The sequence below is a fragment of the Primulina eburnea genome, chromosome 5 (assembly GCF_022965805.1).
Source record: "Primulina eburnea isolate SZY01 chromosome 5, ASM2296580v1, whole genome shotgun sequence".
Classification (NCBI taxonomy): Eukaryota; Viridiplantae; Streptophyta; class Magnoliopsida; order Lamiales; family Gesneriaceae; genus Primulina; species Primulina eburnea.
The window spans coordinates 11283978-11356066 of record NC_133105.1 but is presented as its reverse complement, the minus strand read 5'-3'; the positions used below and the strand labels follow the sequence as shown (position 1 = coordinate 11356066).

The 72089-nt window shown below is 35.2% G+C and overlaps 4 protein-coding genes and 1 long non-coding RNA gene across 6 annotated transcripts in view; 3 read left to right on the top strand and 2 right to left on the bottom strand.

Moving 5' to 3' along the window:
• The first annotated feature begins 13349 nt into the window (after positions 1 to 13349).
• On the top strand, positions 13350 to 24231 carry LOC140833002 (eukaryotic translation initiation factor). The gene is made up of 5 exons (XM_073197359.1): positions 13350 to 13605; positions 16574 to 16748; positions 16868 to 16993; positions 23851 to 23916; positions 23995 to 24231. The coding sequence occupies exons 1-5, from the start codon at positions 13439 to 13441 to the stop codon at positions 24040 to 24042; spliced, it is 582 nt and encodes a 193-aa protein (XP_073053460.1). The 5' UTR covers positions 13350 to 13438; the 3' UTR covers positions 24043 to 24231.
• Positions 24232 to 25867: 1636 nt separating this feature from the next.
• LOC140833001 (actin-related protein 2/3 complex subunit 2B) lies at positions 25868 to 37112 on the bottom strand. Its single transcript, XM_073197358.1, has 10 exons — positions 37004 to 37112; positions 32683 to 32749; positions 32058 to 32253; positions 27697 to 27863; positions 27306 to 27383; positions 27075 to 27207; positions 26878 to 26969; positions 26750 to 26806; positions 26576 to 26633; positions 25868 to 26503 (listed from the first exon to the last, which is right to left on the bottom strand). Exons 1-10 carry the CDS (start codon positions 37069 to 37071, stop codon positions 26316 to 26318), a joined length of 1104 nt encoding a protein of 367 aa, XP_073053459.1. The 5' UTR covers positions 37072 to 37112; the 3' UTR covers positions 25868 to 26315.
• A 6922-nt stretch (positions 37113 to 44034) lies between these two features.
• Positions 44035 to 46194, top strand: LOC140833000 (uncharacterized). Of its 2 annotated transcripts, none has more exons than XM_073197356.1 (3): positions 44035 to 44761; positions 45698 to 45751; positions 45869 to 46194. In XM_073197356.1, the coding sequence occupies exons 1-3, from the start codon at positions 44529 to 44531 to the stop codon at positions 45963 to 45965; spliced, it is 384 nt and encodes a 127-aa protein (XP_073053457.1). In that variant the 5' UTR covers positions 44035 to 44528; the 3' UTR covers positions 45966 to 46194. The 2 variants fall into 2 exon arrangements, with proteins under 2 accessions (XP_073053457.1, XP_073053458.1); XM_073197357.1 differs by having other exon boundaries at positions 45864 to 46194.
• An 18732-nt stretch (positions 46195 to 64926) lies between these two features.
• On the bottom strand, positions 64927 to 66475 carry LOC140832999 (uncharacterized). Its single transcript, XR_012118219.1, has 2 exons — positions 66334 to 66475; positions 64927 to 65002 (listed from the first exon to the last, which is right to left on the bottom strand). It is a non-coding gene; the product is annotated as an uncharacterized lncRNA (long non-coding RNA).
• A 23-nt stretch (positions 66476 to 66498) lies between these two features.
• The window catches only part of LOC140832998 (probable methyltransferase PMT3), a 5596-nt gene continuing 5 nt past the window's right edge, over positions 66499 to 72089 (top strand). Inside the window, exons 1-7 of the mRNA XM_073197355.1 lie at positions 66499 to 66771; positions 66945 to 67109; positions 67266 to 67448; positions 67562 to 68156; positions 69092 to 69204; positions 69337 to 69557; positions 71463 to 72089. The exon at positions 71463 to 72089 is cut by the window's right edge and continues 5 nt beyond it. Of these exons, the coding sequence (XP_073053456.1) occupies positions 66499 to 66771; positions 66945 to 67109; positions 67266 to 67448; positions 67562 to 68156; positions 69092 to 69204; positions 69337 to 69557; positions 71463 to 71784 (1872 nt within the window). The 3' untranslated portion in view covers positions 71785 to 72089. The remainder of the gene's footprint in view (positions 66772 to 66944; positions 67110 to 67265; positions 67449 to 67561; positions 68157 to 69091; positions 69205 to 69336; positions 69558 to 71462) is intronic.

Here is a 72089-nt window from a genome sequence, read left to right as displayed (position 1 = left end):
TAGCGCTAGTTACAGACATCGTCGCCAAAAAGCGACGGTTATTTTAGACCGTCGCTATTATAGCGACAGTATGTCAAACCTGTCGCCATTAGCGACGGGTTTTATAAAACCCGTCGCTAATGTCTAAATGTTTTTTTTTAAATGTTATAATTATTTAAATCTGAAATAAAATATATTGTGCTGTATAATCGAAAAAAAATTAACAAAATTTGAGAAATGTAATCATATTATTAATCTGCAAATAATAATACAAGTGTTTCATACAAAATGAATCAGCCATGTAGCGCTACATCTCCTCCTGTGATGTTGATTTAAAATGAATCAAATTGAATTTTCTTAATGTAACGTTGATGAGAATAACGAAATTTAATAACTTTACGTGGAGCAGGCGAATCGCGTGTCAACGAAAGATCCATCTGCATGTCGATGTGTGTGAACGTATAGCTCCCATGACGTTGGATCTCTACCATGTCGTGCTCGCTAAAATAAATTCAATAATTGTAAAACATTAACATTTATAATTAATGAAATATATATTTTTTCCAAAGTACAATTCAATAAATGTCACGAACATCGTCGCTCGAATATTGAACATCTTCTATTTCACTTTCAGTTCAAATCAATTTCGTTGTCGTACATAACATTAACATCAACTAGATTTTGACACGATAAAAGAAATTGAGTTGAGATGTCATGAGGTCCACTTTCGTTGTTTTGAAATGCATCGTTCGCATCAATTTGATTATGGTCAGTATTTGGCTCAACATCAGTGACATAAGCTCGCCTACGTAGAGTACTCACATGCATCCAATCTGATTCTGCTCTCTTCTTTGTTGGATAAGTCAAATACACGACTTGCGAGGCTTGCGTAGAAAACACAAATGGTTCGTAGTATCCAAGACTTTTTTTTCGATTGACATCCACAATTTTGTACTTTTTATTAGAAAACACAAATGGTTTGTAATTTAGTCTAAATATGGTTTGTTCTGACATTTTTTTCGATTGTAAGGACAACGGATATATCCATTTAATAAACACTCAAGATGACTAAGTGCAAATGTTACAAACGACTCTAAACGCGACAATTTATAGACAGTTTGTTAAAACCCTAAAGCCTAAACCCTAAACCCCAAAATCGTTGCTATGAGCGACGGTTTGCTAAAACCGTCGCTGATATTAATCGGCGAAGGTTTATTCATAACAGTCGCTATTATAGCGACGGTTTTATGTAAACCGTCGCTATAGTAGCGACGGGTTTTAAGAAACCGTCGCTTAATTTATTATGCGACGGTTTTAATTAAAATCGTCGCTATATAGCGACGGTTTAGTAAAAACCGTCGCTGATATCCCCTTTTTTTTATACCAGCAACTCCCATGAATCACTTAAACGAGCCGAGCTCGAGCTCACGAGCCAGCATAACGAGCCGAGCTCAATTTTGAGCTCACGAACCTATTATCGAACATGTTCACGAGCTAACGAGCCGAACATCATTAATCTCAAGCTCGGCTCAACAAAATTTTCGAGCCCAAAATAAGGCTCGGGCTCGGCTCGATAAGGTTAACGAACGAGCCCGAACGAGCTTTTTAACGAGCCGAGATCCGAAAAACTCGCGAACAGTTCGGCTCATTTACATCCCTAGTCATAATATCATGTCATAGACTAAATGTCATAAAATTTTTCAAATAATTGAACATATAAGTCAACAAGGCATTTAATTTACATAATTCATATAACTTGCATAATTCACATAAACAAATTAAATACAAGTAAAACATAATTATTATTTACCATCGTATGTTACCAAACTCTAGCATACATATACCCCTCGAAAAACAGTATAACGATCACTGTAATCTCCTCGACCTAAAAATGATACAATAAGTTGAATAATTCAACAATTCTCGAAAAAAGATAAAATAATCCAACTTATTTCCAAAAAAAAATAAATTATTTACTAAAATTCAAATGTAATGATTTAATTATCAAAACTTAATCTCAATATTCTACTGAGTCATATAATTCCAATAATTCTCCATTTCACCATTTTAAATCCCAAAATCGACTAAAATCAACAAATAATCCAACAATTTGATTATTTTTAACTATTCAAATCAAATGATTTTACTCAATTACTTATCATTCCAATAACTCCCAACAACTCCGCAATTCAACATACTAGCATTAAAATATTTTATTAGATGTCATGTAAGCCAAAGGTTGACAAAGAAATTTACTACCTAAGTTGTAATACAGTCTTTATTTTGATATGATTTATATTTCATGGTTTCATTTTGATTTATTTGTATACTCACGCAATCGACATAGATAAAGACCTTGATCATACTTTAATACAAATGAATCAGAATTTGATCTTGAAACTTATTTGTAAATATTGTATATTCTAAATTCTTTCTTAGTTGATTCAGCAACATAAAACAAGGATAAATGCCGCTTGAGCTTGATACTAGAATCTATGATGTTGTGTACCATGTTTCATAAAAAATACATAGAGATGTCCAATCATGCGGATGGGTAATCATATTATGATTGTAATGAACAACCCTCTATCGGACTTTCCTTTAGGTATATCAAACAGAACTGTGAGAAATTGAAAAGAAGAAAAGACATCAACCCAGCACAACCCGAGTTGATGTAGCATGAAAGTATTATAGGATATGGATGAAACCAAATTCTAATTCCAAGGAGGTAAAAGCATGTCATGAATTTGGAGCTCTTGCCTCAGTTTATATTACATCACTTAACTTCCCAAAAATATCAGAAATATCAAAATGGATTCAGGAAGCTGTTAATGAAATATTGGCAAATAATTATTATTTGTCAAAAGGAAATATTCTAATGCTTTAATTTTTTAGTGTAGTACCAGAACCGGCCGGGAAAGACTCACATGAAGCCTTTCGCTTTATCAACTTGAGAGGACCAGACATAAACGTTCAAAAGTTCATAAAGAGTCCTCCGGATTATGAAACACTTCTTGTCACTGAAAAATCTCCACTAGACGAGCATGAAGATTATGAGCTTGTCTCACAGAGATGGACAAAGTTAGGTTTCAATTTAAGTCTTATCAAAATTCTGTAAATTGATTTTTTTTTGTTAAATACTACAACAAGAAAAACTACAAGCTTTGCAGAATAAATATCTGAAAAGAAAAGAAATTTTGTGTGGAACAGCAAGCTGTTGGAGAGTAAAGAAACTTGTCAAAAATTCTACAATATGACTCATGTGGGAAGATGGTCAGAGGAAATCTGGCTAGAATGTCCAAACTAGAAAGAGCCAGAATTCAGGAAAGGTTTTCGACCCAGATCTGACTGAAAAAATAATGCAGAACAATTCCAAGTGGCAAATGTTCACAAAAGTCACGTTTTCTGTTGCGTGTTTTCACTACCGCAAGTGTACGGTGTCAAGTTTTAGTACTGGTTAGAGTACAGATATCGATCCCACGAGGAGTGTATATATAAATGTATATCAGTGCTTGTAATTAAAATAGTCCAAACTTTATCTAGATAATTCGATAGAATGGTTGATTTACTTAAACAAATAGATTGAAAACAAATAATAATCTAATACCAGATAGAAGAAAATATCAAGGAGAAAAAGTATCTAGAGAAATGATTTCACTAAGTTTCTACAATAATTCTTCCTGGTTGTATTTAAATAAAAAATTCCTATTATTTAATGGCCAAGAACATTTACGTATTTTATTCACCATTTCCCAAGTGACGAATAGATTGTACCAATCAAATTTCGATTCAATTATTCCTAATAAAATCTACGTTTAATTGGTAAAGGCAAACAATGTTCTTACCCAAGCCTCGCTAAAGTTATACGCCTTCCGAACGATATAAACATTCAACGATGTGTCTCTAATGATCTATAATCCTAGTCCCTCTCCCGAGTGTAGAACTAATCAGACAACATACAATTTATGGCCAGTAAATTGCAGTCAACTCAATACAAAGAAACACAATTAAATAGAAAGGAATTCAATCATGTAAATAACCGAGTCAAATTATCGTTTCCACAAAGCTACGTCATTCTCTAGACTAGAAAGTCAGTTCATGACGAAATTGAAATAAAAACAACTCATGTTCAAAGTTTTAGACATTGAAATACGAGAAATGATAAACACGAAAGACAGATAACAAATCCGAAGTGTCGTCTCTGTCCCCAGATTCGTCGCTCTTCGTCTTTGTAATTGATCTGCGCGTGTCTTGCCTTCGTCTCGCTTTCGCTCCGAGTCTTCTCCCTGTATTTTCGTCCCAAAACGGCGTCCCTTTTCTCTGAACCCTCGTTTCTCTTTTTATATCCCTCTTCCGGGCCATAAGTCGAAGCTCATTTAGTCTTGTTTCACCGCCATTAGCGCCGCGGCGCTGAGTAAGTGGCGCCCAGGCGCCCGTCGTTCGTGAGCGTTAGCGCCGCGGCGCTTGTTCCTTAGCGCCTAGGCGCTTGTTCCTAGGCATGCGTCGCTGATTTTGTAGCGCTGCAGCGCTAGTCTTTCGCAAATTGTGGCGCTGCAGCGCTTGTTGTGGCGCTGCGGCTCTGATTCTTTCGCTGTTTTACGCTCAAAAACATCCTTGATTGCTCTCCAACATCCCAAAATTGTATATTCCATGGACTACACAAAAACAACAAAAACCAAGCATAAATCAGCTCGAAACCAGCATAGATCAAATGGATTAACAGTAAAATTAAGTGCAATTCTTGTACTTATCAAACGCCCCAAACTTGAACTTTTGCTAGTCCCGAGCAAAATAAAAGTAAAAATAGGAATGCAGACTCAAACAAGAAATAAACGCTAACAACTATAGTCATAGATATGCCAAAAGTGACGGTGGCCTCAGATTCATTTATTTTCATGTGATTCGTATTTGTTCGAGAGTCATGTACGTGTGTGGTATGTCAATGTTTATCTACCTCATTGAATGCGCAAATAGATTCACAATGCCAATCGCCTCATAAACTTAAGAAGTCCTCAGTTTGGTGCAACTTACACTTCATTAAAATACACAGTTACTTACACAGATCACAAAGGGCTTTATTGGTGATTGTTTGGCTCAAAAGATATTCATCACAAGTATACCCAAGCTGAAGTCACACAATGAGATGCTTGCATGCAAATGATTAAAGTCTATACTCGTTAACCATATTTATCAGGTATCCATAAGCTTGACTTGAACAACTTTTCTCCACTAGTATATTGGATAAATGTGACAAGGTTAATATGTCTTGTAGGCTTGTAACGTTAGGCTACGGCTTATGGCTACAATAAAGGCATATCAAAATTTGAGAGAAATATTTGAACTTCATCAATTTCACTCATTTTCATTTTCTTTTCACTCACCACCCACTTATTGTTTTCCTTTCATTCATATCCTTCATTTCCCAAATGCTTTCTTTCTCACCACTTTTGATTCATTCTTTTCATCGTTTTTCTTCTATTTGAACTCCTTACTGTACATTCATTTTCTCTCTTTTTCTTTTCAAGGAGTGTTTGAATCATTCCAACACCAATGAACTTATTTCTCTCAAAATTTAGGTAGGACAATAAGTGTATAAGTTTCATTAGGTAGTTGTTGTGGGATGTAGAATAAATACAAGTGGGGGCTAATTGTGTGTCATTGACACACACCATTTGATTTTTAGTAAGCTCAAAATGAGACACTAGGGATATTTCATGTTCGTTAGGTAGACTCGAAGGCTTGAACGGTTCCAAAGATCGCCTAAATCATTCTTATGTCACATATTATCCGTATTTCGCCTCGAAAGGTGTCCAAACAAGTTCTAGATTCCGTCAATCCATTAGTCAACTCATACAAACCAGTCACATGCAATTTCCAATCAAAATGATATATGATATAGGTGCACAAAGAACAGTCAAGCATCTCAATCTACTCGAGGCTCAATGGGCTAACAATTGATAATGAGCAAAGAAGATAGGCCCAAAGATATTGCGAATGAATGCCTAGATCATTTCTGTGTTCGCAAAAGTGTCAGTCAATGTCATGCAAGGGTTACTAAAAATCAGACTTCTCTCGTTTAGTTAGCATCACAGGCACGCAAATAGTCTCTGAGCATCAAATAATATCAACAAACATGACAGTGCAATAAAATGTGACTCCCAAGTAATTACGAATACATTCATGCTTCAGACTCACGATTTTATTTTCATCATCGGCCTCACAATAGCTTATCCATGACTAGTCCTAACAATTCTAACATGCAAGGAAAATAAAGAAACGATTTTTATTTATTTATTTTTTTTAAACAGAAAGTGCAGGTAATAACTAATCAAGATCTAAAAATAAGAACTGAGAACTGAAATCCACAAATAACACAGAGTAAAGCAGAATAAAGGTGCAGAGTAAACGACAGTAAATGACAAGTCAGAGTAAACAGAGTGACTGGGCAGAGAATGACAAGTAATGACAATGACAAGTGATGACAAACGACCCCCACAAACTTAAATACGTGCATTGTCTCCAATGTACAGTAATAAAGCATGAAAAACAGGGGACCACGTACCTCACACAGTGAGCGTCAGGACTCACTGTCCTCGCCTAATTGATCAGGCTCCTCCTCCTCATCATCAGGTTCATGTCCGAATGTAGGCTGTGGTGGGTATGACTCACCAGAAGGATTGGTAGGAGGGTAATGCTGCGAAAACACGCGATGATAATCATAAACATATGCCTGGTGCTCGCGCGTCATCCTCAACAATGTATCCAGCTTTCGGTCAACTTCATCCATACGGGGGTCGCTGGTCTATGCATGTGACGGCTGTGGGGCGGGCTGTGTCGGTGCACCACTGCCTGAGGCCTCTCCTGAATCATGAATAACCCTTTGGCTTCTCCTATCCCTCGGGAGGGCTCCAGATAGTGATATATCGCCTTTTGTATGTAGTAAAGTCTCACTGTCATCCCAAGTAACACCCGCTACATGGCAGAGGTCGGAGATAGTCGATGAGTGGGGCATGCTGACAGTGGATGTACCCCTAGCAGCCTGTAGAATAGATGTCATAATAACTCGGCCTGCGTCCACAGTCTTGCCAGTGAGGATGCAAAAGACCAATGATGCCTTCTTCTTCGTCACATCTGACACGTGCCCAGATGGAATCAACCGCGAGGCCACGAAATGAACCAGTTGTAGGCCTCCCTTCTCAGTGACGTCGCTGGAAATGTGATCGGGGCTCGTTGATTGTTGAGTTTCCAAACTGTACCCGGTGCACAAAGTGTGTTGATGACAGTATCATAGGGATACGGGTCTCTCATAAACAATGTGTACCCGTCTGTCTCATAATTTGGCATTCCATACAGTGAATTGATAGTCGTGCTGTCGAAGGCAACCATCCGTCCTCGAATCCTCACGTGAAACTGCTCATGCTTTACCTTCAGATTTGCATAAAACTCCCTCACAAGGGACATCACAGCATCAGCCGGGGGCTTAACAAATTCACCCCAATTCAATTCTCTAGCTCGAACCAACGTAATAATATCTTGGCGGCACTGCTCTATACCCCTCTCTCTCTCTGCATGCTTTTCTCTAACAACTTCATGTAATTCTCGGCGGCATTTGCATCCCAAAATCGTCGTCTATCAAAAGTGACAGCGGACGATGACTCGCCCTCGCCAGATTCACCACGCTTGCTCTTTTTCTTTGGTGCCATATTTCAATTCAATATCAACTCACTTTACAACAGTAGTCAACAATTCAATACCCCCAATATCAACACAAACAATCAATTAACGATCCCGTCCAACAAGCAATTCTCCGAATCAAACAATTCCTAACAACAAACTCACTGAGACAATTGATCGAACACCTTACATGTATCAACCCAAGAACTCAATTCCACTAATCCCAAACATGAAAATCGAGCAATATGATACCAATAGCAAGTACCTTGTTGTAAAGGGCTCAAATTTTGTTCTACTTCGTCGTGGGTTGAATTTTTTTTTCCAAGAACTTTCGTTGAAATCTTGAGCCAACTGGGGTTAGGAGTGAGAAACTTTAGGTGGATTTGGAGTGAGGATGATATGAGTGGTGTATTGTAGTGTTTAGAGGTTGAATTTGTAGGAGACTTAAGGTGGAAGTCGATTTTTTGGTGGTGGAGTGGAATAAGGGCCGCGATGCTAAATTCTTAGGTTTCTGAAGAATGAAATCTCGCCCCTTTTTTTATATAATTCGCGAACTAGCGCAGCGGCGCTGAGTAAGTGGCGCCACAGCACTAGACCCACGGCCCTTTAGCGCCGCAGCGCTGTGTAAGTGGCGCCGCAGCGCTAGACCCACGGCCCTTTAGCGCCGCAGCGCTGTCTATATAGCGCCTAGGCGCTAACAAATTCGAAAGTCTGGTGCCGCAGCGCTGTTTTTCTAGAGCCTAGGCGCTTGCTCTTCGGATGCCTTAGCGCTGCGGCGCTATTCTTGTGGCGCTGGGGCGCTGAATTTTTCGGATTTTTGTCCAATTAAGCTCCTTTCCATGCCCAGCTAAACTTTGTACCTGCAAAAGAGAACAAATATCAATGTCTAATATTCACATGCCAAATTAAATCAAATAAAATAAGAAAACGTAAAAACAATAATACTATTGAAATTAAAATAAAATAAAGAAAACGAAAGCAATAAGTGAAACTGGTTGGGTTGCCTCCCAACTAGCGCTTGGTTTAACGTCGTCAGCCCGATTGTCACTAGTCTGTTCATGGTGGGTCGTATGATTTCTTGGATGCCTTTATTTCCACCAGCTGACCTTCGACTTCCATGGTCATCTTTCTTCGTTTCACGTCAATGATAGCTCCAACAGCAGCAATAATGGTCGTCCTAGAATAACGTGAACGTTCTGACTATTCCCCTTGTCGAGTACCACGAACTCTGCTAGAACCTTCAATTTGTCGATCCGAAGTTCAACATCTTCTACAATACCCAACGGTGTCCTGATAGATTTATCTGCCATCTGTATGCTCATGCCTGTGGATCTCATTCCGCTCAACCCAAGTTTCTCGTAGAGAGAACTTGGCATTATGTTTATGCTCGCTCCTGAGTCACAGATAGCTTTTTCCACCAATTGACTCCCTATTTCACATGGCATAATAAATTCACCGGGATCTAGCAACTTCTGAGAAAGATTTCTCCGTGTTCCTTCAGTAGATTCACCTTCCACCTGATCTGCAAACTTATTATTAGTGTGTAGGCTCTTGAGATCTTCAAGACCTTTTTTCTTTTGAAATTCAGCTTGTAATTGTAAAAATCTCTGGGGGTAGGGAAGTAAAGAAAGATCAATGAATTGATTTAAATCATAGCTCTCAGATTTCTTACCTCGGACTCTTTTGGTTGGAATTAGCTTTTCATCCCGAACAGGTGTGGGTTCAACCTCCTTCTCTTCTCTGCCTACCACACCAAACTCTTCATGCTGTATAAAAATGGCATTCACTTCTCTCAGATTTGGGTCTGCGGTCTTTTGCACTGCGCCTGATGGTTGAGATGTGAGTTGCTTCGTTATCTGCCCCACTTGTGATTCAAGGATTTTCAAGGTAGCACAAATACTCGCCATGTGTGTCTCAAGGTTGTCAAGCCTAGACTCAGTCGTAGACATCCTCTTACCAGATTCAGAAACGAATGTCCCTACCAAGTCCTCAAATGATGGCTTCCTTTCCCCATTTGATGTATTGAACCCCGGTGGAAGATTCAATACATTCTTATTATTTGCGTAAGAAAAATTTTCATGGTTTCTCAAACCATGATGATAAGTATTAGGGGAAGGGTTACCTCTATATCCTCCATAGCCTCCAAAGTTCTTGTTGGTGACGTACTGCACCTCTTCAGGAACTTGCAATTCTTCAACAACAAACGATTGTCCCTCAGTGTTTGATGTACTCACTTTATTCATGGTTGCTAACTGTGTAGCTAATGCTGATACTTGCGCAGTGAGTGATGTGATAGGATCCACGGCATAAACTCCAGCCGTTCTCTTTATTCCTGACCTCTCAGACGGCCATTGGTAGCTATTAATAGTCATCTGCAAGCAAGTCGTAGGCTTGAGCAGGAGATTTGGCAAAGATCGTGCCACCTGCCGCTGCATCCACTGTTGTCCGTGTTTGACCATTCAATCCATTATAAAACAACTCAATCTGCACCCAGTCTTCGAAACCGTGATTCGGGCACCTCCGCAACAACTCTTTATACCTTTCCCAAGCTTCATACAACTGCTCGTAGTCTGTCTGTCTAAAAGTGCTGATCTCAATCTTTAATTGTGCAGACTTCGCATGTGGAAAATATTTAGAAAGGAACTTCGTCGCCAGCTCCTGCCATGTCGTGATGCTTCCTAACGGCAGTGATTGGAGCCATCCTCTTGCTTGATCCCTGAGAGAAAAAGGAAACAAACGCAATCTAATAATGTCGTCAGGAACATTATTAATTTTTACCGTATCTGTGATTTCCAAGAAAGTTCTCAGGTGAACGTGAGGATCTGAAGTAGCAGTTCCAGCGAACTGGTTTTGTTGAACCATATTGATAAGGGCAGGCTTCAGCTCAAAAAATTGTTGGCATTTATGGTCCCCCGAGCAATACCAGAGTAATGATTGTTGATCACTGGTCGGAAGTGATCTCTGATAGGAATAGCCTCTGGCTGGACGTGTCTGTCATTCTCTCTGTTCTCGGCCATTTCTTGGATCTCTTCTCTTCTTGCTTTTCTTAATCTTCTCGTAGTTCTTTCGATCTCCGGATCAAAAATAAGCAAGTCAGGGCTTTGCGATCTTAGCATGCACTGTCAAGCAGAAAAAAAATGAAAAACTCAAACAATATAAACTAAAATAAAAATAAAAGCTCTAAATTAAAATCTAGACTAATTGGTAACAATACTGATATAAATTCAAGTTTGACACTCCCCGGCAACAGCGCCAAAAACTTGTTGCGTGTTTTCACTACTGTAAATGTACGGTGTCAAGTTTTAGTACTGGTTAGAGTACAGATATCGATCCCACGAGGAGTGTATATATAAATGTATATCAGTGCTTGTAATTAAAATAGTCCAAACTTTATCTAGATAATTCGATAGAATGGTTGATTTACTTAAAAAAATAGATTGAAAAAAAAAATAATCTAATACCAGATAGAAGAAAATATCAAGGAGAAAGTATCTAGAGAAATTATTTCACTAAGTTTCTACAATAATTCTTCCTGGTTGTATTTAAATTCCTGATTTCCTTTTATTTAATGGCCAAGAACACTTACGTATTTTATTCACCCTTTCCCAAGTGACGAATAGATTGTACCAATCAAACTTCGATTCAATTATTCCTAATAAAATCTACGTTTAATTGGTAAAGGCAAACAATGTTCTTACCCAAGCCTCGCTAAAGTTATACGCCTTCCGAACGATATAAACATTCAACGATGTGTCTCTAATGATCTATAATCCTAGTCCCTCTCCCGAGTTGTAGAACTAATCAGACAACATACAATTTATGGCCAGTAAATTGCAGTCAACTCAATACAAAGAAACACAATTAAATAGAAAGGAATTCAATCATGTAAATAACCGAGTCAAATTATCGTTTCCACAAAGCTACGTCATTCTCTAGACTAGAAAGTCAGTTCATGACGAAATTGAAATAAAAACAACGCATGTTCAAAGTTTTAGACATTGAAATACGAGAAATGATAAACACGAAAGACAGATAACAAATCCGAAGTGTCGTCTCTGTCCCCAGATTCGTCGCTCTTCGTCTTTGTAATTGATCTTCGCGTGTCTTGCCTTCGTCTCGCTTTCGCTCCGAGTCTTCTCCCTGTATTTTCGTCCCAAAACGGCGTCCCTTTTCTCTGAACCCTCATTCTCTTTTTATATCCCTCTTCCGGGCCATAAGTCGAAGCCCATTTAGTCTTGTTTCGCCGCCATTAGCGCCGCGGCGCTGAGTAAGTGGAGCCCAGGCGCCCGTCGTTCGTGAGCGTTAGCGCCGCGGCGCTTGTTCCTTAGCGCCTAGGCGCTTGTTCCTAGGCATGCGGCGCTGATTTTGTAGCGCTGCAGCGCTAGTCTTTCGCAAATTGTGGCGCTGCAGCGCTTGTTGTGGCGCTGCGGCTCTGATTCTTTCGCTGTTTTACGCTCAAAAACATCCCTGATTGCTCTCCAACATCCCAAAATTGTATATTCCCTGCACTACACAAAAACAACAAAAACCAAGCATAAATCTGCTCGAAACCAGCATAGATCAAATGGATTAACAGTAAAATTAAGTGCAATTCCTGCACTTATCATTTTCCTCCGGGACAATATAAAAGCAAAAGATTCCCCGACAACGTAAAGAATACATGTGATCTAACCATTCAATTAGTGGAGGATGAGCCACTCAACCAATACAATATGATAGACCACTAACTAGTGGTACATCAACTAAAAGATGTGGTCGGCCAAAAATGGCAATGTAATTCACAAGTTTGAAGTCCGGATTTCAAATCTACCAAGACTTCTATATATATCGAGACAGAAAGAAGACAGAGATATAATTCAATCTCTTCATTTTTCTTTCAAAAGAAAATTTATAATATTTTTATTTTATGTGTGTTGTATTTCCAGCTGAGTGGGTCTCATGTAAGACCGTCTCACAGATCATAATCTGTGAGACCTCACAATAAAAAGTAATACTCTTAGCATAAAAAGTAATACTTTTTCATGGATGACCCAAATAAGATATCTGTATCACAAATACGATCCGTGAGATCATCTCACACAAGTTTTTGTCTTTCCAGCTGAGGTTACTATGTAATAATATGTTGTATGTTTGAATAAAATAACCAAGACTTACTGTCCATCTCATTTATTATTTTCTAAATTAAACTTCTTTGCTATTATATCATGAGGTGGGAAATAATACATGGTTGTACTAAGTGTTGTTTAATGGATCTATGTCAGGAACCATCAGTTGTATTTAGTGAGACTGTGAGAAACAATCTATAAACTCGATAGATACAACCCAATGACATTCTGGTCAAAGACGCAAAAATGTTTAAATTATTATATGAAAGCATGATGAGCTATTAAAAAAACCCCTTAATTTATGGCATATAGACTGGAAACTTTGCACAACCTTATATTTTTAGGCAAACTCGATAGATATAACATCACATATCGAAAAGAGAGTTCAAGAATGATTTTGCAAAATCTTAAATATAGTATGAAATTTAAACTAACTTTTGATTGACAATATAGTAAATTATAAAATATAGTAAAACATGAGGATTTGTTTAAAATTTGACCAATAAAAAATATAAAATATTAAAATAATAATAATAATTAAAAATTAAAAAAAAAAACAAATTAATAAAAGAAAGTGATGGAGCTTGCCATAGACCTCGAAAAGCGCCGTCTTGCCCACAAAAATCTCGCCCTAATTTCTTTCCCTCCGTGGAACCCATATTTTCTCGGGATTTGATAGAATGTCTAGCGAGGCGGCGGCGGAGGTGGAGGCGGAGGCGGTGGAGAAACAGCCGCACAAGCTGGAGAGGAAGTGGACGTTCTGGTACGACAAGCCGAAACAGGGGGCGGCCTGGGGCTCTTCTCTTCGTAAAGGCTATACATTTGACACTGTCGAAGAATTCTGGTGGTATGTTGTTATGTATTGATGAATAGTTTTTTTTTCAACTGTACCTGCTGATCCTCTAACCTTTGTATTATTGATGGATCCATGTTCCTCTAGAATTATCAAGCACTCATTTCATATTTCTTTGAAAGTAAATTATTTGATCAAGTACTTATAATCATATATTTCAATTACATCGACCAGACTAATTGGTATGACTTACAATTTTTGCAAAAGACCATTTAAACTAACTAATATTTTTTCTTATTTATTCAAGTTATAAAATTATTTACGGCATTGATGTACTTTCAAAACTATTTGACTAAATAAGTAAACTTTAAAAATATTCAATAAGTGGCTCAATTGACAAATTGAATTGGCAAAACGATGCTATTCAAATCGGTGGAAATAGTTGGATTCTTCTTTAATACATCAACAAAAAAAAATTATAATGTGCTTGATATCATGAAACATCCAATGTGGAAAAGATGAGGGCGTATAACCCACAGAGGAACAGACTATCGTAAAATAGAGTATGAAGTAAATTTAGTTTATTATCATCAGCATCGTGAAGAAACAATGGACATAAAGTTTAAACACTTTCTATGTAGGAAAGCCTTACATGTTGACATAAAGCTTAAACACTTTCTATGTTGGAAAGCATTACATGTTGACATAAAGTTTAAACACTTTCATTGTTGGAAAGCATTACATGTTTGCTTGCGATAAACAATCAGAATGGCTCATGTCATAGTGATAATTGATTGAGAAACTATATATTACTGAATCCTTCTTTTTAATTGTGATTAGAATTAGACAATCACGTGGTATTTTTTTCTGTAAAATGACTATCACCGTTTTCATTATTTGGTAGAATGGATATCCCCTCAAAATGCAAATTGAATTAGAAAACTTATTTTTAAAAATGTAGAAATAAGGAGGTAATCATCTGGCAGGCAGATATTTAATTACTCAAGATCCTAAATTTTCAAGTTTTCATCTTTTTATGGGTTGTTACTAGAATCGACTACCCAAACTTCGGTCATCAGTTATCCGAAACTGAAATCTTGGTGCATCCCTCATTCCCTTGACAGGACCAGTTTGTCATAGGTCTTATCTTCTACTCTTAGTCATTGAGCCTTAGGTAGCATTAGCCATTAAGTTCTGTATCGAAGGTGATCAATTCGTAGTTGGATGTTTTAGAATTTCTATCCCCATTTATTCAATGAATGACCAATTAAAGTGTTTCTGGCAGAAGCTTTGATTAGAGAATCCTTAAATTTGACTTTCTTGGATCATACGAAAGTTGAGATGACAACGAGTCTTCTCAGCCTTATGTAGTGAAATGTAAGCATGTTTACCAGTTTTAAATAAGTTAATCTTTGTTTGTCCTTTCCAGATGTGCATGCTTTTAATTCTTCCACTTGATTCAAAACTGGTCAAATTTATCATAACCATATTGCTCTAAGAAATCTGGGAGTGAGTTTTATGTGGACAAACTTGATCAAGTGCAATCCTATTGATGATTTTTTTTCTCTCATGTGAATCTAACTTATGTAACTGGTGAAACTCTCCAATAAAACCAAGCTATTGATTCTTGTGAAATTGGAATCCCTTCTCTACGCTGCTTGATGTGTTTAATTACTATGCGTTCATCTTTCAAAATCTGTGCAAGGTCTATAAATTCGTAAAACAATGATAATTATTGTCGCTAACATCCCAAAGATACCCAAAGATACTGAATACTTGGATCTTTTTAACTTGTGATTGAAAATATATCAAGTAGTGACCTGACAGTTGAAAATGAAAGAAGAAATTTATAATTTTTCAACTTAATGCTGTCGTCTACACCAAAACTCGAACTCCATTAATTAGAAACCATATGTTTTTTGTGGGAATATAATTTGGATCTCGGATATGATATTTTCAGTTAAATCTACTTTATGTCGGTGGTTGATCTTTACGTATTAGAGCCATTTCATGTCAAAGGTAGAAATTGCATCTATTTCTAGCTCCCTAAATCTTTAGAGATGCTCACTGGATTCCTTCGGGAGGCTTGCTTACACATATGGTCAAGTTGTTAAGGATTTGAATTTCTTCATTATTTAGAATTATACTTCTGAAAATTCGGTAAGAAATATGAAATTAATTGTAACCCTTCTTTTTCACAGCCATAATTAGTTTTGACAGTTGACTGGAGATAGTTTTATCCCTTGTCTCATCCTTTCTGCTCGTGCATGTTGTGTTTGGTAGTGCAGCAGTATCTGAGTGTCTTATCCATTTGTCATTTTACTTTTTTTTGGCCTGACATAAAAAGTAGCTACTTCTTTGCCCTTATATTTTTTAAAAACCATCCAATTTCCTTGAATATTTTTCTGGCATCAGACTTATATCTTGTTAATACGGCGGTATCTTGATCATATTCAATCTCATATAACAAAACAATTTTATTATTTCTACGTATGAGGAAAAGCCGGAGTCAAGAAATAGCGATGGCATGTTGTGTATTTGATGAGATTTTCTTTGGAATAAACTTTTTAATTTAGATCTCTGGTCTTCAGAGTCTCATATTTTTCCTTAAATGATTTCCTTTCACATGTCAACCACCCGGTTTAGTGTGATATATTATATCTCATGAGACGGAAACCTGTGGTTACAGTAATTTTCAACATTTAAGTCATATGTCCTGTGTTCTGTTGGATTTGCTGTTTGTCAAATATAAATTTTTGTCAAGTGCCTGAAATGCAAATTGTTGAAGTTTTTATATTACTATTATATCTGTTATTAAAATTTTCATGATCACGTCTGCATGGATGCTTGAAATGTACTGTAATTCATAAATAACTTCACTTGAAGAACAGTTCATTGAGGTCAGGTTGTATTAAACATCAGTCTGCATGAATATTTGTTTTATGCTTGTATTGAAAGTGTGGACATTATCGTAGATGCTCTCATGTTATCACGTCAAATGAAATTATGATTTTTCTCGCAGTTTGTATGACCAAATATTTAGACCCAGCAAGTTGCCTGGGAATGCAGACTTTCACTTATTCAGAGCTGGAGTTGAGCCCAAATGGGAAGACCTTGAGTGTGCTAGTGGAGGCAAATGGACTGTTACATCAAACAACGCCAAAAAGGCTGATCTTGATGACATGTGGCTTGAAACCGTAAAACATTTTAGTCATCCCTTGTTCTTAGTTTTTGGCATATTTATGACAATGATGCTGGAATTCATGGTTTTTTTCCTCAAAAATGTTTGTGTTTGAATCAATATTTCTTTTGTTAGTTAATGGCTTTAATTGGAGAGCAATTTGATGATGCTAATGAGATTTGTGGAGTGGTTGCCAACGTGCGCCAAAAGCAAGACAAGCTATCTCTGTGGACTAAGACTGCTGCGAATGAAGCACTTCAGGTATTTTTCTTTAAGTTAGTTCTTAGAAATATAATTTTCCCCAGATTTTATTTGTTTGGCAATGATTGAATCAGCTAATGATGTCCTCAATTGTCGGTTTTACTGTTACTATTGATCTATGTACCATTAGTTGACAAATTTATATGGCGATACAAAATGAAACAATTCCTGAATGACCTGAACAATGCAATAGCAGACCCTGATAAAAAAAGAACCTTAACCTGACACATCTTCAAAAATGAGTTGTGAGGTTATGCTTGCAATTCTGCATAATTTTTAATAGAGGGGATAACCTTACTACTTAGAATCATCCGCACGTGTGTTAATTTCTTAAGATGATGTTTCATCATCTATTTGGTCTGGCAACTTAGGTCATTGTTGTAATTTTTACAATATATAAATAAATAAACAATGTAGGTGGTTTGATATTGAAATGTCTAAAAGGAATGTTTTTTATTTTCACCAAAGACTAATTCTTGTTGTAACTGGATCTAGTAAGGTTGTTTGGGTCAATAGCCTCATATACTATCATTTAATAAATTATATTTTCAGATATAAAAATCTTGATGAATGTACAAAATGTTACAGCCCACTGGTTGGAGGATTCTTTCGGTTTTTTTTATTTTAAAAAAATTTAATGTGCCAGAGTTTGTTGGTTCAACCTGTGGATTATGGCAAAACTTGTATTAAACAAAAACATTTGAATGTTGGCATGACTGGTCACCAATAACAAAATTTAAAATATCTTTTGTAAATCAATCTCATTTGTTTAGCCAACATCCTCTCTATTCTCGATGTTGATTTTCCTATAATATTTCATATACTACGCAGTAGCTGTTGATTAATAATAATAATAACAGCAAAACTATCATTTACTATTCTTATAATATTAATTATTAATAATATTTTTGTTAGTATCCATAATTTTGTAAGACATTGTGATTAATATTTGTAAGTTAAAGTAAGAAGAGATGGAATAAGATATTAAAAAATATAAGAATAAAATCACTTGATTTAAAAAATTATAAATAAAAATGAAAATGAAAATAAAAGTAACAATTAGTTTAATGAATATTTTTTATTTCTATTTTTGTGTATTTTTCTACATTTAAGGATGTTGGAAATTTTAACTATAATAATTTTTAATTAATTAGAGTCTTGGACAAGTTCATTCAAGAATTGAGAGTGTAATAAATTAATTTAAGAAAAAAGATGAAGGTCGATGGAATAAAAAGCGAAAAACAAAGAGGCATAAAATGCCTTCAATATTTATTCAAGCTTCAAAGGCTGAATGAATCGAATTGAAATTACAATCTCAAGGTTCTACTGAATATAAAGAAAAGATTACACCTAATGATAAGATACCAATCTAATTTAAATAACAAGATAAAAACAAACTTTTTATTTATCCTAACAACCTTATCAACCTAATAATCTTATCAATACTTATCAACACTCCTCCTTAAGCTGGAATGTACAAGTTATACATTCCAAGCTTGTCAACCATCTTTTCGACAATGGCCTAAACAGGCCTTTTGTTAGGATATCGGCAGTTTGTCCCGAAGTTGGGGTATATGCTATGTTGATGGTTCCTTCATCTATCTTCTCTTTAATAAAGTGTCGATCAACTTCAACGTGTTTAGTTTGATCATGAAGTACTGGGTTGTGACATATGCTTATCGCAGCTTTGTTGTCGCAAAATAGTTTTAATGGCATACTTGCATTCATTTTCAGTTTTTCAAGTAACATTTTCAACCATAAAGCTTCACATATACCATGAGCCACTGATCTTAACTCGGCTTCTGCGCTGCTCCTTGCTACTACTGATTGTTTCTTACTCTTCCAAGTGACCAAATTTCCCCAGACAAAGGCACAATACCCTGATGTGGATCTTCTATCACCCACTGAACCGGCCCAATCTGCATCAGTGAATATTTCAATATTTCTTGCTTCTGTTTTCTTGAAGAGAAGTCCCTTTTAGGTACCTTAAGATTCGATAGACGGCTGTCATGTGTTCTTCAGACGGGGCATGCATAAACTGACTTACACAACTCACCGAAAAAGCTATGTCTGGTCTAGTATGGGCAAGATAAATTAGTCTCCCCACTAGGCGTTGATATCTTCCTTTCTCCACAGGGCAACCATTTTCTCTCAATTTCTGATTTGGATCCATGGGTTTGTCAGCTGGTTTACATCCTAGCATTCCTGTCTCATTCAAAAGATCAATCACATATTTCCGTTGAGATACCGAAATTCCAGATTTGTTTCTTGCCACTTCCATGCCAAGAAAGTACCTCAATTTTCCCAAGTCTTTCATTTCAAACTCAGCTGCAAGTTTCAGCTTCAGCCTTTCCATTTCATGTAGATCATCTCCTGTAAGAACAATGTCATCCACATAAACAATAAGAATTGTTATTTTTCCATCTTTGTGTTTGTAAAATAAGGTATGATCAGTATGAGCCTGTAGAAATTCAAGTTTTAGAATCACTTTGGTGAACTTATCAAACCAGGCTCGTGGAGATTGCTTCAGACCATAGAGGGACTTTTTTAACCTGCAAACTTTACCACTCTTCCTTTCTTCATCAAACCCAGGAGGTAGATCCATGTATACCTCTTCTTCTAGATCCCCATTCAAAAAGGCATTTTTTACATCTAGTTGATATAGAGGCCAATCTAGATTTGTTGCCAAGGATAATAAAACTCGTATTGTATTGATTTTTGCAACTGGTGCAAAGGTTTCTTGATAATCTACACCATAGGTTTGTGTGTATCCCTTCGCAACCAATCTTGCTTTGTAGCGTTCAACTGAGCCATTAGCCTTGTATTTAATCGTGAAGACCCACCTACAACCAACAGAGATTTTGTCCTTGGGTTGTTGAACAATGTCCCACGTTTCATTCATTTTTAGTGCCCGCATTTCTTCGAGGACAGCTTGTTTCCATCTGAGATCGTTCCAAGCTTCTTGGATTGTGGTTGGAACCTTAGCACTTGACAGATTAGAGATTAGTCCATGAACAGAAGCTGATAGATGTTCATATGCCACATACTTAGCCACTGGGTATTGTGTGCAAGATCTGGTTCCCTTTCGTAATGCAATAGGGACATCTAAATCTGGACATGAGACATCATGCTGTGGATCATCTAAAGTATCAACCGACCGAACCTCCGAGTTGGAGACTTGGCTGCCAAGAATCTTTGGTTCTACCACGGTATCTGGATGTTTCTTTCGTGAGAAGTGTAAAGGAAACGGCTATAGTAATTCTCCCCTTGCCGTTGACAGATTTGGAGTAGGAAGATTCCAATGATACTCCAAAGTATTGGGAAGGACTGGTTCTGAATTTGTGTGCTCTGTATTATGGACAGGGGTAGATTGTGCCTTTGGAAAGAATGCTTGTGTCTCGAAGAAGGTAACATCCCGAGAGATAAAATATCGTTTTGTATCAATTGAATAACACCGATAACCTTTTTGGGTCGAAGAGTATCCTAGAAATATGCATTTATGAGATCGAGGATCTAATTTACTCCTGTTTTGATCATGGATATGTACAAATGCAGTGCATCCAAAAACTCTAAGTTCTAAGGAAGATGACAGCCTATGTTCTGGATAGGATAGATGAAGGCGATCAAGAGGGGATTGAAACTCTAAGACACGGGAAGGCATTCTATTTATCAAATAACATGCTGTTAGAATGGCATCCCCCCAAAAATATTTAGGGACATGTGATGTGAATAAGAGAGCACGTGCTACTTCCAATAAGTGACGATTTTTCCTTTCTGAAATTCCGTTCTGTTGAGGTGTATTAACACAAGAACTTTGGTGAATGAGACCATGCTCACTTAAAAATTGGTTAAGCACAGAGTTGAAAAATTCAGTTCCATTATCTGTACGCAATATATGAATAGTAGCATCAAATTGCGTTTTGATCATGGAATAAAAGTTTCGAAAGGTTTGTTCCACCTCCGATTTTTCCCTTAAAAGATACACCCAACAGACACGAGTATGATCATCAGTAAAAGTGATAAACCATCGCCGATTGGAAGTAGTAGGTACTCGAGACGGTCCCCAAATATCACTATGAATTAGAGCAAACGGTTTAGATGATTTATATGAATGAGGAGGAAAAGGAACACGCGTATGTTTTGCCAATTGACAAATTTCACATTGAAACGAGTCATTATTTCGAAATAAATAAGGAAATAATCGTCTTAAATACAAGAAATTTGGATGTCCTAATCTGGAATGCAACAATAATATGTATTGTTTGCGAGAAAGAGGAGAATTCCCAACTGCTGTTTGAACATGGTGACTCACGATAGATTCATCCCGAAAGTAGTAGAGACCTGAGTTTGCCTTAGCACTGCCAATCCTCTTCTCCGAGGTTAGGTCCTGAAAAATACAAGTAGATGATGTGAAATTAACCGTACAATTCAAATCTTTTGTAAGTTTGCTGATGGACAATAAATTGCAGGACAAATTAGGCACATGCAAAACATCCTTTAGAACAATCGAATGATTGAGTAAGACAATTCCTACACCATGCACAAGAGTATATGATCCATCGGCAATTTTAACCTTTTGGTGACTTGTACTGGGAATATATGATAAAAACAAACTCTTACTGGAAGACATATGGTCCGACGCCCCAGAATCTATGATCCAAGTCTCACCTTTTGTAGTTAGGTCACTGAGGGCTGTGAATTTGGTACCTTTCTCAGCCAAGTTGGAACATCCAGTAGCATCAGAGAAGAATTTACAGAGTTGCTCCATTTGCGTCTTCGAGAAGCCTGCTGTAGATTGATTTTCATCTACATCTGAGTTGGCTGAAGCTTGAAGCTCCCTTTTTTCTCGATTTTTGAATTTGTTTGGGACCCAATTCGCTGGTTTACCGTGTATTTTCCAAGCAAGTTTCCACAGTATGATATGGTTTTTCACAATGTTCACACCACGGTTTGCCATTCTTCATATTAGGATCAACACGACTTTCTGAAGTGCGTGTGGCGAGGGCCGAATTTTCTGTGAAAGGTAATGTGTGAAGCATCACCCTTTTCCGGTTCTCCTCTCTACGAACCTCTGCGAAAACTCCATCGATTGATGGCAACGGCTTCATTCCCAAAATACGCCCACGAACCTCATCTAAACTTTGATCCAGCCTAGCAAGAAGGTCATAAACACGTTCCTTTGCGACCATCTCGCGATACAAGGTCCCATCGGCTGGATCTTTCCGTTCACAGACAGTGAATAGATCAATTTCATGCCACAATTTTTTGAGTGTGTTGAAGTATTGAGTGACAGAACCATCTCCTTGCTTCAAGTTTCGAATTTGATTACGTATTTCAAACACTTGAGATGAGTCTTCAAGGTCAGAGTACGCCAAAGTAACAGCATCCCAAATATCCTTAGCAGTGAGATGGAAGAGGTATATTTCACTTATACTTTCCTCCATCGAATTGATAAGCCATGTCATCACCATCGAATTTTGAGTATCCCATTTTTGATAGGTGGGATCCGTGGCAGAAGGTGGTGAAATGGTTCCATCAAGATACCCAATTCTCCCTTTGCCTCGAATTACCAATTGAGCGGAACGAGACCACTGAAGAAAGTTTTTTCCGTTTAGTTTGTGATTCGTAATTTGAAGAGGTGCAGATTCAAGGGTATGAGGGGAAGGAATTGTGTTCGATCCAGAGATTGTGGAAGAGCTTTCCGATCTGGATGCGTTATGGCTCCCAGAATATGCCATTTTAACCATCGGTAGAAGCCTTCAATTTTGCTCTGATACCATGAAGGTCGATGGAATAAAAAGCGAAAAACAGAGAGGCATAAAATGCCTTCAATATTTATTCAAGCTTCAAAGGCTGAATGAATCGAATTGAAATTACAATCTCAAGGTTCTACTGAATATAAAGAAAAGATTACACCTAATGATAAGATACCAATCTAATTTAAATAACAAGATAAAAACAAACTTTTTATTTATCCTAACAACCTTATAAACCTAATAATCTTATCAATACTTATCAACAAAAGAGATGAGATAAAATACCTTAGCATTTTTAATATATACTTTGATTATTTATAGTTAAGTGTCCTTTTAAAAAATGGAGTGCAAATAACATTCTCTTGATGATAGTACCTCAAGGTTTCATCAGAATGATTTAGGAGATAAATCATATTAGAGGTTAGAAAATAAAATTGGAGTTTTCAGTGAAAGAATATACTGATAAATTGTGGTGCACGGTATGTGGATAAATATTGGAGAGATGAATGAGAATGGAGAGAGCCTGAAGTTGGGTTAACAAATGAGATTTACTTATAGAAGAATTTTAAATTTATAAAACGTTACAAATAAATGAAGCAGCTGCTGCTGCCTCAAAGTTGCTATGCCCCTTTGTAGTTGTTGATCGGTTATGCCAACATCCAAATGCTTTAAGAACAAAAAAACAAACAAACAAATGGCGGATTCTGGTAAAAACCAAAGAAACTGGTGGATTCTTATGTTTTGTGTTTATTCCCCTGAAAACCCCACATTTTGTCAAAAAAAAAAATCTAATTTGTTATAAAAAAAAGTTAAAAACCTTTATAATGTGTTGATCAGAACTTTTTTTTTTGTTAATATCTGCCATTTTAGAGATTATTGTGTTATGTTTTGAGTATGTCTGAGGTCACCACCTATACACACACTCCACGCGAGCAGTTTTTCGCCTTGCGACTGGTAAATGCCTTAAAGATTACAGCACTGGCTTTTAAAAACTTATATGAATGATTTGACAATCATATGTTGGATTCTTGATCTTCATTGTGCTCTATTTGAAATCAAAGTACTGTCATCTCTAAAACTCTTAAGTATTTCTGTCCACAGATGGGCATTGGAAGGAAGTGGAAGGAGATCATTGACGTCACAGATAAAATCTATTACAACTTCCATGTACGCTTCATTGCTATTCTTACTTTTTCTGTTCTGCGATAGTTGGTTCCTATTCTTATTTGTTCTCCATCGATGTAGGATGATTCGAAGAGAGAAAGATCAGCCAAAAGTCGTTACAACGTGTGAAGATTGATCCTCAGGCCATGAGGTTGATCTTTTTTCTTTCCATTTCATGTTCGAATTGTCACCCGATAGAAAAATGCATGTACCTGCTGTGAGCTATTTTCGATACCGATTCTATCACTGATATATTGTCCACCAAATAGTGCTGTAATATTTTTGAATTGATATCTTGAATTTGTACTATTTCAATGATGTGATTTGTGTGGACTTTTGTGGCCTTCTTGATTGTGTGGACGAGATGGAGATCATTTAAGCTATTATCTCTAAAGTTTAGTGCAAACCCAACCCAGTCTTCACAAATTCTAGTTCCATAATAGTTGTAGATAGCTGCATAGTTTTTCATGTCTATTAGGAGATAATTTGAAATCGGAGTTTTAGTAATCATTTTGTACAACTATTTCATTTCTTTATAAAAGAAAAAACAAGGATTACATCTCTGAATATATTGATGATAAGGGATTTTATATATGAAAAAAAATATGAAATATTGGAGATAGTACTACTATTTTTAAAATATTGACAGTATGAATCTTCTTGCTTCTTTTTTGTGGGAGACACTATTGTAATTAAATCTTAGTTTGGATTTGTAACATGGTATTAAACATGAGGTACTAGAATGGTGTCCGAACTATTCTCTGTTCCCCAGTATTGTTGTCGACACCGACTTTGATTCGTTCTTATATCGATTCTCGGAGTTATATGATGATGTGACAAATGATCTGAAACATTTGAGAGCTCACCAGAACTCTCTTGAGGGGATCGTCGAAGAGTTGATGTGGCAACTGGTTTAATAATATTTGAGTTCTGGTGTTGTCATCGATTATAACTTTTGATATAATAAAAAGTGTTTGATCATATCGAGTTCTTAGAAATAAGTTGTTTGAATCACGATTAGTTCAGTAATATTATCACATCATATCAAAATTTTGGATAGATTGATAATATTTGTACTTTTCGATTCAGTAACTTTGATATACCGAAAACCTCAATAATTTTTCTATCAGTATTTTCTTTTCTTTTTTTTTAGACGTGATAAGCCTCTCGTCTTTCTTTATTGTATGGCCTACTGGCTACTGGTTTTTATAATAAATAAATACGCACCAGTGCGCTGTTGAATTTCCTTACGACCCTCAACTCAAAAATTGAATACATTAAACCTCAATCAAATAATTATTGGTCCATTAAATAATATTAACACCTATTTGGGTCCTAAGTCAACAATTCCTATTTTCTCATTTCAATGGTGCATGTATTTATAAAAAAGGAAATAAAATTAAATTAATCATATAACTGTGACAGATGAAATTTTGTGATGTATATCGACGATTATCAAGTTTGGGGACGTCAATTGTTTTTTTTTAAAAAAATAATTACTTTTGGTTTTTCTCAACAATCTACTAAATTTACAAGTTGAAAACTTTTTAATTTAGGAATAAAAATTTAAATGATTTAACGGAGAATAAATATATTAAATTGGAATTGATAAAAAAAAAAAAAAATAGGATTCATGGTAAATTGATGGTATTAATTGAAAAGTAATTCACACAAAATTTATGGGATTAATTGTAATCGTAATACCATAACCGATATTTGTAGTTCTTACTGAAATATTTTAAAATATTTTGTTATAAAAAAAATGTATCTGGAAAAATAAAAATGTCTCTTGCATAACATAATCATTGTAATGGTGGATGTTACCTCGGAGATATATGTTCACTTGTGGTTTTGTGGTCAGTATATACTTTTTTTATATATCTTTTGAATTGTTATGTTCTGAATTTGCAAAACATGCATCTGCATTGTTAATCACTGCATTTTTTCATGAAAGTTAAGCATTAGAAGTGTTTGGATTTAATATGTAGGAATGCAAACGATGATCCACTACAAGAAACGGTGCTGCTAGAGACGGTTTAAATGTGAAGTATTGGCATAGGTTGGGTTGGATGTTATTACCACCAGGGTTCATCCGAAGGCGCAGAGGGCAGGGATCGAACTTTCTGTATACGTATCTACATGTACCTGTCAACCGCCACTATCGAAGCATTTTAGCCATAATAGTTTACTTCAAACATAGATTACATTTATGTAATGAAGATCCCTAGTCAACTTAAGACACCTACTGAAATTGTTTTCCAAACATGGGTATGGATATATAAATGCACTTAAAATGCAGTTCTTTTATGTATATGCTACGTTATCCAGTACCAATATTAGCACACTGCATGTTGGAGCTGATTTGAAATCAATCTCCTTGAGATTAATTTGAAACAGCATCACTAGTCCAATCTTGTGTATCTTGTCATCCCAGAAAATTTGGGTATTGTCAGCCATGGTCTCCGAAAATGGTTGAAGCCACGGATTTTGATTCTGAAACCAATTCTCCTGAACTTGTTGCTGAAGTTGTGTTTTCTTTCTAGGATGCTATGTTTTGATAAACTTGTCCATTTTCTCATGCATCTATATCCTGCACAAGAAATTTTAGCTTCATCTCGAGTTAGAGAGAAAAATGCAGTGATTTCTTAGTGAACCGCCTTACTTTTGGACTTTTTCTTAGCAATCTGCTGATCTTCTTTGATTCTCATGTCCTGCAAGCGCTGCAACGCACAAATGATGCACAGTTCATGGATGATTCTTACAAAAGATATGCCCCAAGTAACAGAATCAAGAGTTGTTTTACATCTGTAGAGCTAGTGTATGTTGTTACCGGTACCTGAACCAAGCTTTCGAGACGCGTTCTCATCCTTCTCTGTATGAAGCTTCGTGTACTCTGTTTGAGACTTTGAATTAGCACTAGAACTTGAGCAAGATTTGTACATTATATCTCATGAAATAATGTACCTTCACATGATAGTTCACAAATGCATGGAAGTTCAGTAATTTCCATACTGTCTTGTCCAGTTTCTTTCCTTTGATGTGCCGAGAAGTAATTTCTTCGAATATCATGCAGTAGGAATGGGGTGAATTGTGAGCCACAACAAAATTTATGAGTTTCAATGTTACTTGAATATAGTCTTGTGAGTGTGTCCTGATCATACCAAAAGAAACAAATCCACCACTGGTGCTGAGGTCTTCAATAGGCTCTCCTCTCAACTCTGGAGGTGGGATAGGGGACCAAAAGCAAAGAGGAGCCTTAGTACACACTCCTGAGTTTCCCGCATCCATAAGTTCCTGGTGGACAGATTTTGCCTCCTTCAGAAACTCGTATGTACAAACGCTGTTATAATGTAAAATGATGGCAGCTCTTTCCTTGGTACGGCTTGAGTTACCTGAAAGAAGGATACCGCAATGATCGCATCTGTTTCTTCCTTGAAGTGCATTGGGAGTATTGTGGTGATCTTTTCTAGCTGTCAAGGCGTTGTTCTGCTATGAGTGAGGTGAATAAACTCATTTTGTGAGGTAACACGCCGTGTGGAACCTAAATACCAGAGCAGCAAATAAAAGTTTTCTTGGAAAACATTACAATGATGTGAAATTTTTTTCCTGCGGCCTCTTCTGTTGTATATATGTTGTGATAAGCATGGAAAACATCGAGTGTGTCCTTTTTCCAAAATCACTGAACGTGTGTTATGATAGATCGTTTTATCTAGGTTTCCTTTAACTTTGAGGAATGACACTGATATGTTTTCTTGCTGTGATCACCAGGTCATGAAATATTACCCCTTTGATGATAAAAAAAGGCTCTCTCGGATGATAGACGAGTTTTATTGGTTGATACATCCCTCGCGGTCCTTCGTGCAAATCAGCATTCCTTAATATTTCCTCAAGTTGAGAGCTCAGGATCACTGCTCGGACTGAAGAAATCTCCGTTATCATCCTCACTGAGGCTGAAAAGAGGACATTCTAGCAGACGTTAACAAGCATCGCCTTGACTGAAAAATACCAATAACTTTGACTTGTAATTTTATACAGAATAATATATATGCCATGTAGTAGCCCGAATTCCAAATTGGGTAATTAACGGATTATTGGTGATTAAGAAGGTTTAAGGTGTAATTTTGACCGAGTCATGATCGGACGGACCGAAGATGGTTCGGTAGCAACGAAGAGTTCGGAAGGTCCGAAGTGAGTTCGGTGGATCCGAACATGAGGTGTCAAGAGCAGCTGGACACGTGCATGTTCGGACGGTCCGAAGTGTATGATCGGAGGATCCGATCATGAGCTGTCAAGAGCCGATGGACACGTAAGAGTTCGGACGTTCCGAAGAGGGTTCGGACGATCCGAACATGGCCTATAAATAGTGGTCGGATTTCCTCATTTTGACTCGCCAATTCAGAGAATTCCATAGCATTTCAGTCGTTTCTGACAGGTTCTAGTCTTGTTCCGAGATTTGGGCACTAGCGGGGAGCTGCTGGTCTTGTAGCAGAGCTGTGCTCTAGTTGGGAGCTAGCGGCATCAGCGGGCTAGCGACGGACGAAGGTTTGGAATTTTATCAGTATTTATCTCAGGATTATCTAGTTAAGTCTGGTAGATAAGTTTAGTGATGGTTTTCACTTGATGAATAGGCTTGGATTAGACCTGTTGTCTGGTTGTTCCAGTGAATTAGGATTGCTGTGATAGAGGTACGAAAGTACTATCCGAGATATCCTGGTTGAGTATACATTCTTATATGTGTTGCATGATTATGTGGTGCATTGATATATGTCATATGATGCATGCTATTATGTCACGTTTATTACTGCACGTTGCATTTCATGTTGAGCCGTATTCTCCTTTGAGATAGCCTTTACTGTTGAGCTGTATCTCTTTCGAGATAAGCTATATCTTGGGGCCGCTCAGCCCTGTCTTGTGGATGCATGGACACCGAGAGTACACAGTGGCCGACGGGTCGGGAGGGCTTCGGTGGTCCGGGACATTTTAGGTCCACGTCTGTCTTGTAGTGGATGCAGTGACCCAGAGGTTGGACCGCGCGGCACTATCCACTTGGCGCCTCTAGACTGAGCATTGTTGAGATCCTTTTGTGACTCCTGTTTCTTGACTACCCCGGTATCATGATCATAGCATGTGCATTTCATATAGGTCTGTATACTCATACTTTTGTACTGGGCGTTCTTATCGCTCACGTCCTCGGTTTTGTTTATTCTTGGACACCCCATTCCCACGGGGCAGGCCTCAGGTTGGACAGCTCAGGAGGAGCAGGAGGAGGACGTTGAGTAGCTGGTTGGTTTAGTTTATCGGTATTGTTTTGATTCGATATGGTTGTATTGGATATTTTATTTTGAGTTATTCTAGACTTCGATTGGGTTGTATAACCATTATTTTGTTGGTATTTTCCGCTGTTATCTCTGATTATTGTTAATTAGGTTAATTGCATGCTTAGTTCTTGCCTAGTAGGTGATTCTGGAACGGGTCACTACATTTATGGTATCAGAGCATGCATACGATTTTGGGATATAGATTTCTGTTTTGGGATTTCCGTTGACCAATTTACTAGTTTCCCCATTCTATGTTGTAGCAATGGCTGACCACTTTGGTGACGGGAGTAGTCAGGGGAGTGTAGGTCGATGGGGTGACCAGGACGATCATAGACGTCATCGTGAGCATCGTCATCGTCGGGATGGTCCTAGGCGTTTCGATATGCATCGTTTCATGCAGATGGGGCCTAAGCCTTTAGTTGGCGGTGAGACTCCCGATGATGCGGAAGATTGGATAGAGCGCATGGAGAGTTGTTTCCGTGCATTCCAGTGCACCGAGGAGCAGAAGATAGAGACTCTTAGTTTTCTCCTCGAGGGCCGTGCTCGCAAGTGGTGGCGATCGACTTCTGCGCCGATAGTTCAGTCGCAGGGTAGAGCGACTTGGGTCGATTTCCGTGCAGCGTTCATGCAGCTGTACTTTCCTCCAGCCCTTCGCCAGGCCAAGACGATTGAGCTCCTGAACCTTAAGCAGGGGAGTATGTCTGTTGATGAGTATCAGCAGAAATTCTTCGAGTTGTTACCCTTCGCTCCTCATATCAGTGGCAGTTCTGAAGCCAAGTATGATCATTTCCTCCAGGGCCTTAATCAGGAGATCTTTGATCGAGTCACTGTCTGTGATAATCCTACTTCGTACGATGGGTTGGTGAACCGGTGTCGTCAAGCAGAGATCAGTCTCCAGCGTGGTAGGGCTATTCTTTCTTCTAGACCTCCGAGTGTTTTGAGCCCTCGACCTCAGTCTTTCAAGAAATCTGGTTCTTCTTCTTCTGGATCTGGATCAAGGTCTAGCGGTGTTGTTCGCTTTGGTGAGAAGAAGGATGCTTGTGTGCATTGTGGGAAGAACCATCCATCGGAGCAATGCCGAGTAGCCGCAGGAGCTTGTTATCAGTGCGGAGAGATGGGGCATATTAAGAAGAATTGTCCTCAGTTGCGAGGTGGAGCAGGATCTGGTTCTGGATCCCAGACGACTGTTCAGCAGAGAAGGCAGGGTCAGGCAGTGGGTAGTTCGAATCTTCGACCTCGTGCCCAAGGTCAGGTTTTTGCGCTGAACCAGGATCAGCCTGGGATGTAATTGTTATACAGTTGTAATAAAGAATATTTGCAGTGTATTACAATGGTGTTTTATTCTCTTGCCTAGATTTCGAGGACGAAATCTTTTTAAGGGGGGGAGAATGTAGTAGCCCGAATTCCAAATTGGGTAATTAACGGATTATTGGTGATTAAGAAGGTTTAAGGTGTAATTTTGACCGAGTCATGATCGGACGGACCGAAGATGGTTCGGTAGCAACGAAGAGTTCGGAAGGTCCGAAGTGAGTTCGGTGGATCCGAACATGAGGTGTCAAGAGCAGCTGGACACGTGCATGTTCGGACGGTCCGAAGTGTATGATCGGAGGATCCGATCATGAGCTGTCAAGAGCCGATGGACACGTAAGAGTTCGGACGTTCCGAAGAGGGTTCGGACGATCCGAACATGGCCTATAAATAGTGGTCGGATTTCCTCATTTTGACTCGCCAATTCAGAGAATTCCATAGCATTTCAGTCGTTTCTGACAGGTTCTAGTCTTGTTCCGAGATTTGGGCACTAGCGGGGAGCTGCTGGTCTTGTAGCAGAGCTGTGCTCTAGTTGGGAGCTAGCGGCATCAGCGGGCTAGCGACGGACGAAGGTTTGGAATTTTATCAGTATTTATCTCAGGATTATCTAGTTAAGTCTGGTAGATAAGTTTAGTGATGGTTTTCACTTGATGAATAGGCTTGGATTAGACCTGTTGTCTGGTTGTTCCAGTGAATTAGGATTGCTGTGATAGAGGTACGAAAGTACTATCCGAGATATCCTGGTTGAGTATACATTCTTATATGTGTTGCATGATTATGTGGTGCATTGATATATGTCATATGATGCATGCTATTATGTCACGTTTATTACTGCACGTTGCATTTCATGTTGAGCCGTATTCTCCTTTGAGATAGCCTTTACTGTTGAGCTGTATCTCTTTCGAGATAAGCTATATCTTGGGGCCGCTCAGCCCTGTCTTGTGGACGCATGGACACCGAGAGTACACAGTGGCCGACGGGTCGGGAGGGCTTCGGTGGTCCGGGACATTTTAGGTCCACGTCTGTCTTGTAGTGGATGCAGTGACCCAGAGGTTGGACCGCGCGGCACTATCCACTTGGCGCCTCTAGACTGAGCATTGTTGAGATCCTTTTGTGACTCCTGTTTCTTGACTACCCCGGTATCATGATCATAGCATGTGCATTTCATATAGGTCTGTATACTCATACTTTTGTACTGGGCGTTCTTATCGCTCACGTCCTCGGTTTTGTTTATTCTTGGACACCCCATTCCCACGGGGCAGGCCTCAGGTTGGACAGCTCAGGAGGAGCAGGAGGAGGACGTTGAGTAGCTGGTTGGTTTAGTTTATCGGTATTGTTTTGATTCGATATGGTTGTATTGGATATTTTATTTTGAGTTATTCTAGACTTCGATTGGGTTGTATAACCATTATTTTGTTGGTATTTTCCGCTGTTATCTCTGATTATTGTTAATTAGGTTAATTGCATGCTTAGTTCTTGCCTAGTAGGTGATTCTGGAACGGGTCACTACATGCCAACCTTTACTCTTTAGGATTTTACCAAAGTTTAGCTTCAGAGTTAGTTGATACCCTTCTCTTTGAGGTTCAATGATCTCTATCACATTAGGACAAATTCCCTTAACCATTTCTAGCGTGTGTTTTGGAAGCTCCGGTGAGAGTTGCAGAACCGGCGTTGAAATCGATAAATACATATAAAAGGGATCCAATGCTGCGCTCTGTTACACAATAGATACATAGATAGTCAGCTTTCAGTCACACTGAAAATTTTCCAAAAAGGTGCGTAAAATATCATATATATCTATGTTGGCTAGTTCTTGACTTACAAACAAGTGTTTGATGCTTCTAAAGAATAGAATACATGTTGTATAGATATCCGTAGACGCCAGATAAGTGATAAGAACATGCTTTGTGCAACTCAAATCTTTAAAATCGCCCACATGTCACCTTTTGTTCATGACTTGTGACATAAAAATAAATAAATCTTCAAAATTGTTCCTGATTATGACACTCACTGAATTTCAATAATGGGATTTTTGTGTCTTTCCTGCCTACTTATCCTGTGTGAGATTATGAGGAAATTCTGGAGTTCACCGATCATAATCCCACGACTTATAAATTCCAAACATAGTTAAGTTGTAATTTACCTGAATATGGTAGCGGACATCCCCGAATTCATGCATTTGATGATCTATCTCCAGTGGCCTTTCTGATCTTTATCACACCAGAAATGCAAGTGACAGCAATATTTATGATCACATCAAACATATTTGTTAAATGATGATCCTCTGATAAGTAATAATCATACATAAATCCATGTTTTCGAAAGTTTTAAGCTCGAAAAATTATGATAACCTTGTACACTTCTGATTTGTACAATCAATTTGTGATACATGGAGCAATGGTAAATAGTGAGATTAGTTCATTTCTGATATGTTCACTTTTTTGTTTAGAGTAAACAGATTCTTCCTAGGCAACTCATACATGCACAGGAAAAAGACATCTGCACCATCCAAGGTAATCTGACCATGTTGAATTGGGAGGTGAAAATAAAGTATTTTTGTTGGAAAAAAACTAGTCGTTATAGACGTCTTTCACTCAACTATCAGTATAAATTCGGTGCATATATTTTGATGGCTTGTTTTACGCTACATCGAGATTGTTGTGAATTTTTGTACAGGACGTTCATGTGATCATCAGATTTTGATTGGGAAGCTGATGTAGGACATGAAACTCGTTGGGCTTCTTGTGTGCTATCAAATTCAAGGCTGGTTGTGCTAACAATTGCTACTCTACTTGGAGAGCACATTTTCTTGTCTGCCAAACAGAAAAAGCTTTGTTTTCCCTCACTGCATATTTCTGTACATGAGATGTTGCTGCTTTTTTATCATATTTCACTTAGGTGTGATTGGACTCTCGATAGTTCGGACCACAGAATATTGACTACACGATAGTCTCGGAGCATTTGATTCTTGTTTGTCCCTCTTACTCAGCTCAGTCTATGCTCCTGATGCATTTTATTGTTTTGAATTGAGACGTTCGCGCGAACATCTCAATTCAAAGCTACTCTCGACATAGCATAGACTGAGCCGAATAAGAGGGACAAGCAAGAATCAAAAGCTCTGTATAATTCTACTCTCGGTATAACATAGATCGAACCCTCTCACTCTATGAGATATCTACTTCATTATTAGCATAGAAAAATGCATTGACTACACATAAGATTATGGTGTCTCATTTTGATTATGGAAATTATTATTAGTTATGTATCAGTTTAGAACATAAGTTTATCTCATGGGTTGTACTTTAGACTCAGATGATTATTGTCCCTTATTTTTTAGGTCGTTTGTACTCCAAAACTTAGTTGATTGAAAATGTATTATCCTTTTTCAAAAAAAAAAAAAAACTAATTCCAAGTAGTGTAGATGATATATATTAATCATTTATTATTTTTTTTATATTTACATCTATTTTTGTTGTAAAAGTAATATCAAGGGTTTAACTATGACAAAAAGAATTGATGAGTAAATTAACAAATTTCATTCTTTATATATGTCTTACTATAATTCTGGTAATTTATATTGTCAAAATTAGATATTAGTCTGGTAGCTTTCAATTTTTAAAATTTTATGCAAGTGTAATGCTAGTGTCAAATCAGCACCACGTAAGAAAAAGACCAAAATAAAAATTATGAGCTAAGATTGAAATTTAATAATTTAGAAGACCAGAATCACGAGGTAAATATACAATATTAAACTTATAATTTTCCCTAAAAAAACAAATATGTACTAATATGTGAAGGGGAAGTTTGAATAGGGATGTCAATGGGTCTGGGTCGCAATGGACCCACCCCATCTGGATGGGTTTGGGCATATTAAATGGGTCATGGGGAGGGTCTCGGGTCTAATTTTTCAGACCCATCTGGGTATGGGACGGGTCATGGGTCCTATAATACCCGCCTCATACCCACCCCGTATATGTAGATATAAATATTATAGGGTTTTAGTTTTATTAATTTTCATTTTTTATCAACCCATTTCAAGGTCAACCATAGACATATTTGATTCTTTAGGTTAATTGAATTTTTAATTGGGTTGGACTTTAGTTTATTATCCAAATAGGTAGATCAATTATAAATAAAACCCTACACCACCATAACTATTAACTATATGCTAATATCTCTTTTTTATGTAATTTTTTATGTCATAAAAATAATTTGTTTTTTATTATTAAGTGTGGTTGATGATATGAATTAGTTTTCTATTGTATTCTATTTAGAAATTTTTTTGTTTCATAATTCAGTCATGTGAGAAAAATATTATTGTTTTCATTTTAAAAAAATTCGGGTCTCACGGGTCTCACGGGTCTACCCGGACCCGTTTCGTATTCGGGGTGGGGTGAGTCCGAAGAATATTTAACCGGGGTGGGGTGGGTAATGGGTCTAAGTTTTCTTCATGGGGTGGGTTTTGGGTTTAGCCATACCCACCTCATACCCGCCCCATTGACATCCCTAAGTTTGAATGAGAATTATCAAATTTCTTTTTCAAACATATTTCAACTAGCTAGTTATAGGTTTAACCGGAAAAATCAAAGAACGTCGTTTAGGTAGTGTTTAAAAATGTTTTAAAAAGTAATTATGGAATTTTTCTTTACAAATGTTTAAAAATATGATTATGGAAAATCCCTTTATAAATTTTTTCAAATTTGAAAAAAAAAAAAATCATAATCATTTTTTAAAATATTTACAAAAACTAATTTAGTGTGTCGCAAGCTTTGTAACAAAATCATATTATTGTTTTCAAGACTAAGGTAGTGTTAGCAACAGTTTATTTTAAATATTTTTCACTTTTTACATACAATTTTCAAATATTTTATTGGCTGGAAGCTTGGAAATACTTAAAATAAGTTGCTACAAACGCTACCTACATACACCACAATATTTTGGAAAATAAATAAAGAAATAAAACCAAAAACATTTTTAAAAATAAATAAATAAATAAATAAATAAATAAATATACCAAATTCACTCACATATGCGACGTGTGAGCTTTCGCAGTTTGGAGAGGCCGGCAAAATGTAGGAGCTTTTGGAGTTTGGAGAGGCCATTTCATGGATAAATAATTAATTTTTTTGGGATTACATTTTATTCAAAAGCAATATTTTATGATTTTTTTAAAAAAAAAATTGTTATGTTTTGTTTTGTTTTATTTTAACAATAAAAGATAATTATATTATAGGTAAGGGGTATGGGGTGGGGGAGGAATTTTTTATGTGAACGTTACCGAACGGATCACGCCGGTTTCTTAGTGTGAGATAATAAAGTCAAATCAATCATGTAGCATATCGGATTGGATCGGATTGGATCGACTGGATTAGAAGTATCGACCCATCATAACCGAAACCAAATATAATCAGATTAATACACATATCAATATTTTACATAAATACATTATTTACGAAACAAAGTAATAAAAAAATTAAATATATTATTAGATCGAATTCAAGTATATCCGATTAGATATCCGTTTTCAAGCAATCCGAACCAATTCAACGACGCCGTCGTCGGATTGAACTATATTAAATCAGCTCAGATTAGGACTGGTTCCAGGATGTGAATTTAGAGATCCGAATATAGTACAGGAATTTGATCACATGTATATTTTAAAATATTGATAAAAATGAATTTTTCTAAGACAAATTTGTAGTTTAAATTGTTTTGATGAGAGCAATTTTAAAAAATAATAATAAAATTGATGATGATATATTTGTAAATACAATATTATGCATCACTTATAAAACTTGGTTTGGGGATTATAACGTAAATCATTAAAATTAAATCAAGACAAATTTACTAATACTGCGAAAATCAAATATTTACGCAAATTTTTTTTAAAGTAGATCTCCTATAAAACGGTTTCACATATTCATTTTTTCAGACGAGTTGATCGGTCTATATTTGGATTGAAAAATAATATTTTTTAATAAAATCGAGTCGGATAGGAGATCGGTCTCATGAAATTGAAATGTAACATTTTTTATTTATCATAATAAATTGTTTCTCAAGTTCATTTTGAAACTCCAAATGTAAACTTTAAAAACAATCTAGAACTGAATTACAAGTAAACAAAAAACCAAAATGAACTTGAGAAGGGGAAAAACTTAATATTTAACATAATTACATTGGAATCATATATTTTCTTATTTAAAGAAATTTTATCTCTTCTTTTATTCATAATTTTATCCCAATTTTAATAAATAAAATTAAAAACACAATGTTATGCACGAATAACATTAGAAGCGCAAAAAAAGTAATTTACTTTTTAATAATAATTTTAATCTCAATCTTTATCGATCAAACGACTCAAACAAAACATATTATTATTTATTTTTTACGGTTTCTCGTCCTTTCAAATAATTTTAATAACCAAAATCACCAAATCAAGAATGGATTGCCTCATACATACATACCTGTGAGCTTTGAGAAGAATTTCTTTCAGTGCTGGTGATGCCCTTTCAAAACATGCCATTTTGTTCATTTATTTTTAGTTTTTGTTGTTCTTTTAATATTATGTCTATTTAGAGGCTGAGATTTTGGTGGTTGAGCAATCTGTTTTGAGTAGAATTTAAGTTCTGTGCTGCTATCATTTCTAACACCATTTGAAGCAACAAACTAAGCCCACCCTCTTTGCCTCACTCTATTCATCTACTGACACACACACACACACACACAAATCGGGTGTAATAATTGTCTGTGCTGAGAGAGAAATCAACATATGATGTTTACGTCGCTGTGTTGTTCAAAATATTTGAGTTACAATGTTACAACGAGTTATGAATTTTAATCAAACGGCAAACGTTTGTTCTTATAATTGGTTTCAATGTTACATGTTCGTTTCTCATTGATTGTTTGCTGAGAATGCAATTATTCGGAGAGAAATTATTTAGGTGAAATAATTGTATCTACTAGGAGAGACGATCGACATTTGGAACTAGGATTGTTTGTAGAATGACAAGTGTTTGATCATTGAAAAACTAATTGATTTGTCCAAAAAATATAATACCGATTTTATACAATAACTCAAGCTAACTAATTATTTGCCCCTATAAAAAAATTTTAAATTTAAATCAATTAAAGAAAATTCTAGACCACCAATCTTTAGAGCCAATTTGGTTTGAGAAGTCAATGTATTAAAATCACTTTTTTTAAAATTAAAAAAAAAAAGCATTTTTAAAATAAAAACACTGTAAAAATGTACTTATTTAAAGTGTTTTTTAAAGTTACAGCTTCTGTATCCAAAACTTCTGTATCCGAACTCGGTCTTATTATCTGAAATATGATGTCGATCTATTTATGGCCAATGAACCATTTTTATGTTGTAAATTGATCTATATACAATATAGGTACTATTATATATATATTTATAAGTATAAAATAAAAAATGATTAATATGTATCTTCATATATAATGACCATAAATATTAGGGATGTTGGAATATTTTTTTGTTCGCAATCTTGATTTTGATGTTAACAAAATTTGTTGTTTTGTTTCTAACGAATTTACCTAAGTGTGCAGAAAACTGAAACTAATCAGGCTTTGAACTGATCAATTACCGAGCAAAAACTGAAGCTATCGAGACGCAAACTGAAAGTACCAACTGATTGCCCAAACAAAATCAATCCAACTGAAATATCAAAGATCAGTTCAGCTGATCAGTTCAGAACATTAGTTAGGGGTTAATGAGATCCTACCCATGTGGGCATTGCCTCCATGAGAGGATGGATGGCCAAGATCTTGCCAAACATACAATTTCAAAAAAAAAAAGTGGGTCCTACATATGCATGGACAAATCTTGGCCATCCATCCTATCATGGGGCAGTGCCCGCATAGGTAGGATGAAATAAACCTTAGTTAGGACCCGACTAGTTTGCAGAACAAGACATGCTTATCTAAGTGGAATCCAGCTGTGCGCATCAAGAAAAGCAAACGTCCGACCAAAGGACAAAAATGGACGTTGCAACAGAGGTTAAAGGCAATACGTTCCAGAATGGCTGTCCAAAAGTACAATACACAAATTTTGAGGAACATATTCAAATTCTAACTGACATATGTGATGAGTCTTGATGTATGGTCACATGACCTCTAAAAATACAATATCAAGAGCATCAACAAACAAGTGTGTGAAGAACAGAAAAGAGAGGAAAATAGGTCATGCATAATGCATATCAACTTATAAGAAGCAACCGGCTCAGATTTAAAGGAACACTTTAACATGTTATCAACTTAGATTAGAAGCACAATTCTCTCAGTATGTGAGAACACTTTCGTGTTATATTAATAGATTAGTTCTCACACTTACATACACCATCACTCACATATACACAGAGAATAGAGCATATTGAATAGTTGAGTGAGTCTTGCATAAAGACATTAAACTTATGTATGTCGTCTTTAACACATAAACATTAAACATGTGTTGGCTGGAAGGTGTTGTTTTCAGTCTATATTAGGAGTTCAGTTAGGTAGTAGCGCAACTCCTAAGCTGGGTGGGTTTGTACAAGGTGTTGTATAAATCAAAGTCTTCTAGTGAATCCTACCCGATGTGGTAGAAGGGATGACATAAGAGCAGTTGAAGTCTCCGAACATCCATAACATATCTTGTGTCTTTAATTATTTAACTATTGCTATGAAACTTATTTGATTAGTTGAGCTGAATTGACCGTAACTGAATTGATACAAGCTTGAACCGATCCCCTTTATTTCAGTTATTCAATTCACATAAGTTAAAAGTTTTAAAATGTTCAGTTTTCTTAACAAATGATTATTTCGAGTATTTTTCGCTTGGTGTAAAAACAAAACCCGGTTTAATCCATCGGTGTTTAAATTCTTAGAACACGAGCTATTGCAGCTCATTGAGAATATTTAAAGTATACATTTTTAAAATAAAAACACTTTAAAAATGTACTTATTTAAAGTGTTTTTTAACCTGAAACTGAAGCTATCGAGACGTAAACTGAAAGTAACAACTGATTGCCCAAACTGAACCAATCTAACTAAAATATCAAAGATCAGTTCAGCTGATCAGTTCAGAGCAACAGTTAGGAGCTGACTAGTTTGTAGAACAAGACATGCTTATCTAAGTGGAATCCAGCTGTGCGCATTAAGAAAAGCAAATGTCCGACCAAAGGACAATAATGGATGTTGCAACAGAGCTTAAAAGCAATACGTTTCAGAATGGCTGTCCAAAAGTACAAGACACAAATTTCGAAGAACAGATTCAAATTGCAACGGACATATTTGATGAGTCTTGATGTATGGTCACATGGCCTCTATAAATACAATATCAAAAGTATCAACAAACAAGTGTGTGAAGAAACAGAAAAGATAGGAAGATAGGTCATGCATAATACATATCAGCTCATAAGAAGCAACCAGCTCAGATTTGAGGGAACACTTTAACATGTTATCAGCTTAGATTATAAGCACAATTCTCTCAGTATGTGAGAACACTTTCGAGTTGTATTAATAGATCAGTTCTCACACATACACACACCATCACTCACATATACACAGAGAATCGAGCGTATTGAATAGCTGAGTGAGTCTTGCATAAAGACATTAAACTTATATATGTAGTCTTTAACACATAAACATTAAAAAAGTGTTGGCTGGAAGGTGTTGCCTTCAATCTAGACTAGGAGTTCAATTAGGCAGTAGCGCAACTCCTAAGATGGGTGCTTTGTACAAAGTGTTGTATAAATCAAAGTCTTCTAGTAGATCTTACCCGAGGTGGTAGAAGGGATGACATAGGAGCAGTTGAAGTCTCCGAACATTCATAAAAATATCTTGTGTCTTTAATTGTTAACTATTGCTATGAAACTGATTAGATTAGTTGAGCTGATATCAGTTCAGTTCTCACCATAACTGAACTGATACAAACTTAAACAGATCTCCTTTATTTCAGTTATTCAATTCACACAAGTTAAAAGTTTTAAAATGTTCAGTTTTCTTAACGAATGATTATTTCGAGTATTTTTCGCTTGGTGTAAAAACCAAACCCAATTTAATTAATCGGTGTTTACATTCTTAGAACACGAGCTATTGCATATAAATTTTTTGTTCGAATTCAAATGGCTTATTAATCAAATCTGCATCTATGTTTATAGAACTGAAAGAAACAAGAAACTGAAATTAGAGTGGTAACCCCAATTCCTATGTCAAATTGTTACCAAAAAAAAGGGAAAAACTCGATTTTAGAGGTTTATATAATTGAATTTACCCCCCAAAAAAAGTTAAAAGACCATGGCGAAACAAGTTGTTTTGTTCGTTGGCACGTTTCCATCCAAAAAGATATATTTTTTGTTCAAATCTGAGATCGTAAATAATTTTTTTTAAAAAAAATGATTACTTTATTTCACTTTAGAATAATCCCACAATGCCGAAAAGATTTAATGGACCACATTAAATTAAGACCAAAATACAAACAAACTTACGTATATGTTACGGAAAACGGAACTGGTGTATGTCAAAAAATATAAGAGTAGGTTTCTTGTGAGACAGTCTCACGAATCCTTATCTGTGAGGTATGTCAATCATACCGATATTCACAATAAAAAGTAATATTCTTAGGAAAAAAGTGACCCAAAGAAAATATTTATCTCACAAAATACGATTCATGAGATCGTCTCACATAAGTATTCGTCAAAATATAAATAATAATTGACATTTAAGCAATTGATGAGAGATTTGATTGATCATCAACATCCAAAGGATGCTTTTATATATTTTTATATTATTTTATTAAAATGACAAAAACTCGATACTTTATTCAACGAACGAGAAGGATATAATTACTTGTTCGACTCATATGAGTTACATATTGACATAATTATTGGATAAAAAGATCATTAAGAAATATTGATTATCTTACGAGGATGGGTAAGTAAGGTAAATTTTTCTAGTTGAGATTTTATGTTTTAAAAAAAATATTATTTGAGCTTTTGTTTTCCGTCTACTCTCAGTATGTGTCAACCATGAGTAAAATTATTATGTAATATTTTGAGTAACAAACTATATATCATCAATTAAAATTTGTCACGTGTATTGATTACGATAAGTTAAAAGAAGTTAAACGTTTTAAACTTTGAAGAAGCTTCTTCTATTTCCACTGTTAGATTAGGCAAAAACTTGTGTGAGACGGTCTCACGGATTGTATTTTATGAGACAAATATCTTATTTGGGTCATCTAAAAAAGTATTACTTTTTATGCTAAGAATATCACTTTTTATTGTGAAAATAGGTAGGGTTGACCCGTCTCACGGATCTTCACGGATAAAGATCTGTGAAACTATCTCACAAGAGGCCTACTCGTTAGATTATTGGGTCAAACACTTAGAAATGAGCAGAAATAATTTAATTTAAATTTGGACATTTGAGAATTAGTTTTCTTTTTTTTTTTTAATTTAGAAAAATAATTACATTGTAATAGATAGTTTTTAAAATTAATAATCTTTTTTATGTCATATCAAATTATAGTTCCAAGTTGAATCGATTTGATCGATTATTTTTAGTTTATCAAATTTGGTCAATAATTTCATATTTGACAGAACACACACATATATTATAAATTTAAATAATAAATATTTAAATTAAATTTTGAGTGTCCCTGTTGGGACAGAAGTGTAAATAAATCGAACCCGATGAATATTAGTAAAAATTTAAAGATCAATTTCGGCTCGATTTATGTATATTAGATTTCAAATTCTATTCGAATCTAAAAAATTATAATTTTGTTGGCTCAAGTTTATCTCAAAATATTTGAACTTCGTTAATGTTTAGAAATGAATGTTGGGAAGTTCAAAATACCCAAAAGACTATAAATATGTATATATATAATCATATTATATCAATAGATATTATAGCTCATGAATTCTAAAACAAAATAAATTTTACTCGAGTTTGGTTTTCTAACATTTTCGAGTTTGGCTCGAATTCAGTAAATTAGACTACGAATAAAATGTTTATAGAGTCAACTCGTGAATCGACTCTATCCATTTATATCCCTTGTCCGAGTCCACTTGAATTTTTCCAAATGAACAATAGACAATACTAGTTTTTCTTGGTAAAATAATACTACAGTTTAATGTACCTTATCCAATGGTATTTTTATATTACAAAAATTTGAACTATTTAAGATTATAAGGTTACATAAGGATGGACAGATTTTTCCAGCCTGCCCAAAGTTGGTAGATTAGTTATTTATATTTTTTTTTATTAGAATATCTTAGAGTGGGTCTCATGTAAGACCGTCTCACGGATCCTAATCTGTGAGACGGGTCAATCCTACCGATATTCACAATAAAAAGTAATACTTTTTCATGGATATTTCAAATAAGATATCCGTCTCACAAATACGAACCGTGAGACCATCTCACACAAGTTTTTGTCAATATCTTATATGTCACTTTCTCATTTTGAAACCAAAAACAAAATTAAATCAATTCCCAACTTTTAACCATAAAATCAAAATTTTCTCAATATCTTAATTTTACAACTTTATAAATGCATGTAATTTGATATTTTCGCTTTAATTTAATTACAAAATATCACATAATACATGAAAATTTAGTTCAAGCACGATGTTTTAGAAAATGAGATTAAACGCGTATAGATTAATAAAAAAGAACGATTTAATCGAAAATGGAAGAAAACGACGTCGAATCCATGGTTGATCATGCTAAACACAATTAATGCAAGCATATGCTTATGCATTGTCAAATTAGTTAAAAACAACTATCAAATATAATTTTGATTCTGAAAATGGAAACTAATTAATTATTCGAATCTATTTCTTATTTAAAGACATATTTATCCAAACACATTATAAGACTATTCAATGGTAACGATAATACCTAACCAGCTTATCACAAAATTCAGCCGTTGGATTTTGTCAAACCAACTGAAAAAATTTGACCCCTTCCCAAGTAACTTTCTTAAACCAATATTTCACATATCGTATTTTGTGAGACAGATATTTTATTTGGGTCATCCATGAAAAAATATTACTTTTAATGCTAAGAATATTTCTTTTTATTGTGAATATCGGTAGGTTTGACCTGTCTCACAGATAAAGATTCGTGAGACCGTCTCACAAGAGACCTACTCTTCTCCAAAAAAAAAAAAAATTAAATTAAAAAACAATATTTCTTTAATAAAAAAAATTATAAATTGATTAATTAATTATATCAACTCCAATAATCTATACTATTTAATATGTTTGAGGCTTTCGCAAATTATGCAATATTTTTTTATTAAACTATCATTATAAAAAAATACAAAAATCATTCAATTAAATTAAATAAAAACCAAAATTGTAAAATATATTTATTCTAGGTAAGTATTTACTATATAATATAATAATAAAACTTACCAAAAATTGAGGTAATTTATTTTAAATATTTGGATAATTTTCCTAAATAACAAATGTCAAATAAATGCCTCCACTAGTCGAAAACTTCAATCTCAGGGTTCTCAATATTTTTCCACCACGTTTTCCAAATCTCTGCCTTTACATAACCAAAATTTGCGATTGATGCCATCTGTAATCCATTGCATTTCTGAGGGGAAAAAACCCATAATTTCTTTTTAGTTTTTTTTATTTGTTGTTTTAGAATTATTACGATTTCAGGGTGTCCGGTCATTGTTTTACCAATCTTGTCGATGTGTTGGCTTCGTGAAGATATTCAATAATATGGAAATTTGTGGTGTTCAATTGAATCCAGTTGAGTATTGATCGGTGCCCAAATCAAACCATGCGTGGACTTTTCTTGGTTTGTGGTAACTCCCATGAAATCCTCGCGGAAAGATGAGATCTTTTGTTGTTTGGGATGCTGTATGATTGATTTTGAGAATTGGGTTTTGTGATCATGATATGTTTATGCGTTAGACATGCTTAGAATTTTGATTGTTTAGTGTTTTTTTTACAATATTGTTTTGATGGATACAAGAATCAAAGGTGTGGACAGTGATGGAAATAAGAAGATTTTGCATAGTTTGGGATCTGATGGTGTAATTTTGAATGGGGAATGTGATGTTGATGATGACTCACAGTTATTGTTGCCCTCCAAGAAAGGTGGGCTGTTGAAAAAGTCTGGGAAGCCTAAGATGAAAGTTCAGTGGTTGGATAGGGATGGATCGAAGCTAGCTGAAATCTTGGAATTTCAACCGAGGTATTGTAGTTATTTTCACAGTTTACAGAGCAACATTTGTGTTTATTGTGAAATTTGATTCTCAGTATTGTGTTTGTTACTGTAAATGAGTATAGTTATCTATTTCTTACTGTTTAGTTATTGTGTGGAATGGCTTATGTTAAATATTGGATAGAAGGAAAGACGTAGATAGTTTAGTAAAATGGTGATCTGTTATTGATAATTTGTTCTGTTAAAAGATAATAGATCGCGTAGATGTTTCATTGAGATTTGATTTTTCTGAGTTATGATATAGTTAGTGGATTCATTGTATGGAACAATGAATTGGTTCTGTCGAGCATCGAACTTCCAGGTTAATTTGTGAGACCTGAGAATTCTAGTGGTAACATAGACCTTGTGTATGAGCCAATGGAGTTATATGTGGTGGTTCCCTTCCCTGGCATAACTTTGATGGTAGAAATTGTCAAATGCTTTTCCGTTATAGATTATGAATGTTTTGAGTTTAAATGATGATGTATCATGTAGCGTAACCGAAACAATAGATGAGGCATAATAGCAATATGCTAAACTTTTACATTTCACCAACCAGGGTACACCGAGTAGAAACTGTTATATGCTCATCGTCGTATTTTCTTGAAATCATAGACTTACATGTCAACCGAACAAAACATTGCGATATCACTTCAGCTTGATAAACAAAGCTTATGCTTTCTACTGAACAGTTGTATGCATTAGGATACATTTCATCTCATTGCCTCAAACTCTTATGCAATCCAACAATTGAATTCTCTCTGGTACAACTCCATCCCAGATCCTATCCAAATAGGAATAACAAATATTTTTCTATCTCATCTAAGAGTTACATAAGAATCACTAGAGTTGACGAAATAGATGTTAAATATATAGTTTTTTTTCCACATCATCTTCTCATGTTTGGCTCAATCTATTTTCCTGCAGTGATGTGAGTGACTCCGATGAAGAAGATTCAGATTCTTGTCTGTGCAGAATAATGTAAGCCTTATTCACCTCACCGTTTCTCAGCCAGTCCATGGAGCAGCATGTACGAAAGATCTGATAGTTTCCAAATTTAGCTGTTTCTTGAAACCCCGACTTTTTTTATTAGAACAGTATCCTGAGAGAAGTCCTCCGCTGGCCGGTAGAGAAATTGTGTGCACTGTTTTCCATATCAAGAAATCGACTGCTCGAGGATATCAACCAAGAATGAAAGCTGGCGATGACAGGAACTCTACCTGCTGATAGCTATCAGAACAAGTTATATAAATTTTTTCTATTGTGGTATAGCTTAGTTACTGTCGGTGGTGATATGTATCGGAGCTTGTTGGGTTGTGGCGAAAAGCAACATTAGGTTATATTTCAGTCATATGTGCATAAATTATTCAATATGTTCAGATAATTCTTGGTTGGAACTAATTTTATACATATTTTATTTGAGATGAATTTGAAGAAATTGTTTGAATTGTATAATTTTCAATTATTGACAGTGATAACCGATTTAAACAATTCGATTATAATTCAATTCATAACGATCTAAAGCAATTAGATTATAATTCAAATCGATTATAAAACACAGTTTAGTCAAACAAAATGAAGTTTACATATTGCATGTTAACACTAAAAAATAAAATCCAAATTAACAAAATTTTTTTATCCAATTTATTCAAACCGGCCTCAAAGATCATCATCAAAATCCCAAATATCTCCGAGAATCTCCTCTTCTCGTGCGTCGCTTTCCACTGATGTCGTCTGCAAATTCATTGCAACAAATATAAGGGGAAAAAACCCATATATTAAAGTATATAATGAAGTTCAAAGGTTTGATCAACGTTAAAAAATCAATAATTACCATAAAATAATTGATTTGGTCTTGAAAAGCATCAAGATTAAGCGCTATATTCTGACATGGAGACGTGACTGAGTCTGAATCCAAAGCCAACTTTTTCTCTGATTCTTTGGCCACCTCCGTCTCTTTGACCGTCACTCTCTCCAGTAGCTTTTCCAACGCTTCGCCGTACTCCTCCAATTCGTGCAGTTCCATGCCCTCAATCTCTTCATCCCACCAGAACTTTCCGTTGTCTCCGGTAGAGATTTCTTTCGCCGCAGATTCGATCCTCTTCTGCTCTTCCAATCGCGCCACTGCCTGGAAATACCCGTTCTTCGCGTCTGTGATGTTTCCCTCTGAGGGACTGTAGTTATAGGGAGTACCCGCGCTTTCGTAAACGTGGATGACAGATTCAGCCGAAGGATACCCGAATGAGGAAAGCTTTCCGGCCGGTGTTTGCACGAGTATAGCGATCCCCGCAGAGAGCGGCCAGTTCCCCGGCTTTTCCGAACAGACCTTTCCGGCGTTTCGTGAATGTCACTTGCAAGTTCTTTTTGCTCTCTATTTTCTTCATCTCGATCTTGCGACGCCCCTGAGTCTTCTTCTTAGTCGAGTAAGTCTCCATGGAAACGCAGAAAAAGCAACACAAAAAGATCAAGATTGTTTTCAACTTTCAAGAAACGAGACGGTCGGGTTCAAGGATTGTTCGAAAGATTAATGAACGGAGTCTTTTGTTTCAAGAATTGATGGGAAAATCCGAGGATTATATTTCTGTGCTTGAAGAAATTTGGGAATCCACGAATAGGAACATGAATCGCAAATCGGTATTGTTGTTTGTAAGATTTTATAACGCGCAGAAAATATGACCGTTGCGCGCCATCCAGGCAGGTAGAACAGAGATAATGGGCCGAGCCCATTAGGCTAATATTGGGTGGATTTTATTTATGTTTATTTGTTCATTAGGCTAATCAATAATATTAGCTATTATTATTATTATATACATTAAATAATTTCATTATACATTAAATAATTTCATGATATTATTATAAATTTTAAATAATATTATTACTACTAATTTTTTAGCTAAAAACTTACACAAATAATCGAAATGCATGATTTTACCCGAGTAATTTTTCAAATGATTATTCTTTGTAGAAGTGATAATTTTTATAGTTTATGAAAAGTGAAAATAATAATAATTGGATAGTGTTTGAAAATAAAAATAAAAACTCATTGTTTTAATAGAATAATATTAATACTCTTATTAAAGAATACATCTCTCTTTATTAATTTAAAAGAGTTTTTGATAAATAAATGATTTTAATACTAACTCTTTAATAAAACGCCACAAATATCCTTAATGAAGTATGTTAAAGAAGATATAGTTTGATGGTGTAAATGAATGCAAATTGTAATTTTCCATTAGACAAAATATTGAGATAAAAGTATTAAAAAAATTATTATATATTTACAAAAATACAAAAGCTCCAAGAGACCGTCTCACGAGTAAATTTTGAGAGACAAATTTCTTACTTTATCTGACCCATGAAAAATATTATTTTTTTTACATCGAAACTGTAATTTTTCACTTCGGGTATGGATCGAATCGACACGTCTTACAGATATAAATCTGTCATAACTTCTTACCGTAGAACTACTCTTACTAAAATATCAAAATCACTTTTGAAGAATCGGAATCATCATGTGACTAGATTTTGGATTATGATTAATTTTTCGGAGAGCAACAAAAGAATCATCATTAAGATCATCATACTTGACGATCATCAGTTAGAAAAACTTAAGATTAAGCAACACTAAAAACTTAGTTTTTTTTTTAAAAGTAAAACATAATAATATTTTTCTTAAAGTCTGTAAACACTTCTAAGATCTTTGAAATAGATTGAAGCGATTCGATTTTTTTATAACAAGAAACCCCTTATAAACTATTAAAAAAATTTAAAAGCTTGTAAGCATATATTTTTAAGACCTATCAAATATCCTCTAATTGCATATTTTCGTAGCAGCTAAACTTAATGGAAATGAAAAAAATAACTATTCCCATGTTTTTTTTTAATAATATTTATGATGTAGTCAAAAAATTTGATATTATCTTAATAGTGAAAAGCCACGAAGTTCGTGGAGTCCGGATGATGAGCTAGTACTCGAACAAGTTCAGAGAATGAACTTTGTAGGTTGTTATTTACATCACAGAGCAAAATGAGTGGAGCCTGGCCGCCTGGGGTTGCTCGACAAAAATATTACGACTCTCAAATCAGTAACTTTCGATAAAAATCTCAAAAAGCTACAACATTTGACTAAAATAGATAAGCACCTTAAAAATAAGATAACTTGTGCTGTTTATAGATATTCGGAAAGTTTAACGGATTATTTTCCTCTATTAAGTTTAGTTGAATTTATGCGTCTTGATAAAAGACCTCAATAAATATAAATAATTAAATGAAGGCAAAAACTTGTGTGAAACGGTCTCACGAGCTACGTTTGGTTGGAAGGATATGATAAACTAATGATTAGTATGTAAATGATAAAGAAAATGATTGTGGTAGGATGGATTAATATGGGGTAAAATAATATTATGTTTGGTAAGATTTTTAAGTGTAGGATAATTTGGAATTTTTTGATGAAAAGACGAAATTGCCCTTCCCCTTAGCGGCGGCGGCGATGGCGTCAATGGCGGCGGCCGGCGGGGGGCTGCGGCCGGAAACGGCCGGCCGGAAATTTCGGCCGGCGCCGGAAATGGTCGGTGCCGGCGGTCGGACGGTGCTCGGCCGGCGGCGGTCGGCGGCGGGCGGCGGTCGTTGAGGCGGTGGGCCGCGGCGGGCGGCGGTGGTGAGTTTGAATTTAGGCGGGAAGTGGTGGTGAGTTTGAATTTAGGAGAAGGGTAAAATTGGAAAAATAGGATGGATTAAGAGTAGGATAAATAATCCTAGGGGGTGAGGAGGTATTATTTTAACCTACCTAATATAACATAATCATTCATAGGAGGGATAAGGTGTGTTAAATAATCACGCGTACCAAACGAGGGATAAAGTAGGTTAAATAATATAAACCTACTTTATCCCTCAAACCAAACGGGGCCTAAGAGTATTACTTTTTATTGTGAATATGGGTAGAGTTGACCTGTCCGTGAGACGGTCTCACATAAACTTACTCTTAAATGAAACTATGACTGATTTAGTAGGCTGAATAATTATTCAATATGGTGAGCTAAATATAATTGGGTCATAACCCATCAATATATTGACAACACACATTACATAAAAATAGGCATTTTAAAATAACCAATGATATTTTGAAATCGGAAATATTCTTTTCAATCATTGCGTACAAATCAAATATGTTTTCAAGATAATAATTCAAATCCAAGTTATCTTTATTTTCTATCACAAAATATATATAGAAAATATATTTGATTACATAATAATTTAATTTATTAATTGAGATCGTAATGGAACACCACCCACTTGAACATGACTTTTATCATATTTTTCAAAATTTCATTTAGATCTATTAATTTCAATAATAAAGAATCAAATATTAAATTCTTCTTTCTCGTTAAATTATCTCTTTTTTCTCTAACTTCAAAATATTGTCCATACATTATTTAAATTCAATTTCTCATATTATCTCATGCATTTTTAAGTAGTTACGGTATGATTGAGATTTATTTAGATTTGAAACTTTATACAAAAATATATGTTATGTGTTCTGAAACATAGTAATTTCCGAAGGGCAAAAACTTGTATGAGACGGTCTCACGGGTCGTATTTGTGAGACGGATCTCTTATTGGGTCATTCATGAAAAAGTATTACTTTTTATGCTAAGAGTATTACTTTTTACTGTGAATATGGATATGGTTGACCCGTCTCACAGATTAAGATCCGTGAGACGGTCTCACATGAGACTCACTCTTTCCGAAGTTCTAAACATGAATCCTGAGAATTGTGAAAATGTCAAGTTCAAGCATTGCAAAAACACAAATTTTTTTGTTGAACTGTCTCATAACTAAATTTTGTAAGACGGGTTTCTTACTCAACTTCACCATTAAAAGGTATGTCTTTTATGTTAAAAATATTATTTTTCACTCTAAATATGGATCAAGTCGATCTGTCTTATTAATATTGATCTGTAAACATTCTCATTGGAGATATACTCTTGCTATAAAAATATATTTATACTTTAGATGGTGTTTGACAAAGTTTATAAGCTATAAAACTCATTTTATAAGTTGTTTTAGAATTTATACATTCTCATAATTTGTTCGATAAAAAAGTTGCAAACAACTTATAAGATGTCAAAATAAGTTGTTTAAAAAAATTGGAATATCTCACCCACTTGCATAGATTATTGAGGAGCATGTCGGGTACGTGATCGTGCCATAAGTGAAATGATCAGATTTCTATTATCAAATGTTGTGTGTCTATGACCGTTCGTTATAATTCGTTCATTATGAATTCAAAGCTAAGAATTCGGTCGAGGAATAAGTGAAAATTGCATAAGGAATTTATTAACAACATCAAATTTAATTATACTATTATGAATTTGAGCAAAATTTTTACAGGAAAGCTGAACGAATGTAAAAAATTAAACTAGACTACTGGAAATTGAAAACAATCGAACAAATTATTGAGAGAATGTGCAAAAGCTTTTTTATGCTGTTTGTTGATGAATTTTTCGGGAGAGATTCTTCTGATCCTTGCTAATCATTTTTGTTTAACTTCGCCGAGTAGTTTCAGCCAGCTTCCACGATCATCGACCATAGGTCGTGGACCAACTTTTCTAATCATACAGTTCAACTGATTTCTATATTATTTGGAAATTGGACTTTCACATTATAAAGATCTCACTATGGGCTTTGTATAATTTGAGTTTTGAAAATTCGTGCTCAACAACTGCTCTTAGCCAATTTGGCTATATTTAAACTTGTCATGTGTTGTTCTTCAGCGATCCACGAATGAGGCCCAAAATCTAATTCTCAAAGTTGCATGAATAAATAACTTGATATTCAAATTCTTCCTTTCCTCCTACACATCCACATGTAGATTCAAATTCACACAACTCTTATCTCATCATTCTCTTCTTTCACACCTTTCAATCTCCAAGTTTCTCCTTTACGCGGTATTCTTCTTCACACTCTCTTGTCTTTCTTTCAGTTCATTATTTCATTCCTCCGTCCACTAGCAAGCCGTTGCGCTACCACCTCTCTTGTCATAGCCCACGACATTACCACCACAGAATCTACCTATCCCACGTACATCAATGGAACTCCATGGAACAAGTAAACTCATTGTCCTTCTCATTTTCCATGGCATATATGAAGCTTAAATTTTCAATATGTTTTCATCCACTTGCTTGTAAGGTATTTGATACATATTCTAAGATATAAATGAGCTTAAATATTACATACTTGATTATTCAAAATTTGGCCAGATAAATTTGGTTAATTCATTAGCTTCTTGTTTGGTCATGCTTGTGATTCTATGTGCCCGCATCTATACACAAAAGTTCCAATTTTAAGGATAAGCTTCATACCAGAGATTTCGATCTTCCCCGATCTTTGTTGGCCATTTTATGTGATCATTGTGATCTATACTTTTTCTTTTTGCATGGAAAACTTGTTTGCATTTATTCTCATGTACTTTTGTGCAAGTATACAAGGTGTCTAAGGCTTGATCTCGGTTTCACTACAAAGAGAATCAATATCTTGTTTGTTTGTTCAATAGTCATTACTTAACTATCAATTGAGGATGCTATCTTGACCACTTTACTCAAGTGTATTGATTTATTTTGCTTTACTTACTGGAATGGTTAGTGATCCTCCGTCTCTTAGCGCAAACCCTCAGAGCCAACTTTGATCTTCATTTGGCTGTCAAGACTACCTCTGTTCCTAGGTATGTCTTCACTTTTTTTGGCTCTAAAAACCAAATCAATGTTTCTTTATTATGATATTTGTTCACACTTACAGGCATTCACCCGATTCTGCTGAATATTTTGAAATGGTAGATACTTTCAATCCAAGTTTTAATCTTTACTACAGTCATATCCCTCTTACAGGCCTTCACCCGATTCTGTTGAATATTTCGAAATGGTGGAAATTTTCAATCCAAGTTTTAATCTTTACTACAGTCATATATCTCTATCCTTTGAAACTTTCAACCTATCGTTCCCCCTATCTCATCTTTCCAAGATTCTAGTTCCACTTGCTCAGAAACATTGATACAACTTGGAAATTTAAAGCAGAAAGAAAGGTTGGATGACATGATTTTTGAGAAGAAGATCACTGATAGGCTCGTAATAGTTTGCATTTTTGTTGTCATATCTCTCATTGTTACCACTACCAGCGTGCTTAATTGACATATTTTTGTGTGATTTTATTGTAGGAGGAAGTTTTCTGCTCTTGTGATAAATTCGGGCTAAAAAGAGTGATTTTATATCACAATTAAAGTTGCCGATATAATCATAGTGGAAGACGTGGAGCAGAAAAATTCAGAAGATGTTTTTACATAAGGCGTGACCACGCCTTGTGACTACTTCTCGGCTGCCTAGTGAGAGTTGAGGAATATTCATAACAAAGAATAAATAGAAGATATAGTTTTTTCCATAACAAAACTCTATATTCTTAATAGGATATCTCCTAAGATCTTTTATTTTTTAGTGATTAGATTTAAATTTAGATTATTAGACTTTTATAATTTTGGGCTCAATTTGTCTTTTAAACCTACAAAACTAACGTGAAAGAGGGGAGGCGGCAGATTTTCACACAATACACAATTCCTTCCACTAATCTCACGTGAAGAGAAGAAAAGAAAGGGCAAAGATTTTCTCTCCAGTTCTCTCCACAACTTAGGCTAAGTTTTATTTCTATTCAGGGGATATTTTTACTATTTCAATTTATCACTGTGAGGCTTTTGTGATTTAATTTAATATTCGTGTTTTGTTCAAGTATTTGTTGATTTATGATTTATTTATACGAAACTTGTATCTCGGTTAATCTGACAATTTAATTCAATATATAATTTTCTACTGCTATCCATGAATTCAGTGATCCGTAATTGTCGTGAACGATTGGTACATGAGTAGCGATAGATTAGGCGTGTTGTGCTAACATAAAATATTTAATTTAAATAAATCAACGAAACTCGATCTATCAATTGCAGCTATCTCGATTGTTAGATTTTAGGATTAACTGTTTTCACAAAACGAAAAATGCTATTTTTTATTAATATGGAACGCTATCGTGCCCAGTTAATTATCAATAAGTTTTGACTGGATGCTGGGTTTGGTCAATTAAATTAAGAAAACACAAGGATTTTAGCGGCTATCCCTATAATTCTAAGGTTAATTACTTGTAACTGCATGAATAAATATATGTTAGCCGATGAACAGTGATACAATTGAATAATAGAAATCCCTTGAATCGAGCTTGGTAATATTAATTTACATTTAATTAGTTATTCATCTTGATTTGTTATTTCTTCTTGCATGTTAAATTAGTTCTAGTATTTTATTAGTTTTTATCAAACAGAAACCCCCTTTATTTGCATTTTACTCGAAAGAAATAAATCTCCCGTTCCCTGTGGATTCGACCCTGCTCACCATTACACTAATTTTATTTAGAGAGTAGGAATTTAAGTTTGGTGGCACAACGACAGCACACCAAATTTTGGCGTCGTTGCCGGGGAACGGTGCAAGGTTTGTTTTTTTTTCGAGTTTGTTATTATTATTTTTTTTTATGTCTCATTCTTCTTGTACAGGTGAATCATCAAGAAAAGAAGAATTTGAGAATTTTTTGCTGTGAAATACTTCGAGATGTTTCATCGACAAGTATTCACAAGTTTTTCCCAACAAACCGAAGAGCCATTCTATGCAGCATGGGAGAGATTCAATAATTTAGCAACAACATTCAGGAATCATGATTTTTCTAACTATGTTCTTATTCGAATTTTCCTTAAAGGTTTGGATGCAGTTACACGAAAATGGGTATTTAATGGAGCAATAACAACTGGTAGTCCACTACTTAGTAGACATGAAGATAGTGTGATATATTTGCTAAATGATATGGCAGACTTTGACTACCATCAGTATTGGGATCCTTCGCTGCAGAGTTGGAGCCACCAAGACACTCCAGAAATTAGCCAATCTGATTTTACATACCAACCTTTCGAGCATCAAAAAGATGAGGGATATAGTCTTGAATTAATCATAAGCCGGTTGAATGATATGGTAAACAAGCACGTGGCATTGAATGAGGAAACTGTTGAACCTCAGTCAGAAGAATTTTTGGAAGAAATATCAAACGAAGATGAGGCACCAATGAAGTTGAGAGATGAACAAGCTCCTGAGACTATCGATTTGAGCTCGTCGATAATATTATCATGCATAAATCTAGGAGATCCTTGTCTTTCTCCATTGCCGATTTCAACAGATTTTGTTCTTCAAGAGCCAACGATGATACTCTCATCTCATGCCTATTATTTAAAGTCATGTTTTGTTGAGGAGACGAGCTTACATTGCATACATCAAGCCAAACTTGAGGGCACATGGAACCAAGACCCATATATGGTGTCATATGACACGTACTTTGGGCGTCAGCCGCTCTTTGAATGAGAGTTTTTGAGGGTCAAGCCGACGACTAAAAATCAAGCGCTTTTGGGAGGCAACCCAAATTTTAGTTCTTGTTTTTTTTAATTTTATTCCAGTAGAGGATTTCGCACAAGGCGTGGCCACGTCTTGTTGAAACACCTCTGCTGAATTTTTTTTTTAAAAAATAAAAAATATTGCCCTAAACACAGTAGATGTCTTTTGACAAGACGTGGTCACGCCCTGTCCGAAGACATCGTCTGAAAAAAAAAATATTGCCCTAAACACAGTAGATGTCTTTTGACAAGGCGTGGTCACGCCCTGTCCGAAGACATCTTCTGAAAAAAAAAAATTAAAATTTACTTTTCTTTTATCTAACATTATTTGTTCTCACCCCTTTTCACATCTTCTCTCGCAGGCTTCGTTAACACGCAACAACAATATAAAGCTTTGCTCCATGATGTCCAACAATTTTCAAGGGAGTTTTCTAACTTCTTTTGCATTTTTACTGTCTACGTTGTGCATCTAATTTTTGTGTCATGGAGGACATTGCCACATATAGGTGTGGGAGGGGGTATATAGCCTTATTTCTCGTTTCAAGTTCTATTTTTTTCAAATTTTTTTGCATGTTTATTCGAGAAAAAAAATAAAGAAGAAAGAGAGGAGAGAGTCCGGCAAAATGAATTTGTTTGATCCATAAAGCATCTAGTGTTTATTCGTTATCTCTCTCATTTGAATCTCGAATGCCTCTGATGCGAGTCTATGAAAAAAAAAACTGATGTATTCTCTGTGTGCAACTGATTTTGCATTCTTCCTGCTACATTTATGAGAAATTGCTCTTGATGATGTGTTGAAATGACAAGTGTATGGGGTCTAACACACATACCATTTTTTTGTGAGCTTTGGGCCTATGAGCAATCATCATATCATGCTCCAATTTTTTCTTGATTGTGTGTTAGTCATACATTGTTGATTTTTCTAGAACTTGAATTGTTATACATGTCTTTATTGATACCTTGTGATGGATTAGGTCCATAAACAAAGTAAAGGGCATTAGGTTCAAACCTTTTTTTTCGCATCATCAGTGCCGTTCTTTTTTATCCTACCCTGATTCATTTACCCCTAGTGAGCCAAGTTCGAGCCTGAGCCTATTTGTTGGAAAATAACCACGTTACAAGCCATGATAAAATCCTTTTTTTTTTTGTTATTCCTCTATTTGAACCTTGAATTGGAGAATCATACAAACTTTTCGCATTTAACAACGCTTTGAGCCAAGAAAGTGCAAATTGTTGAGATCGAGGATTAATGCTCGAAATCGTTGTCTCAAAAACTCCTTATGAAAAAAAAACAAAAAAAAAAGAAAAAAATTTATATATTTATATTGAAAAAAAATGAAGAAAAAAAAAGGGGTGAGAAGGAAAATAAGATCAACGAAAAAAAAATGTTCTTGGATGTTATAATGAGATTGAAGATGTTATTGTTAGCAGGATGCAATTGTTTCTGTGGAAAGTGTGTATGTGTTTTTCAGTTCCATAAACCGTTGTACTTCTTTCCTACCTGACCTCTAGCCACGGTACAACCCATTTACAGCCCTTGTTTATGCATTTTAATTCATTCATTTGGTGGAGGATGTGATATATTTGCAAGCTTATGGTAAAAATTTTCAGTGTTTTGACATGAGAGCTCCTTGATACATACCTAGACACTTACGAGTGAAATGAGCGAATCCTGTGAGGAGTGTTTGGACCCTATGCATTTTATTTCTACACATTCGGATGAAAGCAATTGCTCATGATGTTGGTAGTCAGATGCACAACAATTAAATTTCTTTGGTGCATGAAAAAAATATTTTACGGACAAGTAAATGAAGCAGAAAGAGGATAATGAGTTGAGACAATGAATTGAACTCTTTTATGCTTGAGGACAAGCATGGTTTAGGTGTGGGAGATTTGATAGGCTCGTAATAGTTTGTATTTTTGTTGTCATATCTCTCTTTGTTACCACTACCAGCGTGCTTAATTGACACATTTTTGTGTGATTTTATTGTAGGAGGAAGTTTTCTGCTCTTGCGATAAATTCGGCTAAAAAGAGTGATTTTATATCACAATTAAAGTTGCCGATATAATCTTAGTGGAAGACGTGGAGCAGAAAAATTCAAAACATGTTTTTACATAAGGCGTGACCACGCCTTGTGACTACTTCTCGGCTGCCTAGTGAGAGTTGAGGAATATTCATAACAAGGAATAAATAGAAGATAGAGTTTTTTCTATAACAAAACTCTATATTCTTAATAGGATATCTCCTAAGATCTTTTATTTTTTAGTGATTAGGTTTAAATTTAGATTATTAGACTTTTATAATTTTGGGCCCAATTTGTCTTTTAAACCTACAAAACTAACGTGAAAGAGGGGAGGCGGCAGATTTTCACACAATACACAATTCCTTCCACTAATCTCACGTGAAGAGAAGAAAAGAAAGGACAAAGATTTTCTTTCCAGTTCTCTCCACAACTTAGGCTAAGTTTTATTTCTATTCAGGGGATATTTTTACTATTTCAATTTATCACTGTGAGACTTTTGTGATTTAATTTAATATTCATGTTTTGTTCAAGTATTTGTTGATTTATGATTTATTTATACGAAACTTGTATCTCGGTTAATCTGACAATTTAATTCAATATATAATTTTCTACTGCTATCCATGAATTCAGTGATCCGTAATTGTCATGAACGATTGGTACATGAGTAGCGATAGATTAGGCGTGTTGTGCTATCATAACATATTTAATTTAAATAAATCAACGAAACTCGATCTATCAATTACAGCTATCTCGATTGTTAGATTTTAGGATTAACTGTTTTCACAAAACGAAAAATGCTATTTTTTATTAATATGGAACGCTATCGTGCCCATTTAATTATCAATAAGTTTTGACTGGATGCTGGGTTTGGTCAATTAAATTAGGAAAACACAAGGATTTTAGCGGCTATCCCTATAATTCTAAGGTTAATTACTTGTAACTGCATGAATAAATATATGTTAGCCGATGAACAGTGATACAATTGAATAGTAGAAATCTCTTGAATCGAGCTTGGTAATATTAATTTATATTTAATTAGTTATTCATCTTGATTTGTTATTTCTTCTTGCATGTTAAATTAGTTCTCGTATTTTATTAGTTTTTATCAAACAGAAACCCCCTTTATTTGCATTTTACTCGAAAGAAATAAATCTCCCGTTCCATGTGGATTCGACCCTGCTCACCATTACACTAATTTTATTTAGAGAGTAGGAATTTAAGTTTGGTGGCACAACGACAGCACACCAGTCACCTTGTCTCTGATAGCCTCAAAAAAATATCTAGTGTCGCGGTAATAACATGTGAACCAAAAGCAAGCATATGAACAAGGAGAAGACACATTGAATGGTGCTGAAGAAATTCAAGCTTAGTGTCACTCTAAATATGACGATCTATGATGCCTATATCTTTTTTGAGTACTTGTTTTCATTACCCTTGCAAACACGATTTACGTTGGCCTTTTCTACGATGTTTAGACCATAGTGTGATATACCTTATTTTCCATCGTTTGGCTTAACTCATTTTTATTTTTTTGGTGCTGGAAAGAGATTTGTAAGCCAAACTTTGTTGGCTAAAATATGATGTTACCCTCATATCTGCTGCTTGAGATTTATTTACAAATGTGTACATTTTTGCCATGTCATATTTCTAGGGAAAATTCTGCCAAAATTTTCTAAAAACTAAAGAAACATAAAAAAGCAAGTTTTCTTCAACATTAATACAAACATTGTTGATCAACACTACTTGTTACCAACCAACAGTTAAACAATACTTTCCAATGTTTCAAGATATGCGATAAAAAACTTCATTTTGCCATCAACTTGGCCAACAAAAACAACAAATATTTCTCTTAGAATACATCAACTACAGCGAACTTCATGAGCAATTATTTTTATTTATCCAAAAGTGTCTCATCATTATTTAAAAATAAGTTCAGCATTGAATGACTTAAAGCCTATTACTCACATATTTACATAATACATCACAAATGTTTATAAGTCAATATAAAATTAAACAAAATGGTCATCCAGCCTACTTTGTACAATACTTCTCACATATTCCAACTTCATGAACTATCAGGTTCATGCACCATTACCCAACAGCTGGGATAATAGTGCTTCAAGTACTTTCTATTAATGTAGCTTTTGTGTGGTTCTCCCTCAAGACTCGCCAACCAATACGTGTTCTCATTTAAACTCGATGAATTTTAAATGTACCCATCCCAATTGGGTGATCATTTACCAAATTCTTTGTCTTTGGACCCAAGGGGTATAATCACCTTCCAAACTACATCTTTTTCCTCGAACACGTTCTTATTAACGTGTTTATTGTAATTTCTGGCTACCTTGGCTTTATGAAACATCAAAGTATTATATGTTTGCATTCTTAGCTCATCCAAATCTTTAAGTTCCATGATTATTTCCTATGTATAAAGCTATGACTTCAACTCATTTTGTTCATTACTCTCAAAGAAGGGATCACCACCTCAATAGACAGCACTACATCATGTCCGTAAGTCAAGGTGAAAGGACTTAAAACCAGTAGCACTTTTCTTTTACGTCTGATAAGCCCAAAAGGTTTTTGATAGCATTTGGTGCCAGTCTCAAGGGTTATCTTCCATCATCTTTTTCAACATATTAATCAACACTTGGTTTGAATCTTCTGCTTGGACATTGGATTGTGGATAATCAGATGAAGTGTTAATCAACCGGATCCATATTCTTCTGCAAAATCTTTCATTTCTGACCCCACTAACATAATTATTCAGTCGGTAGTGATTGATTGTGGGATCCCAAATCTATGAATAATATACTCCTTCACAAAAATAATAACATATTTTCTCTCCACTTTTTTCATTGGGAGTGCTTCAACCCACTTGGTGAAAAATTCAGTAGTCAAAATTATAAAACAATAGCTTTTAGATGGAGGATGATAGATCTTACCTATCAAATCCATACCTCATCCCTGAAATGGCCACGGCTTTACGATAGCATGCATTTCATAAGCTGGTATCCTCTGAATATTCTCTTGATTTTGGCATTATTGGCACCCTCTTGAATACCTAATGCAATACTTTCGCATCGATGAGCAGTAATAGTCTGCTCCACATATTCTTTCATGAAATTGTTGCATCACTTTCACGACTTCTGGAAAACCCATAAATTGCAACAACAAGTCTTCGTCCCCTTTTCTGTACAGTTCATCCTCTGCCAAAAAATAATTTATATTTATCATATTCAAATCATATTATAATTTATGTTCTAGATATCTAAACGCTTCTTTTATCTCATTTCATCCAACCATTGGCAAGGTCAGCATCAATATCAAAAGTGTCTATTTGTATTCATCGTTGATGAATGGAGGGATGCTTTCGCTTTCGTACCAACAACGATTTGTGAGTAAGTTTGGGTGACATCCTCAAACCAGAAGCAATATGAGCCAATTCATCAGCTTCCCAATTGTCTTGTCTAAGCACGTGTAGGAAAGTCATTTCTTTGAAATCATCAATGAGTTGCGAAGCGGCGTTGAAGTAAGGAGCTAATGCCAGACTTCAAATTTATATTCCCACTACATTTGTTTGAGAATCAACTAGGAATCTCCAATAATTAAAACGCCTTTAGCACCCAAAACTTGCAAAACCTCAAAACCAATCGCAAATGCTTACTATTCTGCTTGGTTATGGTGCATGAGAAGTAGAGATTAAATGAAATTATCACAATTTCAGTCATTGATGCTCTCTCTATACTAAAACCGAGAAAATTCAAAGTCCATGGCTGATTAGCGTAATACACTGGGATCTCAACTGGTACAATCTCTCCCACTTCGACCATAGGCCTGTGAAGCATATATTTGACAAGATTTCTTTGTATAATCACATAAACTCTCGAATAGATCAAATAATGCCTTAATTTCCTACACGAATAATATAATGCCAAACAAAATATCTCTATGACCGAATACCCGACCTATGCTTCTGTACGTGTTCGAATTAAATAATAAATGGCATACTCATGATTCTATTGGTTATTTTTTTAATAAGAGACACCCAATAGATTCTTGAGCGGTCGATATACACAATTTGAGGGGAAAACCTTGAGTTGGGGGCATCAACACAAGGGGTTTATACAAGTACTTCTTTGTTATATCAAAAGCTTCGTGTTGGCATGCTTCCCATTTAAACTCTTCAGAATCTTTTAATTGCAACAAAAAAGACAGTTCTCTGGTCTTACCTACCAAGTTAGAGATAGATCTTCTTAAATAATTTACCTGGCCGAGAAACCATTGTTGCTCCTTATTATTCTTTGGTGGCATAGTCTCTTTATTATTATTATCTATCTCCACTCTCTTTTGGTGAACTACAAAGCCAAGAAAATTTCTGGCATGCACACCAAAAACACACATTAAATGATTTGATTTTAAATTGTGTTGTCTCATTCTTATAAAGCTCTTTCTTAAATGGCCAAAGTGATTGATGTTTTTTTTTGATTTCACAAAAATATCGTTAATATAAACCTCCAAACATTGGTATATCATGATGTGGAAGATTTCATTCATGTCTTTTCAATAGATGGTTCCAATGATTTTTAGCCCAAATGACATGACATGCCATTCGAACGTACCAATCGCCCAATGACATCTAAAAGTTGTCTTAGATATATCTTCCTCTATTATTTTTATTTGATTGTATCCAAAAAATCTATCCATAAAATATATCAACTAGTTTTGTCACTACATCAACAATCATATTAACATGACATAAACATCTTTCAGGGTGACACAATTCAAGTCTCTGAAATCTATACAAACTCAAAGTTTTCCATTATTTTTCGAAACAAGGACTATGTTTGCAAGATATTCTGTGTATCTCATTGGACAAATGAATTTAGCTTTGAGTATTATTTCGGTTTCTTCTTTTACTCTTGAATCAATTGCTTTGGACATCCTTCTAGCCAACTACTGGTATGGTTTAAAAACATCTTTAATTAGTAGTCGCTGCTTTACCAATTTACGCTCTAGACTAGGCATGTCTCCGTACTCCCACACAAAGCAATCTTTGAATTCTTTGAGAAGTTCAATGATTTCTCTCTTTATCTCTTTCCCCAACAAACTATTGATATATTTAGATTTGGGGCATTCCATAGTTCTCAAATTCACTTATTCTAAGGGACCTTGAGTCTCTGGCTTTTCCATCTGAGCCAGATGTAATATTAGATCCTCTAATTTTAGATATATTTCCATATTACCTCCACATTATTCCTCGAATATTATTTCAGCTCCATCGATATCCCACAACTCTTGAGATTGCTCTTCATTCACCAAGTGCTGCAATGTGCCTTTCCACGCAAAAGTTGCAGTAACTTGCATATTTCTTCAGTGAACTTTATCATTGACCTCCCCAATAATAGGTCGAACCATGGGTTTAGGAGAAACCCTGACCATGGGTTTGCAAACCCTATCAACTGTTTCTTTAACTTTCTGAGTATCCATGTACATTGCACCTGGTTGTCCATTCACCTTGTTGTTACGAAACTTAATAAGAACAAAAGTTTCATCATATTATCTAGCCTATATAGCATTGGATTTAGATTGATATAGCTGAGAATCAACCTGTACCATCTCTACATCATCTCATTTCCACATTAACTGTAATCAGTGCATGGATGATGACACACAATAATTGGTATGAATCTAATTTCTCCCTAACAAAGCATGAAAGCTAGCATTGGAATTGACCGCGAAGAAAGCTGATACAGATGATCGAGACCCTACAGTGGCATTTGCTGGTAAAACCCCCAAAGGCTTTGTAGACTCTCCGGTAAAAGCTACCACAAAGACAGCTATATGAATCAAGTCTTTCACACTCTTCTACAACTTCATCAACAAAAATTCCAGCGCAATCCTTTAAAATATCATTTTGAATGGATTCTATAACCATTTTATTTTCCATGGAGACGTCAGATTAAAAAATCATTTTGCATTTGAACTCATCTGGTTACATCAATGAGCTTGTGGTGCACTCAAAATAGACAAGAATCTGTCCCACCTTCAATGTAGCTTTTTTGACTATATCACAGTCTTCCTCTGATAATCTGTCATCATCTTCTTCCTCATTATCCTCAATAGCCCTGCTCCCAAACTTCATCTTCTCTTTTAGTGACTGATCCACATGCGTTCAAAACTATTGGTTGCCTCTTATTTCATCATCATTCACGGCCTTAGTAGACGAACTTCCTCCAAGATACTGGTTCATCGGCCTTTTGGCCATGGATCCTCCATCATATCTTGTATTCCTCCTTCTATAAAACACATTCTCTTTACTGTTATGATGTTTTTTTTTTCATGGAAAGTTTTTGTTCTTCTGTCCTTAACCTCAAATGTCATCTTACTATGTACCCAACATTTTATTATAACAACCCTCGGCTTGACAAATATATTTTCAACTGCATTCTTCCTCCATTCATTGGTTAGAAACCGCAAGCCAATGTTATCCATATTCACGTTGGCTGTCGAGAGAAAATGGTCTTCATCCACTATCGTTGTTTCCTTTTTATATGGAAATTTCAGAATCCCCTTATTGATTATGTGGGAAATTTTTAAAAGCCCAACAAACAGTAGCATCATGGTTGAAAATTATGATACTTACAGTATTCCCTTCCTTTATCTCATCTCTGGTTGGCAACTTATGATCTGAGGGGGAAAAGTTATAAACTTTCCTTCACTACGTGATTTCTTGTCTTTCATAGATCAAAGATATATGGTTTTATGTACAATATATTAAATTATTATATAAATAATATTTATTATTTAATACTTTTATACTATTTTATTATTGAAAATGATATCCTTATATTAGAGTAAGTATCTTGTGAGACGGTCTCACGAATCTTTATCTGTGAGACAGGTCAACTCTACCGATATTAACAATAAAAAGTAATACTCTTAGCATAAAAATTAATATTTTTTCATGGATGACCCAAATAAGAGATCTGTATTACAAAATACGACTTGTGAGACCGTCTCACACAAGTTTTTGCCCTCATATTAACACAATCATTTTATTTACGTCAGATTTACTCTTATTTTATTTAACATTTATTATCCAATAAAAAATCTATTATCTTAAATTTATTAATACAACTAATTTATTTAAATATTTGTTAAATCTTATGAAAATCCAAATGATCATTCTCATTCAAAAATTGTTTTTAACACAATATTATTTTTTAAAATGATACAAAATATACTTCGTTGTCAACATTAAAATGAGCACTTAATTAGATATTAAACATATTTAATATCATCAATCATGAACTTGACTCATTTTTCTTTTCATCAAATTATGAACATTTGGATAATTATATTTATTTACATGCAAAATATATTTGTTCATATAAAAACCAAAATTCTCATCTGTGAAATGCCAACAAAAAACTAACAAATTATTTTAATTTTTTAAACAATAAAATGTTTTTTTTCTTTTTAAAATAATATTTATATTTATAAAATATAAATAAATACGGAGTAAAAATTCAATATCACAGGAGCTTAGATCTATCCCCATTAATCTCAGTCAGATAGATTTACAATAAATCTCCAGTTTCGTTGCATAAGTAACCAAATCCCTCTTAGCTCTACCCGTAAAAATCTTGTGTCCGTTTCAAGCTCTCAATTTTGTTCCCATTTTCTGGCGATGTAACCTTGTCAAACTTTTCGTTTCAGATCTGCCCATATCGATAATTCGATCTAGTAAGTATTTCTCTGTCGTGATCTTATTGTTCTTCCCTGGATCATTTCGCTTGATTTGCGAATTCAATACCATACTGATGCTGGGAAATAAATTTTTGTGTTTTGTTTTGGAGAAAGAAATGCTATTAAATGGGTTCCCGATGTGCTTGTTGATAATGCGCATTGTGGGTTGGGTGTGTATAGTTTGGGTCTTTTGTGTCGTAGATCTGAATTCTTGGAGCTGTGATTCGGCTCAAATTATGGAAAAGATTAGTTTTTGTCGCATGAAAGCATCTGGGTTTTCTGCGTTGATTCTATCTTTGGAAAGTATTATTTTACTTTGAGCGAGTAAGAATTACTCGGATAAAGGGATGTACTTTGTACGGCACTCATAACAAGATCATGCAAAATCAGACGCAGATCTATGTAAAATTCATGTTGATCTAAGTATTTAGTTATCTAAACAGGAATTAGCTCACTTGTTACTCCACTTCCGACAGCAGAGAATGAATCTGAAACAAAATGGAAATCTCTAATTTTTTTGTCTATTACATAGCAACGACAATAAATTTTGTATTTTTTTTTATCGTAATATATGAAGACTTAATCATCGATTTTTGTCTGTTACATAGCAGCGACAATAAATTCTTTGTTTTTTACCGTAATATATGAATACTTAATCTATCGATATTATTTTAATTACTATAGATGAATGGAAACTTGTTATTAAGTGATTGATTTGAAGAACGGCTTCTTTTTAAGCACAATCTTGCTATTCTTATCAGCAATGGATTTCTATAGCGGTGATTGACTATAGTCATACGGTTAAGTTATGAGATCATTTTCTTGAAGTCTGTGTTATGCATAAAGTTCAAAAAGTTGACTAAATTTACCAGATCTGAGATCTTAGAACAATGATTTTCCCTCTGGTGCGATTATTCTCTAAGTTTATTGTAAACTAAAGGATCGTAGTTTTTATTTACTTTTGTTAATCAACCCTATTAACTCTCTATCTTTATTTTATTTTTGTAGACTTTATTTCCTAATAAATCTAATCATGCATGAAAAGTGAGTTGTGTAGGTCAACACATAATTATGATTGCTTTTTGTGAATAAAATTGATGTCAAGTCGAGCTATGTCCGGACATTCCCTTTTACCACTGTCAATTTTTTGTGTCACTTAGTTTTCACTTTAGATTTCTCAACGATATAATCTGAAAGCAGAAATTGGAAAGTATGAAACATACTTTGTGCTTGAATAATGTGATTGATGACCATTTACATGTGTTGTGCTTACTGACATAGAGTTGCTGTAGAACTCATCCTGATGCATGGTCTAATGTTGTCACAGGTTGCTCCAAAGTCAAGCTTTTACCGAGACATACCAAATCTAGTTACTCATCAAACTAAGCTCTGGAGTGTCAATCATTAGATCACTGTTCTGATAAAAAAAAAACTGAACTTTGACATAAAAATTAAATCTGAGGTTTTCAACGATTACTGAAGCTAGATAAATGACAAGGGGGAGATCAGATGAGGCGCAGAAGAAGCGCTTGTTGATTTCTGTGTGTGTTGTTTCTGTATTTCTTGTTTTCTTGTATGTGTATTTTGGCTCAAAGAATGCGGCCGAATCTGCTTTGGAATACGGCAGCAGGTCTTTGAGAAAACTGGGGACATCTTATCTGGGTGGGGATGAAGATTCTGATCTTGGTGAAAAGCAAGATGAATCTTCAATAAAATTTGGGCTGGATGATGGAGAGGATGGTTATACTCCCAAAAGCTTCCCTGTAAGTCTTTCTACGACATACCACTTTTTTTGCAAACTAATATTGCTGGGCTCATCCATACAATGTAACACTTTTAAGAGAAAATGTCAGCTCCAACTCCCTGTATTATCTGTGGTCTTTTTCTTTGATTTAAATTTGATGACTACTAAGCATCACCTCTTTTCGTTTGTAAGGTGTGTGATGATCGGCATTCAGAGTTGATTCCCTGTCTGGACAGAAATCTTATATATCAGAGGAGAATGAAGTTGGATTTATCTTTGATGGAGCATTATGAAAGACATTGCCCATTACCTGAAAGGCGTTATAATTGCTTAATCCCTCCTCCTGCAGGATACAAGGTTAATTATAAACCTAATCAGTTGCCTTTCAATTTTCTTCGAGAAATGCATTATCTTTTGGATTTTGTAAATATTTTCAATTACACTTGTTCCTATTTTTTTTTAAAAAAATTTTGTTCTGGTTTTTTAATTAATTTTTTTATTTTTTATGTATAGGTCCCAATCAAGTGGCCAAAAAGTAGAGATGAAGTTTGGAAGGCAAACATTCCTCATACACACCTGGCAAGTGAGAAGTCCGATCAGAATTGGATGATTGTCAAAGGCGACAAAATTCATTTTCCTGGAGGCGGCACCCACTTCCACTATGGAGCAGATAAGTACATTGCTTCAATGGCAAATGTAAGTTTATGGTGTTTGAGTATCAACAAGTGATCTCATGTTCGGGACAGAATCCCATAAACATCAATTTTTGAGAAACTCCCACCTTTATTTATCATGCTTTGTATGGGCAGATGCTGAATTTCTCAAATGATAACTTGAACAACGAGGGAAACTTGCGGACAGTTTTTGATGTTGGTTGTGGTGTTGCAAGCTTCGGCGGTTACCTTCTATCATCTGACATCATTGCAATGTCATTAGCACCAAATGACGTGCACCAAAATCAGATCCAATTTGCTTTGGAGAGAGGAATTCCTGCTTCTCTTGGTGTTCTTGGTACAAAGAGGCTTCCTTACCCGAGCAGGTCTTTTGAACTTGCTCACTGCTCTCGCTGCCGAATCGATTGGCTTCAGAGAGATGGTATCCTTCTTCTTGAGTTGGATAGGGTGCTTAGACCTGGAGGCTATTTTGCATACTCATCTCCAGAAGCTTATGCTCAGGATGAGGAAAATCTAAGAATATGGAAGAAGATGAGTGCACTTGTGGAACGCATGTGTTGGATAATTGCTGTGAAGAGAAACCAAACTGTCATTTGGCAAAAGCCTTTGACAAATGACTGTTATTTGGGGAGACAACCTGGCACTCAGCCTCCGCTTTGTCCATCAGATAATGATCCTGATGCTGTCTGGGGCGTACAAATGGAGACGTGCATTACCACTTACTCTGATCGTAAGAATCTTATAACATTCTTATCAGTTCATTTATTGCATATGTGCCTTATAATGAGAATAGATGAATTGTGTTGCTTTCAGTAGCATCTGCCAGACCTGGTTAGCTAAACTAGCTTCTTTGCTGGTTTTAAGCTGTGTTGATTCAGCACTTTTAGTGGTTGATATTGAATCTATTTATTCTTCCAATCTCCTTTGCCTTTGTTCAGACTCCTGTATGGTTGACCAGGCCACTGGTCGAAAATGTGGACATCTTGCTATAGTTTATTGGTGTACTTGTCTTTAAAATGATTAGGAAATAAATGATATCGATAGTGTTGTCTAGTTCTGAAATTTGGCTTTATAAATTCACTGAAGGAATTGGTATTTATTTATTTTTCAAATATGCGCCCAATGTCACATGATTTCAAATGAGCCATGTCCTGATAATATTTAATGAAAAATGGAAGGAGGCCCTTGTACTCGATGAATAGGGACTAGACAGTGATACTACAATTCTGCAGAGCAAGAGTGTGTTTGAAAAAAAAGGTGTTTAGATAGACCTGGATTTTTTAAAAAAGTACTTAAAAAAGCCAAATATAGAACTGCCAAGTATAAAACTGTTTCAGATTTAAAAAAAAAAAACACCTAATAATTTTTAAGCCAAGTGTTTCTGTATTCAAACTGGCCATAAATAGCAATTGGCCGTGCTTGATTATCAAACCATGTTTTCGCTTGGAGGCATGTCAGGAGTTTGATAATATCTCTTTCTTTTTAACATTATTTGTGTTTCATGGTGAGAGAAAAATATGTATAGTCAATGCCACATTGGATTCAATTCAACTTCTAGTTTAATGCACAGATCATCTAACAAGCTGTTCTGAAACTTTTTTACAGTTCAAAGCTCTCTTAATAGAAGTTTAGTTTTTACATTTTTAACTTTTTTCTGGCCACCAGTTGATCACAGAACTGGCGGCAGTGGACTGGCACCCTGGCCTGCTCGATTGACTACTCCTCCTCCACGTCTAGCTGATTTTGGCTATTCAAATGAAATGTTTGAAAAAGACACGGTAATTGGGAGTTTAATTATACATCTGTTTTTCTCTTCCCAAACAAATCACTGCAGCTTTCTTATCGCAGACATTTCAGCCTTTATGTACAAAAAGTTTTATGTTGATGTTTTTATTTCTGCTTGAATACAGGAAGTTTGGAGGCAGAGGGTTGACAGTTACTGGAATCTTTTGAGCACAAAGGTTTCATCTGACACTGTGAGAAACGTGATGGATATGAAGGCAAATTTGGGCTCATTTGCTGCTGCCTTGAAGGATAAGAGTGTGTGGGTGATGAATGTTGTTCCTGAAGATGGACCAAAAACACTCAAGATTGTTTATGATAGAGGCTTAATTGGTTCAGTTCACAACTGGTACGTGGGTAAAAAATTTACTTTCATATCTCTAGTTTACTTGGGTTTTTTAATGTGTTTATTTCTTATAACTTTAACACTGGTTGTTCAATATGGTTTTATGAGGACTCTGGAATTCTTTAATTTGTTTATAAGCTGCCAATAACCAGTCCTACAGGTTGCTAAAACTTTATGTTATCCACTTTGTGTGATAGTCCTAGAATTGATCAAGTCCACATGTGTGACCACAACAAGTCTTATTGTCTTTTATTGTTATTTTTAACTGTCATCTTCACTTGAGAAATGGACTAGCATAAATTACAGAGTTTCTTGTTTAGTCACATGAATAACTGAAGTCATCTCAGAATATAGATGGAGAGAAATATCTATATTGCTGTTGCAGCACTTTATAAGCATGTAAAGTGGAATATTTTTGTCCAATATAACTTCACTAGTAATATTTTCCTCACATAACTTTTAATGAAAGCCAATTCTCGACATTGTTATTGAGGATTTAAAATCTTGATGACATGGATGAATCAAATTAAAACTAGCCATTGGAGGAACCATAGTTTTTTAAGACTTTTCTTTCAATCTTTCAGAGCATCAATGAACGTTTCACTGTTTAATTTACAAGTTTTAATGTTTCATGAAGATGATGGAGAATTAAAATAATTTTTTTCGCAGTTTCCTAACGATCTAATATTTCCTGTTTTAAAATTATTTCTATTACCCTTAACATCTAAATGAAGTTCAGCATTAATATCCATAAAAAATAAATGCTTCTTGCAATGTGGAGAGAAACAAATCCTAACTTTAACAGATTTGATGTGATGAAAAACTAATCTAAAGAAGACAAATCAAGTGTCCAAAGCTTGAACGGCATGCATAAATAGTCAATGTGAAAATTTCAATGTATTAGAATTAACTACTATGCATGCTAACAGGAGTTTTTGAAAAGCCCAACCAGAATTTACAACAGTGTGCAAGATTTAATGCATAAAATTTCATATAGCTAAATAGGTATAGACGTCATGCTTGACCAGGTTTTAAATCTAAAATATAATAGACAGCCTCACTACACACCGCTGGTGCATTTTGATTATGTGTCTTTGGATTTTGGCAGGAAACTGTAGTTGTAATTGTGCATAATATGAATGTAGTCGAATTGAATTATGGGAGAATGAAGAGGGATGAAACTTTTCTTCTTGTTATATTTTTGGTGTGGGGTGAGATGCCATTTTCCAAGAGTCTCTCCAAACACCAGTAATATGTGCAAACACTACTCCAAACTATGGCATTTATGATGAACTCATAGTATTTATTGTGAATCGACTTTTGTTAGAATATGATTTTATTTATGTGATTGATAGTTGGTACCTAGTATTTATGTTTTGGTTGAGAATTCTGTTAAAGAATATTCGGGCTTTGCCCCTCAATCATTAAAAATCTAGGAGTAAAATTCCCCCGATCTCTTCACCCTTATCCCGAACACAATGGGGTGGGGGCCCTATGAAAATATGGGGGTCCCATATGATCAAAGGAGGACGCTTACTTCGTGAGAAGCATAATTCTCCCGAAGGAAACAGGCGTCCACGATATTGGTTGTTAACACTAAAGACTCTAATTGCTTGAAGTATTCAAATTGTTATGTGAACTTTCAATGCCATAATGCTAAATATATCCAAAATGTTCACCTAAAACTCCATTTCCACTAACAAAAAAGCATGTACTTCGGTAAAAATGGAAAGAAAAAACATTTTGCATTATTTTATTAAAACAGAGGAAATAAGTAGGTTTTGTAAGAAACTAAGTAGAAGACACAAATAGATGATGTAATTTTTTCATAGTTTTCATTGACTTCATTTTTATCAATAACCTGAATCTGAAAACTGTGTTTAAATTTGCATTCTAATTTTTTTGTAGGTGTGAAGCCTTCTCAACATATCCTAGGACATATGATTTACTCCATGCTTGGACCGTGTTTTCGGACATTGAAAGGAAAGGTTGTAGTGGCGAAGATCTACTACTTGAGATGGACCGTATTCTCAGGCCTACAGGCTTTGTTATCATACGCGACAAACAACCTGTTATCGAGTTCGTGAAGAAGTATTTACCTGCATTGCACTGGGAAACCATCGCAACAACAGATCCCACTTCAGAACCTGGCCAGGAAGGAGATGAAATGGTTCTAGTGATACAAAAGAAGCAGTGGTTGACAAGTGAAAGCATCAGGGAGACAGAGTAAACTTTTTGAACTATGCACTATCTGATTTTTGTCACCTTCCAGGATTCATTCTCATCGATTCTTTGGATCGTAGAAGCGTATCCCTGGAGTTTGTGAGAACTTATTATTGTTTTGTAGTCGACATAATGGTATTTATTTTCTCTGTTTGCCCTTGTGTTTTTAGTGTTTATTTCAGTTGAGCTCATTACAAGCTACAATTATAGGCTATTTTTATAATGTTTATTGTTGGGAATAATTGTAATCAAATAATTTTAAGGAAATATTTTGGTGGTACCGATTTATTTCTAAATGCTATTTCTTTTTAG

Coding starts and splice junctions, on each gene's coding strand:
- LOC140833001 (XM_073197358.1), bottom strand. CDS start 37,071: ATGAACAAAATGGCATGTTTTGAAAGGGCATCACCAGCACTGAAAGAA. Junction 27,864..32,057: donor TAAAATCCTAAAGAGTAAAG/GTTGGCATGTAG, acceptor TCCTCTTTTCAG/CCTCAGTGAGGATGATAACG. Junction 27,384..27,696: donor CTTTTTTTATCATCAAAGGG/GTAATATTTCAT, acceptor ACGCCTTGACAG/CTAGAAAAGATCACCACAAT.
- LOC140833002 (XM_073197359.1), top strand. CDS start 13,439: ATGTCTAGCGAGGCGGCGGCGGAGGTGGAGGCGGAGGCGGTGGAGAAA. Junction 16,994..23,850: donor CTGCGAATGAAGCACTTCAG/GTATTTTTCTTT, acceptor TTCTGTCCACAG/ATGGGCATTGGAAGGAAGTG. Junction 23,917..23,994: donor AAATCTATTACAACTTCCAT/GTACGCTTCATT, acceptor CCATCGATGTAG/GATGATTCGAAGAGAGAAAG.
- LOC140833000 (XM_073197356.1), top strand. CDS start 44,529: ATGGATACAAGAATCAAAGGTGTGGACAGTGATGGAAATAAGAAGATT. Junction 44,762..45,697: donor ATCTTGGAATTTCAACCGAG/GTATTGTAGTTA, acceptor ATTTTCCTGCAG/TGATGTGAGTGACTCCGATG. Junction 45,752..45,868: donor TCTTGTCTGTGCAGAATAAT/GTAAGCCTTATT, acceptor TTATTAGAACAG/TATCCTGAGAGAAGTCCTCC.